Source organism: Lactuca saligna, chromosome 5, assembly GCF_052625555.1.
Source record: "Lactuca saligna cultivar CGN05327 chromosome 5, ASM5262555v1, whole genome shotgun sequence".
Classification (NCBI taxonomy): domain Eukaryota; kingdom Viridiplantae; phylum Streptophyta; class Magnoliopsida; order Asterales; family Asteraceae; genus Lactuca; species Lactuca saligna.
In genome coordinates this window covers 302,233,404-302,305,492 of record NC_136421.1, presented here as the reverse complement: position 1 = coordinate 302,305,492, position 72,089 = coordinate 302,233,404, and the positions used below count along the sequence as shown (strand labels likewise).

Here is a 72,089-nt window from a genome sequence, read left to right as displayed (position 1 = left end):
CGGGGATTTGCACCCTATTTAAGGACCACTTATTCTCCCTAGCCTCTCTTATTGCATCCCTCGAATCCAGAAACCCTAATTTGTGCATTCCCTCTAATTTTGTGTGCTTCTCATCTTGAAAGAAGATTCTTGGAGTAAAGGCTTGGAGTTCAATAGGTGTGAAGCAAGGGGTTGTTGTAGATCTGAAATCTTCTCTGTCTTGGCATCGTTTTGAAGGTAACAAGTTGTTACCTTGACTCCCATTTAGTTAGATCTTTTCATTTATGGGTTTAGATCCCTTTTTGGGGGTATTGGAGTGGATATCTGATTTGGGTCAAGATCTGAGGTTGCAATCTCAGATCTGGACTCCTTTATCCCCTCTTTGTCATAAAGTTTCAGTCTTTGTTGATCTATGGCCTTCCCCTTACCTTAAGCCACTCCTTTAGCTTGTTTTGGGCCCTTATCATCTTGCATACACGTAAAGTTTGCAACTTTACATGATAAACATGCCCTAGGAGCTCAGATCTGCAGTATGGATTCTTTGCATGGCCTGAAAAGCATTTGTATGGATGAAGGATTGAAGGGACTCGACGAGTCTCAAGGTCGACTCGACGAGTCATATGAAGATAGTCATGAACTCGACGAGTCCGATGAAGATTGCCTTGGACTATGCAAGTCAGCATATCACTCAGCGAGTCAGCTAGGGGTTTCCTAACCTTTGGACACGTATGAACTCGATGAGTTATAGGGAAACTCGACGAGTTAACCAAGGATTTCACGACTTCTTGAGTTCAGGAAGGACTCGAGGAGTCAGTGAACTACACTCTACGATTCAGGTCAACATGGGCTGTTGACTTGACCTAAGGTTGACCAGTTGACCTATGGGGGTATTTTGGTGAATTGGGAAATTTATGTGAAAGGGTTTTTGATGGGTTTTATGCATAAGAAACATTCCTATGTGCTCATACAAACCCTAATGTTTGGATCAAGGTTTCACTATTGAACATGCTTTGATTCCAAGACTTACAAACCCTAATCTAGCATATTGACAACAAAATTAACATATAGAATCAGATCTAGATGTTTACCTCTTCAAGAGTTGGCTTAGATCTTCTCTTTCTTCTTCTTTTGAGCCTAGAGTCACAAATGCAACTCCTTTAATGGTTCACAAACCCCACAAGCAAGAAAGCAATATGAGAGAGGGAGAGAGAGGCTAGAAATCGGCCTAGGGTACTCTTAGAATCAAGTGGTAGCCGAATTCAAAGCCCTAGGGGTCATATTTATACTTACAGGTTACTAGGGTTTCAATCTAAACCCTAATGGACAGCTTAGCCACCAAGCAACCCATGGAACCTTCTGGAATAAGGCCCTTGGACGAAAATATGATGGTTACCCATCATAATTTCGTTCCCCCTTAAGCCCATTAGGTTTCCTTAACCAAAAACTCAACTATCATACATTTGACAGTTTATACCCCTTTATTCAATTAATCTATTTTGACCACTAAATTAAATCTTAATTAATTTATGACCAATACTAATTAAATAAATATGATTTCTCCTTTAATATATTACTCTTATAATATATTAATAAATCATAATACTCTCTCTTTCTCCTTAAATTACCTTGTCAAGTTGCTTTGGAGAAGGCAACCCAAAAGGACCATGCACAACCGGGTCAAGTACATACCAAATATAGTTACGTGCTTAGACACTATTCCAACAGTCTCCCACTTGGATAAGTCTAGTAACTATATCTCACATATGACTTCAGAATCCGATTAGCAATCGTAGCTCTTATACTTCGTTGTCAACTCTGATCAACTTGTCCTTTAGATAAGGGATCGTATAATCCTCTGTTCTGGATATCATGCTGACAATGCTTATTGTCCAACAAAAGTTCCTTGATTTCCGATTTGTTTGACATAGAATTTAGTTGAACACATCAACTTCATTCTGACCGGGCCTGACACATAAGTCAAACCAAATCATCAAGTGGCCAATATATCACTTTTATTCTCATAGAATAAAAGGAACAGATCAACTTCGACTCATATTCATCTATTATTTACTAATGGATCACACACAATAATGTGTTTTATAACATCAAGTTACTGATGCGTTTACACATTATCAATGTATAACCAACCAGCAAACAACAACCATATCTCTAAGTTTTAAGACTATATGATGTTATCGCTTTGCGATCACTTAAGATAAAACACCACCAAGTGATACAGCAAACTCGGGTTTAATCCAATGCCCAACTCATATTCATAAGCACTCATGAACTTTGCAGCAAACCTTTGCTATGTCTAAGACCTTTTAGACAATCTACAACCAATTCATGACAGTCTTCATTCATATCTACTTCCAAAATATGACCGACTGTGGACCTTTTGAATAATCATATCATTCAGGAAGTCAAAACATGCAAAATGGAAACAATAGATAAATAACCAACATAAGATAGTAACTTTACTCATAAATAACACAATTTATTTATTCATCGAATGTCAAGTACAAACTATCTATTACACATTTCCTATCTAATCCAAACTTATATCATCCTTCAACCCAATGCTCCTAGCGTGCTGCAAGTGTTTGACCCTACTCAGTCCCTTCGCAAGGGGATCTGTTGGGTTCTCTTCTGATGATACCCTATTCACAACGAGGAGTCCCTCTTCTACCCGATGTCTGATGAAATGGTATTTTTTGTCAATATGTCGAGATCTGCCATGATCTCTCGGTTCCTTGGTCAAGGCAACCGCTCCTTCATTATCACAGAAAATTTCCATCGGCTCCTTTATGGATGGCACAACTCCAAGGTCTCCAATGAAGTTCTTCAACCATATAGCCTCCTTTGACGCTTTGCTTGCCGCAATATATTCTGATTCGCATGTTGAATCAGCTACGGTCTCTTGCTTGGAACTTTTCCAAGTCATTGCTCCTCCATTTAGGGTAAAGACCCAGCCTGACTGCGATCGGAAGTTATCCCGATCCGTCTGAAAACTAGCATCACTGTACCCTTGTACCCTTAAGTCATCACTCCCACCGAGGACTAGAAACCATTCCTTGGTCCTCCGAAGGTACTTAAGAATATTCTTAACTGCAATCCAATGAGCTCTACCAGGATTCCCTTGATATCTGCTAACCATGCTCAAAGCGAAGGCCACATCAGGGCGAGTGCAGGTCATAGCGTACATGATAGAGCCTACTGCAGAAGCATAAGGTACTCAGCTCATATCAGCTATCTCTGTCTCTGTACTTGGGCTTTGAGTCTTACTTAGCTTGGTATTGCTTTGGATTGGCAACTCCCATTTCTTGGAATTTTCCATACCAAAACGCTTTAGTACCTTTTCCAAGTATGTATCCTGACTGAGTCCTATCAGTCTCTTTTCCCTGTTTCTTACTATTCTTATTCCCAGAATATAAGCAGCCTCTCTGAGGTCCTTCATAGCGAAACATTTCCCAAGCCAGGACTTGACCTCCTGCAAGGTTGGGACATCGTTTCCTATGAGTAGTATGTCGTCGACATACAATACGAGGAAGCTTACTATACTCCCACTAGCTTTGACATACACACAAGATTCATCTTCGCTGCAGAAAGCCAAACTCTTTAACCTTCTCGTCAAAACAAAGATTCCATCTGCGAGATGCTTGTTTCAATCCATAAATGGATTTCTCAAGCTTGCATACTCTATTTGGATGCTTCGCATCGACAAAACCCTCTGGCTGATTCATGTAGACATCCTCAGCCAACTTTCCATTAAGGAAAGCGGTTTTCACATCCATCTGCCATATTTCATAATCATGAAACGCAGCTATGGCAAGCATCACCCTAATAGACTTTATCTTCGCAACTGGTGAGAAGGTCTCATCATAGTCAACTCCGGGAGTTTGAGTAAAGCCCTTCGCAACCAATCGCGCTTTATAAGTATGCACTTTCCCATCCATGTCCGTCTTCTTCTTGAAGATCCACTTGCACCCGACTGTCTTACGACCCGGTACATTATCAACCAAATTCCAAACTTGGTTGTCGTACATGGACTGAATCTCGCTGTCCATAGCCTCTTTCCATTTTGCAGACTCCGGGCCTGCCATGGCTTCCTTATAGCTTCTAGGTTCATCCAAATTTACTAGTGTACTATCACTAATAAATGTATCCCCTTCAGTAGTAATATGAAAACCATAAAACTAGGGTGGAACACTAGCCCTAGTGGAACGTCGAAGAGGTAAGGACTCATCAACAGGTTCAACAGGAGTTTCCTCCTCAAGTTGAGTTCCAGTGTCAGAGGTTCCTTCATCGCTTTGATCTTGAATTTCTTCAAGTTCAATTTGCCTCCCACTGTCTTCTTGGCCTATCAATTCCCTTTCTCGGAAAACTCCTCTTTTAGCAATGAAGACAACATTATCACTCGGTCTATAGAAAAGGTAGCCAAAAGACTTCTGCGGATAGCCGATGAAATAACACTTCTCACTACGAGGTTCTAGTTTGTCGTGAGTCTCTCGTCTTACGAAAGTCTCGCAACCCCAAACCTTGATATGTGCCAACGAGGGAGCCTTCCCTGTCCACATCTCGTGAGGAGTCTTGGAAACCTTCTTGGTGGGAACTAAGTTAAGTATGTGGGCGGCAGTCTCTAAAGCATACCCCCAGAAAGCTATTGGTAATGAAGTCCGACTCATCATAGAACGAACCATGTCCAACAAGGTCCGATTACGTCTCTCAGCCACACCATTCAATTGTGGCATCCTCGGAGGCGTCAATTGCGAAACGATTCCGCATTCTTTTAGATAGTCGTGAAACTCAAGACTTAGGTACTCTCCTCCTCGGTCTGACTGAAGCATCTTGATTTTCCTGCCCAGCTGATTCTCCACTTCATTCTTAAACTCTTTGAACTTTTCAAAGGTTTCCAACTTTTGCTTGATCAAGTAGATATATCCATATCTGCTATAATCATCTATAAAAGTCACGTAGAAGCGGCAAGCATCCCTTGTGGTGGATCTAAAGGGCCCACATACATCGGTGTGTATGAGATCCAATAAACCCTCACCCCTTTCACAAGTGCCAGTAAAGGGTGACTTGGTCATCTTCCCAAGTAAACAAGACTCACACGTGTCATTTTCCCTAAGGTCGAATGACTCCAACACTCCATCCTTTTGGAGTTGGGCTATGCGTTTCTTGTTTACATGGCCAAGGCGACCATGCCACAAGCATGCTTTGTCTAGACTAGTAGACGAATCAATATTCAAAACATTATTTCCAAAATTATCAACAATCATCACAGATTCATAAATCCCATTACAAGGTAATGCATTGAAATAAAAGACACCATTCAAATAAACGTTAATAGAACCATTACTATTTCCAAAAGAATATCTGAAACCTTGTCTAAACAACCCGTGAAAAGAAATAATGTTTCTTGCCATATCTGGCGAATAACAACAATTTTCTAAATCTATTCCTAACCCATTACTCAACACTAAAGAATAAACACTGACTTTGGTCACAGGCGACGATCTTCTGTTTCCCATAATCAGGTTCATCTTCCCATGTTCCATCTCCCTACTTCCTTTTAGGCCCTGCATATCAGAACAAATGTGGTAACCACACCCTGTATCAAGAACCCATGAAGTAGCAAATGATGAGTTATTAGATTTAATAGAATACATACCTGCAAATGTGGGCTTGATCTTCCCATCTCTTATATCCTGCAGATATTGTGGGCAGCTTCGCTTCCAGTGGCCCTTTTGGTGGCAATAGAAGCACTCTGCTTCTTTTGGATCGGAAGAGGGTTTAGCAGGGCCAGCTTTGGTCCCACTTGAGGACGAACCATCACGGGGTTTCCCCTTATGGTGGCTCTTACATGGAGCCTTCTTCTTTTTACCCTTTCCTTAACCTATCGCCATCACAGGAGTGGCCACAGCAGGGGACGGTGCAACGGATTTGTCTTTGAGGTTGCTCTCAGCAGTCCTCAAGAGTCCTTGGAGCTTGCTCAAGGAGACCTCCTCTTTGTTCATATGGTAGGTCATCCTAAACTGATTGTAGCAGGAGGGCAAGGAGTGGAGGATTATGTCGATAGCCAAATCCTCGTCAAACTTAACATTAAGTTTGAGAAGACGATCAACATACCTCTGCATTTTCTGCAAATGAGAGGTTAGGGATTCTCCACTCCCCATCTTAGCGGTGATCATGTTAGTAATGATCTCATAGCGCTCTTGCCTCGCGCTCTGGTGATACCTGTCCAGCAAATCCTGATGCATTTCATATGGATACATGTCCTCATAGGACTTTTGGAGTTCGCGGTTCATGGTGGCCAGCATGATGCAGTGAACTTTCGTGGCATCACGCTCGTGGGCCTCAAAGGCGGCCAATTCCTCGGGAGTAGCAACATCTGGGATGATCTTCTCAAGCTTTTCATCGAGGACATATTCCTTGTCCTTGTAGCGTGTGATCATGCGAATATACCTCATCCACTCGTTGAAGTTTGAACCATCAAATGTCACTTTCTGACACAAGTTCATCAACGAGAATGACCCAGAACCGTTGTTGTTGTTGTTTGCAGACATCTGAAAAAAGAAAGGAGCAAAGTTTGATTAGAAATGAATCCCTAATTAAACACCCAAATGAGAAATTAGGGCTAGGATCCAACAACATTATTTACAACTTAGAAAGGGATGTCGTACTCTAAAAGTAAATAATTTGAAGGTAAGTGAATGACGATTCACTAATTCTCACCATGAAAAACGAAAAAGCAATTTAGGTTTTAAATGTACTGAAAACTCCTAGATCTTTCAAATTCATTGAACTTTTCAATGGCATGTTTAAATCTCGATATGCATTTCAAATTTTCAACTGGGATGTCGAGGATCGCAAACAAATTTGTGAATAACCATGCGAATCAACGTGGTGCACTCAATATCTTTATCACCCAATCAATGTGCCGGTAAACCACACACGCTCCATTGATCTATGATAAACATCGAGTCACCCTTCGCTACTAATGTCATCCCCAAATTGATGTGCCGGTTAACCACACGGGCTCCATCAACGTTTGACAAGGGTACGACGTGTAATTCCATGGATTAGCATCATTTTCACATTTTACCCTAAAGTAACTAGGAATGGGAATTTGTAAACATGTAGTTACTTTATAATTAACATTATACTTTTAATGAGGAGAAGGTTGCCCTATCCTACCCGTTCGGCTAACGACCCTCCACCGGTCAAGCAAGCGGTAGGTGTGAGTGTACACCCATTAAGCGTCATTTTATAGGCAGCAACCTTATACCCACCTTATAGACCAGTTTCGTGAATGAGGCCTACTAACGGTAAGACTAACATTTTAAGTTATACATATATATATATATATATATATATTAACTAAACTTGTAATAATATATAATAGTATAGGGTTGAATTTTAAACTTGTAAAATTCTAAGGGTTTGAAATTTAAATTACTCAAAATTAAACTTTTAATCATAAATTCAAATTTCAAAACTTGAGGGCAACTATTGAACTTTTCAAAACATAAGGGATCAAATAACAAATAATTCAAATTAATCAATTAATTTCATAATTATCTATATTTGACCTAATCTTAATTTTAGTCATTAGATAATTACCAAATAATTTTAAATAATCCATATTTATCACATAAACAACTAATATTAAAAGATTTGAAATTATCTATTATTTTGGCAAGGATAAACACTTAATTAAGATAAAATTCGGATTTTAACTTCATAAAACAAATTAAGCATCAAGTCCAAGTCAAAACAACAGCCAAAACCCGAAAATCTTTAATTTTGACGAACTGACTCGCCGAGTCAGACCTGGACTCGCCGAGTAGGGGTCAACTCGCCGAGTCCAGATACTGACTCGCCGAGTTGAGTCGGGCAGGGACCAAAAAATCGATTTTAAGCAAATAAGGCAATTAAGCATCACATTCAACTGAAACCAATCAAGGCTCTGATACCACTGATGGGTTTTATGCATAAGAAACATTCCTATGTGCTCATACAAACCCTAATGCTTGGATCTAGGTTTCACTATTGAACATGCTTTGATTCCAAGACTTACAAACCCTAATATAGCATATTGACAACAAAATTAACATATAGAATCAGATCTAGATGTTTACCTCTTCAAGAGTTGGCTTAGATCTTCTCTTTCTTCTTCTTTTGAGCCTAGAGTCACAAATGCAACTCCTCTAATGGTTCACAAACCCCACAAGCAAGAAGGCAATATGAGAGAGGGAGAGAGAGGCTAGAAATCGGCCTAGGGTACTCTTAGAATTAAGTGGTAGCCGAATTCAAAGCCCTAGGGGTCATATTTATACTTACAGGTTACTAGGGTTTCAATCTAAACCCTAATGGATAGCTTAGCCACCAAGCAGCCCATGGAACCTTCTGGAATAAGGTCCTTGGACGAAAATATGATGGTTACCCATCATAATTTCGTTCCCCCTTAAGCCCATTAGGTTTCCTTAACCAAAAACTCAACTATCATATATTTGACAGTTTATACCCCTTTATTCAATTAATCTATTTTGACCACTAAATTAATTCTTAATTAATTTATGACCAATACTAATTAAATAAATATGATTTCTCCTTTAATATATTACTCTTATAATATATTAATAAATCATAATACTCTCTCTTTCTCCTTAAATTACCTTGTCAAGTTGCTTTGGAGAAGGCAACCCAAAAGGACCATGCACAACCGGGTCAAGTACATACCAAATATAGTTACGGGCTTAGACACTATTCCAACAGTTTTATGGTGATTATAAATGGTGGAGTTCGTGGCAATGATTCGAGAGTTGAGCTTTCTATTTCCAGTCGGCTGCCGCAAAGTGAGGTATCCTCACTATACTCAAGGGTCTAAGGCACCAAGTTCGGCCCTTTGGATTGTTACCTGGTTATGTTATGTTCATATGATCTGTTAAATCGGTATCCTAGAGGGTAGGATAATATTACGTGGAATGTGTTGATCAGTTAGACCAGTATCCTGATAGATATGATGGTATTATGTGCTATGTGGTATGATCCGGTAGATCAGTTGTTGTCTATAAACTGTTATGTAATTATCTGTTATATATATGTGCACATATTTTGTTTGACGGTTGAGGTTTATCTATTTTGTGCGGAGGCCAATAGACCTGAGCATTCCAACCTGTTGGTTATGGGCTGTGAGTATTTCATCCCGAGGATGATTGGACTCGTAGTATGTGGGTATTCCAACCTGTTGGTTGTGGGCATGGGGTATTCTAACCCGATGATTGATTGGACTCATAGTATGTTGTTTGTGATTCTATGTGTATAGCTGTGAGTATGAGTATTTTGGGGGAACTCACTAAGATTTGGGGCTTACAGTTTTAGTTTATGGTTTCAGGTACATCCGAGGATCGCAACAAGGCTAAGGCATGATCGTACAACTCCTTATCTTTTGTTATGATAGTTGGGAAAACTCTGATATAAACTATTTTGGAAACAAAGTTGTAATGATTATTGTTTTAAAGTGTTTTTGAAAAGTTTAAATTTGGCTTAAATTTTGGGTGTTACAAAAAAGAGGAGCTTGATGTTTCATATATGTATTTTTTTATGCTAATAAAAAAACAACTAACTTATGCATTATAATTTCTTTTTTGATTAGAAGTGTTTGTATATTGGCTGAATAAATGAGAACAAACATATATTCATGTTTATCTTTTTCTTTTAGATGTAATTTATATACTCTTTGGTTATATTCATTTGTTATTAAAACAATATCTATTTGTGATATTTGTGAATAATAGTGCAATCATTTGCGATTAAAGTTTTTTTTTTATTTCATGAGAAAATGATGGATTTTTATACAATCCTTATTTCCAACTAGATAAGAAACCCCGCTTCGCGGGGGTTGGATTTGCCACTAATATCATAGAAAACCGACGGAACACATTACGTTAAAGATGGTGGCATCGTTTATAGGTAGTTCGTCATGGAAGGATGGTATAGCTAGTTGACTATGAAATTATAATGCTAAAAAATGAAGTAAGGTAGAAGCAAACTGAGATCTAATTCTCTTATCAAAACACATATGTTAGGTTCTTAAAGCTACATACATGAACAAAAGCACATATTCAGAATTTAAGTATAATGATTAAATAAGGAATCATTAGAAAACATAGAAAAAATCAAAGTATAACACGTTTGAAAAGAACCCATGGTTGACCGTAACAATTTTGAATGAACAACGATCTTAAAAAGTCAATTTTGAAACTGAAAGCTTGAAGAAAACCTACAAACTTATTTTTACCAAATTTAGTCAAAGGCAACACTAGTCTAACTGCTTCCTCTCGTGGGTACTGCTCTGATTCCCCCTGCTTCACCTATATGAGGTCTCCCTTGTAGCTTCAAACCCAATGGAACCTATAAATGAAAGAGAATGAGAAAACATATAAAAAATGACCAATATACCCTTAAAAAATTAGACTGCATAAAAATGCATTTCGTGAACCTCATTCTTTATTATTACCTTCTATGCAGGGTTGATTGCTAGACATGCTATGACGAATAAAGTGGCTGCAACATTTCAGAGCCATAAGCATAATTCTTCTCGGCCCCGGACTGTCAAATACCTATTATTTTCTAGGACAGACCAAAATGCCCTTTACTAAAAAAATACATAATGACAATAGAGTTTTGTACTCTATTTTGGTCACAAGTTCAGATACTTCATCAGAAAAAGAAATTTATAAAAAAATTGGTTTAAATCTATAATCAAGAAAAGAGTCGATTAGGAACTGAAATTAGTAAAAAAAAGGATTACCGAGATTAAACACGTGGCCAGATCCATCTGGGAGAAGCTCCACCTTCAAAACCTTCATAAGTCTAGCTTCATCATTAGAAAGAAAAATTATTGGGACATTAGTTCGATAAAAAAACATTTGATTTAATAATTAACATTTAAATTATATATTAATTACTTTTTTTCTTCGAAAAGGTTGTTATACTTTAAGGCCCTTTGATGACTCGTCAACAACAGTAATTAGCGGTGAATTGGAACAACAACCAAAGCAATCATTGGTCTGCTATAATCTGTTATGGCTAGGTTTCCACATTTCCAACTAAATTCTTTATGGAAAAAGTTGTAATTTCATTCAATCAATAAACAAAAAGTAAAATTTCACTATAGAAAATGCTTACTTTTCAAATAAAAAATATCTTGATTACATATGGACCAGTTCAATAAATTTCATAGTATAGAGGGAGTAATTCTGTAAAATTTAATGAAACATAGGGACCATTTCTGTAACTATCACCTTCAGTAGTAAATATATGGAAAATACATTTTTAAGACATCAAATACCAATATAATTATTAGGGTTCCATAATCAAATAAAAAAGAAGTCTTTTAAGTGTAGATGGGCTAATTCCAATATATAAACTACAAAAATGACAATAATATAGGAATAAATTACACATTTGCTCTCCTTACTCAAAACTCAAGTGTAGTCCAAATTTTTAACTAAACTTGCAAGTTTGAGTAAATCATAGGGACCATAACAACAATAAAATGCATACTAAGGAAAAAAATTAAGACTATTCCAACAATGGACTAAAATTGAAAAGTTTAAAGAAAACACAGGGACCAATTGTGGAATTTACTCTTATTGTAAGTAAAATTTGTGATTGATGTTCACTATGAAGTGAAGTGTAATAGTCTTACTCTGTACTATCTAGGTAGTCACGTCTCAGTGTAATCTATAAATATTACATCCAAAATTTATTTAAAAAGTAAAAAAAAATAATGTTCTTGATTTAGTAATATAAAATTAAAATATATATATATATACTTACTATTGTAGGAGGAAGTAGTTACATTCGCTAGGATTATCTGGTTCCTTTGAGTATTTGATCTACATGATTAACATAGACGCCATTCAAATGTTACATAATCTTCCAATTAATATAGAGCATGAAATGCACAGAGAGAAACCAAGAAGCATGGTTGCTGCTATTCCTTCTATGGTGACAGGTTTGTAGAAACTGAGTGTGGCTTTCTATCTTCCTTCCTTGACACTATTGATGTTGTCAACAAATGTCAAATCATCTCGAATCACACACCTGAAAAATTAAGCATACCACTTGAATCCCAACATAAAGGGAATTAGCAATCAACAGTCAATAATAGTCGAATTCATATATGTTGATGGCTACATTTGAAATTATTGACCTTATAAATCAATAACCTCAAATTTTACCTTTGACATTTTCCTTCCTTCAGGCCATTTGAAATCTTGAATTCCAATTCCAGTTCCACTATGGAATGAAATCTGTAATTCCAATTCGTTACTATATTATTAATCATTCAAAACCAATAGCAAAAAACAATTTTACAAAACATTTTCTAAAATAAATAGAAAGAATAACAAACATAACTAACTCATACATTTCATCGACTATAAAATATAAAAAACAAACGTTGCTAATAGTTCAACTGAATACTGTTACTACTTGATTAATCATAAATTTCAATCACTTTCAGGAATAAAAACTTATCAGGAATATTTGGAGAAACTCTAGTAGTTCAGCTATTTGTAAGTTTACCAGTTGACTTAAAGTTATCAAACCTCCCCAAATTGCTGGAAACAAAAGAAATGCAGGTGACAACATCTGAAACCGATGATGCCAAATTGGAAACAGCGGGGCAAAGAAACAACGACATATCAATTGAAGCCGATAATTTTAATAAGTATTAGCCAAAATCAATTGAATCCGGTAATTTTAATAACTCTCAGAAAAACCGATACGGGTATTGCCATGGAATTGGTTGGGAAGCGATTGTATACCAAAACCTCTAGAAAACCTAATCACACAATGCCTATGAACCAAACCGTAATAAAAATAAAACTTACAAATGGCATGGTGAAGGCGATGACACCGAAATAAAACAACGATAGATAACTGATAAAATCGAGAAGGAATCAGGCAGTTGAGTGCCATCGACAACCACACAATCAAATTGTGAGTGGGTTCAATCTAAAACATCTATACACAGTTATAACACCTTGAATAGTAAGAAAATGATGACCCTTGATTTTTAGAAATCAAAATTGGAAGTGAGCTTTTTTTGGAACCAACAGTGTTTGTTAAATGAGATGGGGGAGAAAGAAAATGATACACCTTGAATAAATACCATCGACATGAATTATGAACAACAGTGGTTGTCGGCGTTATAGGGGTCTTTGAATTTGAGTCGCCATGTCAGACGACATCGGAGTACCGGCAGAAGGATGTAGATTAGAAGAAGCCGACTTCAGCAACGATGACCGTTGTTCCTCATCCTCGTTTTTTTTTGATGAATTAAAGCAAACATAGGTGGGAATCGGTGGAATGATGGAGCGCCGGTGTAAGTTGTTGCTTCTTCCTTCTTCCCTCTCGATCTCCCCTAAGGTCTACACATTCAAATATTTCTCTGATTATCCGAACAGTGATCCAAAAAATCCAAGAAAGGATGGAGATACAAAAGTGATATGTAAGTTCCATTTGTATAGACCGAGGGTTTTAGAGATAATGGAGGGTGCGATGGTGGGGGTCGGGAAGAATTTGGTGAATTAAAGCAAGCAGAGGGGGGAATCTGTGGAATGATGGAGCGCCGGTGTAAGTTGTTGCTTCTTCCTTCTTCCCTCTCAATCTCCCTTAATGTGTACACCTTCAAATACTTCTCTGATTATCCGAACAGTGATAAAAAAATCCAAGAAAGGACGGAGATACAAAAGCGATATGTAAGTTCCATTTGTATAGATTGAGGGTTTTAATGATAATGGAGGGTGCGATTGAGGGGGTCGGGAAGAATGCGATGGAAAAGGAGGCGGTAGGTGGAATCTATCCGTTGTATTTCTAGAACTCAAAGTATGATTTGCCGAAGAGTTTAGAGAGAGATGGATGGTTTTCGAGAATGTGTGGGAAGGATGTAGATAAGTGTCTACAGGCGGTGGAAGACAGAGAGAAAAAGAAGGTGGCTAACAAAAACAGTGAAGAACACTTATCCAAATGTGATTGCCTTACAAGACGGTGAAGGAAATATAGAAAAAACACGTGTCCAACACAGAAGAAAACATACCCACCGATAATATAGAAAATCACAAAATATGAGTAGGACACAAATTTGCAACCCCACCCATAACCAAAGGACCAATTTTGCCAAAAATTCAGTATGTTCACTGTAGCTAAGGCAGACAACTTTAATAGACATGTCCAGCACAGAAGAAAACATACCCACCGATAATATAGAAAATCACAAAATATGAGCATGACACAAATTTGCAACCCCACCCATAACCAAAGGACCAATTTTGCCAAAAATTCAGTATGTTCACTCTAGCTAAGGGAGACAACTTTAATATATAATATAATTAATAGAAGAAGAAAAAAAAAAAGGTAGATTAGTTAAGTATTTTTACTTTGGGAATTATATGTGATTGAGGTTAAATTTTATTTACTGTTTAAAAAATTGGTTTGTTTTTTTTTTAGAAAAAGTAATAAAAATCTATTTCTAAATTTCATTAACTTAAAAAGAAAAAAATCAATTATTTTTTTTCTTTTTAGGGAAAAACTATTATTGCTAGATTTTAGGAGATGATGATTTAATAATAATATGTTAAAATTTAATTTTAATATAAAATTACTAATATACCCTTCTAAAATAATTGATTTTCAATATTTTTTGTGTTTTTATTTGAGTCTCTCTCTCTCTTTTTCTTTCTTTCTTTATTTCTTTCTTTCTTTCTTTCTTTCTCTCTCTCTCTCTCTCTCTATATATATATATATATATATATATATATATATATATATATATATATATATATATATATCTTAATATTTTAGCTTTAATTATGCTCATTAATAGCGATTGTAGACTTCGATTATAAATTTGTTATGAGATTGTTGTCATACAATATGTATTTTTAATCGATATTGTTTGATTAACTTAGGATATAGAGTTAAATCATTTATTTTGTAAAGATTTGTTTCATATTCACATGTGTAATGATCTAGAATTGAAAAACTCAGTTTTTGAAGAAAAATTGAATAATCAACCTTTTAGGGTATTAATATTTTGATTTTCATATAAATATAGTTCATCTAATTCGTAGTTTTTAAGTTATTTTTTTTAATATTTCATTTATTAATAATAAAAACAATCAATATTCTATATATTCTTTTATGTCATTTTATATGTTTAAACTAGTTAATCATTTATTTCTACCAAAGATCATTTTTTATAGTTTAGCTATCAGTTTTTCAGTTATCAGTTAACTTTTTAATTAATATGTCGCCTAACTATAATAAAATTGAAAGCATATATATACTTAAAAGGTTAAACATAACTTATAATCTAACTTATTTTTCAAACTTTTCAAGTTATCATTTTTTTCTTAACCAATAAATAACTTATAAATTTGTTTTTTAAAAAGTTATTCAAACTACCGCTTCAATGAGTTTGTTAAGTTTTTTTTTTCTTAATTATCCAAATTATTTCATTTATTAACAATACATAAAGTCAATATTCTATATATTCTTTTATATCATTTTATACATTTCAACTAGTTTATCATTTACTTTTATCAAATATCATTTTTTATCAGTTAACAACTAACTTTTCAGCTACCAACCAACCTTTTAGCTATTATATGTATAACTATAATAAGTTGGCAACATACATGTACTTAAAAGGTTAAATATTTAATGGGTCAAGATATACTACATTGATTTATATTATAACTTTATATAAGTTGGTTAATATGTCATTATTTGAAATCATAGTTATTGTGGTGGTATAGGGGGTTTTAAAAATAATGTATAATTTATAGTATTATATATTTATATAGAGTTTATATATTTAAATATTAATACTATATATAACTAATATCATAAGAAGTCATGAAAACATAACATACACTATATCTAATATTCTAATATAGTAATATGGAAACTAGAAAGTGTCAAATTGTCAAATATAGTTTAATCCCATTGCACGACGAGTCAACATCATCCAAGACATTCACTTCTTCATCAAGATCACCCCTCGCATCTTTAATATCATCATCCTCATGTCTATAACGTCTTATTTTCTCCTGGTATTTGGTCGAGCTTCTACATTCTCTCTCATTGCTTCTTGCACATGTGACTAAAGAAGGCCATCACCACCATCCACAAAGTCTTGAAGCTCAACCTCCACTGGTATTGTCTAGTTATCATTCTCCTCAACATCTATTAATAAAATAGGATCCAAAGTTTTGTTTTATAAAAACCTTCATTTATCGGCTGTCAAAAAATAATGCTACATCCAAATTTCTTCCATTGTGGTCGAAACGAATCTACAGAGTTGTTGGTATCTTCTAACACGTCCTTCAACAATGTCACCCTAAGTTATGATAACTTTAAGCAGGCCTACATAGCATTTGTATAATTAACAAAATTAGTAAATACTAAATAGAAATGTGCTAAGAACTTAACACTAATCAAATCAGAAAGGTAATAAGTTTATTACCCCTCCCATAGTCTCCAATGGAATCAATCATATCTTGGAAACCCTCATTACGTACATTGAAAGGTAATCCTACTGCATAAGCCCAAACCGCAAGCTTTTTCCAAGCTACCTTCCTCAATTTCTCTTTAATCAAATTATTTTTATCCGAGGGTTTGCTTTTGTTTTGCATGGCCTAGTTATAAAAAGTATCAAGAGGACCTTGTACATTACCATCACTTACAAACTTTCCTTTTTAAGTTGTGTGGTATCTTTTTCCTCGTCCTCATTTCCATAAAGGTCTATACAACTTCCATAAAGAGAGTATTTACGTTGTTCTTTTCATTTCCTTTTTTTCTTCCCGTTTTCTTTAATTGATTCAAGCACTTTCTTGGTGATCTCCGTAGTCACCTTAGTGCACGCAACTATATTTTCTCCTATACGAGTGAGGTGTTCTTTCAACCTTGTAACCCCTTCTCTTATCACACAAGGTGCACAAAATATTTGCTTTTTTTTTATTGGATCTTTTTTTAACTGCCCATTCCCAGGCCATATTTGTGTTTAAGTTAGTGCTAGTTGTACCAACATCCGATATCATATTAGTAGGAGTGGTGTTGGTCGGATTCGTAGAAGCATGTGAAGAAATCCCTTCCATATTTGCCAATTTACAATTGGTTAAACATGTTTCAGATTACATAATATTACGATACACAAACATAAATGGACATAAATTAATATCATAACTTCATAAATTAACTAATCAAGATCATAACTCATATGTTCACAGATTCAGAATTTCACAATGAGTCATATCTCATTGCATAATCACAGTGTACAAGTCACAAACTTGGTTGTATGTGGACTACTTTTGATAAAAGTTTATTAAATATGAAATCTTAAATTCTAGTGTAAACACATAAATTTACAAACAAAACTTAACTGAAGAACATGACTTTAGTTAACACATAAAATTAGCAATAACTTACAACTGAGTGACTGACATATAAAATGGTTATTCTGATAAAATATAGAAAGTAATCAAAGGATTAAATGGAACATCACGTACCTAGTAGTAGATTGTGTGGAAGTCACTTGAAGAAGCGAAGTCTGAATTCAAGTTGTAACATGTGCATGTCGTTAAACTATTGTTCACTACTTACTCCCCATTCGCAAACCTCAGTCGATTCAGAAAGATCGACCATGAGGGATGAACATCGCATTGATCGCAACTCACGTGTTCCTGGTTTTCATATAATAACATATTTAATATAGAAGTAACCCATTATGAATGAAACTGGAAAATCATATATAATAGTGGTATAACGTTGATGGATTCGTGGTAAATAACGGTCAACACTAGTTGACGTCACATTATTTATTTTACCATTCTTATTCTTCGATCCAGTTTACATGAGTGCTAGTCTTACTTATATATAATATCAACACCACTTAATAAATCAATAAACTTATATTGTATTTTTTTTTTCGTGTTGAATAGGATTTCTTTCTTGAGTGAAAGCTTTTCTTAGGGTTTACTTCTCAACGACCATATTCAAACATAACACTAAAATCCTAATTTGGTAATACAAGAGGAACTATCACTTTGATAATAATCCTAATTTTTCCAAACATAACACTAAAATCGGTTTTTTTATCTGGCCATTGTATATATCTCTAGTCAAATATAAAAAAACATCAAAAACCATCGTCTTCGCCGATTAAATAACGATAGTTATGTCACATGAAACAATCAAACGCTACAAAAATCGTACCAATTGTTACCATCATTTGTCTCACATAAACACACAAAATACTCCATTTGTTGACCATAAAATTTAACATGAGGCGTGATAGAGTTCAACAAAAGTGGTTGATTATTAGTTAAATATTCATTTAATAAGAATCAAATATAAGATTTGCATGAACCATATTCAAATTTTCTTATACCATTGCATTGTGAACCCCTACTTGCTCATTTTAACTAGTTAACATGTTATTATGTCACAACTGAAAACCTGATGGGTCATCTTTGCCAATTTGCTTATCTGTTGAAGAGGTGAAGAAATCCTTTCATACACACACAACACCATTACATTACGTATGTGTGAAAGCAAAGCCTTTTTTCGCGAAATCAATCCAAGAGATCATCTGGAACAAGTAAAGAGCAGTCGTCAGCTGGCGCTGATCCCTATCTCTTTCACTCTCCGATTCTTTCCACTTGGCAAGAACATTACAAACCCTACTCCCAATATAAGAAACCCCCATCGATCACATGAAGAGAGAGAGGAGCAGCATTGTTGATTCAACCATCCAAGGATGTCTCAAGCTGATGTATCATACAGGTATTCAAATCGATTTCAAATCTCGTAAATTGGTTCGTGTTTTAATCAGTCATACATTCTTTCTCTTGATTGTTGTGGTTTGGTTGCCGATCTTCGTTTTGGAAAGAATTTACGTGAACATCGGTGCGTCTGTCTGTGTTGATTTCGGATCCATTTGATTGTTTGATACTATAATGGCTCAACAAGTCTCGTTTAGGTTTAGATCGTGTAAATCTGGATGGGGTTCTTGCTTCCTCTTTAAATTTACTGTGATTTTGGTGTTTGCCCATAAAATTACAGTCATCTGATCATCTCCATGGCTTGCAAACTAGATCAAACTGTTTATATACGTATATAACCATTTCTTGCTTGAATTTTAACAAAATGGTTCAGGATGCTTTTTTGTTGCAAATTTTGTTCAAAGTCGAATTGTCTTGAATAAAAATAATTTACAATCGTATGATATATTAAAGGTATATAGATCCATGAGTGTAACACAAGGAAACACTAAAGGTTTTCTTAGCTACATAAGTCGATGGTGAAGGTAAATTGCTTTGCTATATAAAAGACACAATCTTGTACGAATAAGGTAAATTCAAAGACCATTATTCGAGTAATAATCGTCGTCCAGCTTAGTTCTTGGTTATTTTTTCATCAAAGTATAAAGTGTTGTATATATGGATGTAAGTAATTACTATTTAATTTGTTTCCTTCTTTCTAACAGTTGTTGGTGTGGATACCAATTGAACTTATCATCTGCGAATCGGATAATCGGAACAACCTCCAAATACCGTGAATCCATGAAGAAAGGTGTGATCTCCTTTCAATCCATTGATCTAAGTCGCTTCACTCAAGTTGATGAGGTGTCTTGCTTACCATTTTATTTGGGTCGTAACGATTCAAAAACCAAGCTTATGTGTCGCCAGTGTGGTGTTCATATCGGATATGGGTATCGAGATGGAAATGCTCAATGCGTTTTTGATTCACGGGTTGGATCCGACCCATCTTACAAGAAGGTGGTGATGAAGATTCGAGCTTTACAACCTTCACATATCGATGGCTAAGTAAAAATGGGAGTAATGGTCACTTTCTTATAAATATAAATACTTTCGGTTTCAAACATATTACTTATGTTGTTAGTGAGTCTATGAGTATATGTCAGTATGCAACTTTTTATCGGTTTCGGTTTGTTTGCTATTATGAGTTTAAAACTTTAATATTTTGAATTTGCATGTTAATATTTTAGTGTGGATCCTTCTTTGTTATGAATTTTCTGTTATTGATAAGTCTATAAATGGTTTTAGAACATTAAGGCCATTGCGATTGTCACGATATATGGCTTGAACTTAAACCACTATGATTGTTGTCTCGTGTTAAAGATACAAGAAAAAAAAAATTCTAGTTGATTTTAATTCGGTTCCAGTTTTTAAAATTGTGGAACTGTCTTAGGCGGTTCCGCCGTGTGTGTGTGTGTATATATATATATATTAGGGGTGGAATTGGTACGGTACCGATTCTTTTTTCTCTAAACCGTGTACCGTACCAATTATAGTTGGTATACAAAATTTTCTACCAGAACCTTACCAAGTATACTTGGTACCAATATGTTTGGCTACCAACAATTTTGATTGGTACAAATTGGTAATGATATATATCAACTTTTAATCTTTTATTGTAAGATTTAACAAAGATATCAGGTAATTTTGACATTTAGTAAATAAATTAGTTTAATAAAAAAATTAGTTCATAGATCTTTTAGTTTACAAAAGAATTCTATTGAAATAAAGCTAAAGTAACATTTTAATTTTGTGTTTTAAAGTGGTAATAACCAATATTCTTAAAATTGCAAAAACTAAACACACTTGTTAATTGGAATATACGTAAGACTTCGTGTGTGTGTCTATATATATATATATAATGAATTGATTGGTACGGTATTACTATGGTATTCAAATTTTTGACCATTACCGTACCAAGTTTGCTTAATTGGTACGGTATTACCGACCAAGGATGTTGGCTACCAAACATATTGGCTACCAACTTTCTTGGTTCGGTTGGTAACATGCTGGTTGGTTTTCCATAATGCATTTTTGTCAGCCCTTATATATATATATATATATATATATATATATATATATATATATATATATATATATATATGAGAAAAGTGAATATGTGGCTGTCATGTATGTAAGATTAGGTGTAAAATCATCAAAATTAACTTCATTTTGATTAAAAAGAACATTTTTTTTCATTGTTAGCTTCTTCCTGTTGTTTTTGAGCTCATATTATTTCTTATTTCATAATTTTTCTCCAACATCTATGTATTTCGAATGTGTTGTTTATATTAGACCTCTATTAGGCTTCATAATTTTTTTTTGACACCTATCATATATATACTTGCATAGTTCTTTTTGATATGTTATGGGAAGAAGTTTATTGGGTTTTTCATGAACAATTTCAATCTTTCACTATATTTTTCTATATTAAATCTTATTATGAAGATTTATAGGTAGTTGATTATGTATTTTTATATATGGTTTGTGGTGCAAAATTAAATATTTAAAACTCCATAAAAATATATACAAAGTCTATCATCTAGTCTAATAGATAATTCAAAAAAGATGGTAGAGAAATTTGATTACATTTTGTTAAAACTATGTAGTTTTTGATGGTTCTATACCTAATATTAGGTACATAACAACCATATATATATATATATATATATATATATATATATATATATATATATATATATATATATATATATATATATATATATATATCTTCTTTATAAAAGAGTCCTTTACACTCCACGTGTCCTTTTTTGCAACACCAACTAGCCACGTGTCATCTATAGGGAACCCTTCTGATTCATTTTCCCGCCCAATTGTGCACCTCATAAACGAATACAGCAACTCCTAAAAATCAGGAGACAATTTTTTAAAATCCTGCAAATAAACATTCATATCAATCCTATTTTTATGGCAATCGGTTATTTGTTTTACAATAAATACAGTGAAATTAAAATCTTCAAAATCGAGCATATCATCTCTTGTAAATCAGGAATCAAATTAACACAAATCGTTGACTTCTACTGCATCATTTGATCATCATTTCCTAAATAACTTGATTTTAGTTTTGGTTAATTATCGCATTTATCTCATATCCGATATTACCTGCATCAAAACTATGCAATCAAATTAATTTTAAAACTTATCTCTTCAAATATAAAAATTCAAAAATATATAGATTTCATTTGACTGAATCATTTCAAATAAAGATTTGGTTTTTTGAATTTTTATTTACTATATCCCTTAAAAGTTGCATTATTTTTATATTTATTGATCTTATACCATACATACCTCATTTTTTGTTAATTTCATCGTGTTATAAAAACCGAACCCCCAAAACAAAATTTCCATCTTCCTTTGACGTTTTATTCTTTTCAGTCTGCACCTGTTTTGTGTTCAATCAATCAATCAGGTATGTTTGAGTGTTACTGTGATCTGAATGCTTAATGTCACTTTGTTTTTGTTACTGGTGTTCTGTGTTCAATCCATCAGGTATGTTTCTTTTTATTTGATTAAAATGCAATCAAAAGTTAATTTTATTTCATTTTATATTCGTGTATAATACACACAGTAGCTATCTTTAATTGTTACTGTGATTTTAATGCTTTATGTTATTTTTTATTTTATTTTTTTTCGTATTTTACAGTTTTATAATCATATTCCTATAAGACCTGTTTACTTTTAATCCATTTATAGCATCTTACTTTCTACTGCAACAGTTATATAACACAAAAAGGGAATTTAAATTTAATTGTAAATTTTTTTATTCACTTTATTTTTTCTTTGCAGACCGATGGCACAGCAAAATATTCCTTTATTTTTTCATATTTTACTTTTTTTAATCAAAGGACAAAAAATGCACGCTATACAGCAGCTATGTTTTAGTTATTCTTTGATTTGAATGCATTATGTGATTTATTTTTACATCTATAACATCATACTTTCTGTATGAACGATTATATAACATAAATTTGTATTATTTCAATTTAATACTCAAAGCTAAAAAAATATTTTAATTTTATTTTAATACTTTATGTGATTTGAATGCTTTATGTTATTTATTTTTACATTTTATCAATCAAATGTGAAAAATGGTTTTGATTCTTTCTGTTGTCTTATTAACTGTGATTTGGTTTATTTATTTATTTATTTTTTCGTATTTTACAGTTTTATAATCATATGCCTATAAGACCTATTTACTTTTAATCCATTTATAGCATCTTACTTTCTGCTGCAACAGTTACATAACACAAAAAGGGGATTTAAATTTAATTGTAAATTTTTTTATTCACTTTGTTTTTTCTTTGCAGACCGATGGCACATCCAAATGTTACTTTGATTGCAGATTTGGATGTACTTAAAGATGATTCGACTATCAAAGTCAAAGTGATAAACCTATGGAACCTTTTTTCATTCTATAACAATGACGAACTTTTCTCCATTGAATTAATCTTAATAGATGAGCAGGTATCTTACAATTTAACATGATATATTCATTTCACATGCAAAATTTAATATGATTAAATTATAAATTTATATTTTCTACTTCTTTTAGGGTACTAAGATCCAAGCAAATGTAACAAGAAAAAACATCTATCGTTTCAAAAACATTCTAAAAGATGGATTAACATTTTACATAAAATGTCCAAGCTTTGCATCTCAAAGGATGGGTGGTTTTACTTTAACTCGGCAAGATCATAAGCTTAGTTTTGTCCATGAAACTGTTGTTACGGAGTGTCATGATTTTTCTGGACCTACATTTGGTTTTGAGTTTGTTGATTACCAATCTATTATCTCATTGGTCCATCCTGAAAACATCGCTATCGGTTAGTTGCATTTTATTTTTATTTTTTTATTATGGTCAATTTTATTGTTTGAATATAAATATAATATCATATTTTTATTTTCATAATAATATTTAATTTATCTTTTTTTGTTGTTGATAGATGTTATTGGATTAGTGGTTGCGTTTGGTGAGATGGTGCGAGACAATGATGATAAGAAAAAACACAGACTAAACATCCAAATCCAAGATGCAAAGTTTGTTATTTTATTTTTTAAATTTTGTATATTTTAAGTACATATCATTATCGTTTCATCTAATTTTACACTTTTATTTGGCAGCGGTTTGCAATTAAGTGTCAATTTGTGGGGTGATTTTGCTTACAAGATGCAACACTTTCTTGATAACAATCCGCACAATCTTCGTATCATTGTTATCCTTCAATTTGCAAAACTTAGTATTTGGAGAGGTATATTGTATTATTTTGTTATTAAATATTATTTTTTAATCATTATCCTAACATTTAATAAATACTTTATTTTAGATCGTCCAACAGTTAACACCTACTTTTCCGTGTAAAAGCTGTTCATTAACACAGACATTGATGAAATCAATGTTTTTAAGAAAAGGTAATTGATCTTTTATCATTCTAATTTCTACAATTAACTTTTATGTGATTTAATATTAGTTTAACTTTTTTGTTTAAAAACAGTTTGGATGGAGATGATCGCCCTGATTCATCCACAAATACATTGACATGTATAAAGTCTAATAAAGTTTCCGAACATGATGATTTCATGGTTAACTTTCAGTTGAAGACAATTTCTGAGATTTCTGAACCCTTGGAGGTGTGTTTTTATATATTTTATACTAAATATATTCCTACTTTTTTATTTATTTATAGTACATTATCAAAATAATTTTAATGTGCAGAAAAATACATTCATTATCGTGGGTACTATAAAGGGAATTTTACAAAATGAAAATTGGCATTATCTAGCATGTACAAGTTGCAACTACAAAGCATTTCGTCCTCCTGGTGCAAACGATCAACCTAATGCTGATGGGGTTTTTATTGGTTATGAATGTCATAATAAGGACTGCACAAAAACTGAAACTACAGTTATTCCCAGGTTATTAATTTCCTACTTAATCAGTATAAGTTATAATATATTTCATATATATTTCATATTATTTTATATTATCATTTTTTTTTAGATTTATGATCCCGCTACGTGTACAAGATAATACTGGTACTGTTACCCTAACCATGTTTGAAAGGGATGGAAAGTATCTTTTGAAGAAATCAGCCAAGGACCTGTTTAATAAAACATTACAGGTGATGCACCTTAATTAAATTAAAATTAATTAATACACTCACTTAATCTTATTACTTTAATCTCACTTTTATTTCTTATCTTTTTTTTCTAGCTTGGTTTTAGTACTACTTTCTATCCCGGATAGATAAATGCACTTAAAGGTTTGAAATTGGCGTTTAAAATAACAATCAAACACTTCAACGTTTCAAAAAGGAACAACCAATATAGTATATGTAGAGTCAGCGATGATGAAAAGTTGATTGAAGAACTTGAAAATAAGTTTACTGTTTCACAGGTCATTTTATTATTATTATTATTATTATTATTATTATTATTATTATTATTATTATTATTATTACTAATTCTATGTGTACATCAACTCTCCTGTTTACTAAATCATATGGTTTATGGTATTAATGTTTACAATTTTATATAATATGCTGATTTATGTTCATATAATATATATTTATTATTCAGATTGGTACTTCACAGTCCTTTGATATTGCCGAAGCAGATTTTGAATCACAGGAGAATCGGATTTTGAAGGTTATATAGAAATTATATTTGAATCGAATTATGTTATAACTATATTACTTCACTTCGTAAATTTTTTATTGAGTACATCTGTTTTTTTAGGATGCAATTTCTAGGACAGACGACAACATAACACCTGAAACTGTTGATAAAAACTCAACAACAAGTCCCATGAAGAGTTTAAATACACCAACAATTTTGAAGAGAAATTTGGAAGAAGTCTTTGATTTGGAGATGAATGAAAAGTTATCATCAACGAAAACTCCAAAAATTTCATTGGAAGGAGGCAATAACTAGATTGTGAAGGTTAAGTTGGAAAAAAGTGGCTGAGTTTTTATTTTAATGAGAAGTTTCATAAGGTAGTGATGATTTTAAAACAGTGATTTTGCATTTTATTTATCATTCGGTACTTTGACATTGTGGTTTTTAAGTTTATTTTTTTGTTGGGGATGATTGTTTTTTTGATGGTATGTTTTTCCGACATTCATAATACATTATGACTATGAATTTATGGTTTATAATTTTCCTTTGACATTCTTTTGAATATTTGTCATTAGATTATCTTATCTGAATATGGTATTAATATAAAGTTTCTTTAGTATTTTGCATTCTGTGAGTTTCTCGGTGTGTGTGTTTGTCTGTGTGTGTAAAGGTAACAAAACTATTCCCAGTTATAGCAATATACTTTCATACTATCATGTTATAGTTGTAAGATTTTTAATTTAAAAACGTCCATTTATTAGATTTAGCCATTTTGATTTATATATGGAGACCATTTGTGTTTTAAAAAAACACAACCAGACTGCACGTTAAAAGTGCAATACGTAATTGGTCCAACTTCATCATTATACTTAAAAAGTAAGAAAAGTGTTCATAATTATAACAATGCAATTTCAAAATAGAAAGCTGTAATTAGGAAGTTTCTGTCCTTAATTGCTTTGTAATAATATTAAAGATTATATGTACATTCTAAGAGTATTATGTTTTTGGTTTTTAGTTTTGCATATATTTGCAATTTCGGTCATAAAATTGTATATTTTATAATTTTCCTTTGTATTTTCATGCTTTTTAATGGTTTTGGTCCACATATGCCAGATGGTATGGCTGTGGGTGTGTTTAGAAATGATATGTTATATATAAATATATGTTTTACCAACCAAGATAATATGACTTTTTATATAATTTGAACCACTTTATATATAGGATAACTAGGTTATAACCCGTGGAAACCATGATCAATATGATTAAAAATTTATATAGACAAAAACAATTAATAATTGTAAATAAATCATCAGATTCTCGATTGTAAATAATCATAAGGTAATTTTTCCAAAATAACAACATACTTTGATATTGTGTACAAAAGATTATAAAAATGTAATTTTGTATGGAAGTAGGATGCTAAAACCAAACATTTAAAAAAAATCGATGAAAGTTTATTTTTCACAATAGCAACAACATAATTAGATATTGTGTAGAAAATATGACACAAAATGTAACTGTTCTATAAAAGTGGTATGCTAAAAACCGAACAATTACTTTCATAAACAAATCTATGAAAATTCATTTTTCAATATATCAATCTCTATTTAATACTTTGACTTTGATCGTGATATCAGAATTGATAGGTCAATATCTTTTCTGAAAGTAATATTTGAAGCATCCATACTTCTGATCAACAAAATAAAACATATCTCTATTGAGTCAACTAGAATGCATTTCAATAAACAGATAAGAACAAATGCTAAGGTTTTTTTATTCATTTTGAAACATAAATAACAACAAATACACATACTTTTGTTATTTTATATTAAAAAGCATCTTTTTCTTTGAAATTCTACAAAAAACAGGAATGACAACTATAAAAAGGGTATAATGGGAAATTTGTGAAAACTGAAAACAACAAAACCATTTCTAAAAATCAGGGATTATATGTGATGCAAATTACCCACTAAAATTTTATAATCCCTGAATAATCATTAAGGAGATTTTCTCTAAAATTTAGCAATTTCAAAATTCAAATGTTTAAACAAAGACTCAAATTTCAAAAATCGAACCAAAACCATTTGTACCTTTTTGTGTTACCGCTATTAACGAATGTGAAGGGTATTCTTTTGAACGGCTTGAGTTTTCGCTTACATCTTCGTATTCAACATTTCTGGATCAAAGTGAAACAGGTAAAATTACTTCGACATAATGTATTTTCTGTTAACAAAACTAACATTAATCATCAATTGATCACCTGTTACCTGTTTTCTTGCTTTCTTCAAACCCCAAAGTTGCGTTCAATAAATCTCCGACTTCGACATCAGGTATTACTCCATGTAACCTTTTCTTCACTTCGCATTTCTAATCGGTGGTGTATTGGTATCTTCCTTCATCTTTATCGCCATAATAAACATTTACACCCTTTAAGAAATCGAATGGTGGCTGTGGAAATCTGTATGCAATTGAAATTCTAGGTCTAGGTTTATAACTCGTTTCATTGTTCGTGTTACAGACAAAAGGGGAAAGGAAAGGTTTGGGGAATAGTGATAACTTTTAGGTGGGTTATAATGTTTTATTATAATTTAAAATTTATGAATAATCATTAAAATGAAATTTTTTTGATTTCTCATGTATTTGATTTACTTTATGCACAAAACGTGTTTAAAATGTCAACCGTAATATCTTAAACATTTTAAAACATTACTTATAGTGGTATTTCCATTGTATTATCAATAAATAAATTAAAATGATTTAAAAAAAAATGACTTAAGTTATATATAAAACATCTTATCTTAAATATATAATATATATTCCACTAACTCATTACACATTCTAATTTATAACTATAATTTGTTTGTTATTTTATTATTATTCAATTTCTTAATAGTTATTTTTAAATTATTCATTTCCTATTTTAATTTACTATTTTGTTTTTAATATATATCAAACAAGAGCATGGATGCCATATACGCTAGAGAAAGAAGAAAAAAAAGAAAGTTATACTTGGATAATAAAAAATCCAAGAAAAACTGTACCACGGAATCGTCTCAACGTATACCTTTTACACATGCTATTCATTTTAGCGCATACGGTAATTTTCTTACTTTCTTTTTCATATGTAATATGTTTTATTTATTTATTTTTAATCTGTTCTTCATAATTATTTTTAAAATAAATAAAATTTTATAAAATTTAATATATTGAACATTATATAACCAAACGTCTTTAAATTATTTTCTATTATTTTACAGGTTCGATTAAAACTCCAGACTCTATTAATGCAAAAGAGAGAAGAAAAATTAGGAAGTTATATTTGGATAATAAAAAATCCAAACAAACTTTTAATACATCTAAGCATCAAAAAACATCTATTTCACATGTTTCTCACATGTCAAATAACGGTATTGTTGTTCATTCATTTTACAATTATTTCTTAACTATATATGATATATCAAATTTCAATATTATTAATATTAAATTTATAAAATTTAATATTATATGTTTTATTACTAACTATTTTTATTATAATTATATAACAGATGTCTACAATCGTCGTTGTTATTTACCCTCTATGAGTTGCTATACAAACGTTACATCAAATAAGGAAAATATAAACTCAGTCAAATCATTTGTATATCAACATACAACTATCCGTTCTCCTTCTTCCAATATAAATGTTAGAACTCCATTATCTAACATTTCAAATGGTATGCATTTGTTTATAGACAATTTCTAAAATGTATGTTTCACATTTATATAATTTATAAAAATTCCTAACGTTCTAATTTGTATCTTTATTTTGTCAGAAAATTATATTATCAATAATAAAAATCAAACACCGCTATCTATTAACAATGATAATTCGGTGTTTGATATTGGCATGACATCCACCGGTCGTTCAACCATCATTCAAAAATTTTCATCAATCAAGTTACCAAGAGGAAAACATCAATTAAAAAGGAAGGCTACCCATATATCTGCAATACCTATGTTTGACTTAACATTAGATGAAGAAATTAATGATCACCACATTATTGAAGATGTTTTCCGCGGTACTTCGATAGGTGATCATAATTATACAAAATTTTATATTATTTATTTTATATATTTAATTATATTCAAAAAAATTTATTATTTATGATATTCAATAGATTACTTGGATCATGGAGACCAGACTTTTATATGTCATATGTGTCATGCAAAACTATGGAAAGATGAATCGGTTAGAGGGAAACAAAAAAGGAATACATCTTATTCCTTATGTTGTGGTTACGGTAAAGTTGAGCTACCACCATTAAAAGAAGCACCTTCATGTTACAAAAATCTTTACCGTTCCATGGATTCTAAAAGCAAATACTTCATGAAAAACATTCGTCATTTGAATTCAATGTTTTCATTTACATCAATGGGAGGCAAAGTTGATTCATCTATCAACACAGGCAACGCACCATACATATTCAGACTTAGCGGTCAAAATTATCATAGTATGGGAAGTCTTCTACCTACTGGTGGATCAAGACCAAAATTCTGTCAGTTATACATATATGATACGGATAATGAGATTTCAAATAGATCGATAAGTATTGGGTATATTTTTACAATCAACTTTAATAAATCATTTCACATCATTTATATATTTTTACTAACATTAATATTTTTTTTAATAATTTCAGTGGACCAACAACTTCTTCTACATCAAGTTCAAGACCATTTGATCTCCAGATTATAGAATTTTTGAAGGCTATGTTAGATTCAAACAATGCGTTGGTCAAGTCTTATAGGATGGTAAGAGACAGTCTTCATGAAAATCCTGGCGCTAATTTGAAATTAAAACTAATTGGAAAAAGAGAACAAGATGGAAGGACGTATACCTTACCAACTTCTTCTGAGGTAGCCGCTTTAATTGTTGGTGACATTCGTGACTCAATTGATAAAAGAGACATCATTGTTGAAACATCATCAGGATTACTAAAGCGTATCAGTGAATTGCATCCTTCTTATCTTGCTCTTCAATATCCATTACTATTTCCATATGGCGATGATGGTTATAGAGTTGACATCCTTCATAGAGGTATTACATCTTCAAGTAACAGCAAGCGCCCAACATGTACGATGAGAGAATTTTTCGCTTACCGAATTCAAGATAGAGATCAATCGTTCTCACTACTTCTTAATGCACAAAGGTTGTTCCAACAATTTTTAGTTGATGGTTATACCATGATTGAAAGTGAGCGATTATTTTTCATACGTAAGCAACAAAAAATTCTTAGATGTGAGTCTTATGAGAATTTGCGTAATCATCAAGCAAGTGGCAGTAGAGATATTTCGGACATTGGGCAACGTGTGATATTACCTTCTTCATTTACCGGTGGTGCACGTTATATGATGCAAAACTATTTGGATGCCATGTCGCTATGTAAATGGTTTGGATATCCAGATTTTTTCATAACCTTTACATGCAATCCAAAATGGCCAGAAGTTCAAAGGTTTCTTAAGGACGCTCCACTTCATCCCGAAGATAGACCAGATATATTATGTAGGTTATTTAAGATTAAGTTGGATGCATTTATTAAAGATTTAAGAGAAAATGAAATTTTTGGCAAAGTTCAAGCAGGGATTTAAAATTAAACTTTAATTTTAATATATATATATATATATATATATATATATATATATATATATATATATATATATATATCTTCTTTAGTTGCTAACTCGTATCATTTTTGTATATTTTTATATGCAGTGGTTTACACAATTGAATTTCAAAAAAGAGGCCTGCCTCATAGTCATATATGTTTGTTTATGCATTCTGACTACAAGCTTCCTACAGTTGAATATATTGATCCAATCATTTTTGCTGATATTCCAAATATTGATGAAGAACCTGAATTGTATTCACTTGTCAAGGAGTTCATGATTCACGGTCCTTGTGGGGCTCAAAATTTCAATTGCCCATGCATGGTGGACAGAAAGTGTTCTAAAAACTTTCCAAAACAATTGTGTGATCATACTTCAGTTGATTCAGATGGTTTTCCCTTATATAGGAGAAGAAATGATGGAAATTTTGTTGAAAAGATATCAGACACACATTAATGTTGAATGGTGCAATCATTAATGTTGAATGGTGCAATCAGGGATCTTCTATAAAATATTTATTTAAATATATAAACAAGGGTCCTGATAGAGCGACTGTTGCTATGGTGCAAAGCAATAATGATTCTGATAACAACGATGCAGTGGATGAAATCAAAGAATACTATGATTGTAGATATATATCTGCATGTGAAGCATCATGGAGAATTTTTAAATATGATGTTCATTATAGGCATCCTGCGGTGATTAGACTACCTTTTCATTTGCCTGGTCAACAACATGTTGTATATGAGGCAAACGATGATATTGAAGATGTTCTTGACCGGCCTTCAGTTGCTTCTTCAATGTTCATATCTTGGATGAAGTGTAATGAAATCAATAAAGAAGCACGAAAACTTACATATGTTGAATTTCCTACAAAGTTTGTTTGGAAACCTAAAGATCAAATTTGGAAGCCAAGGGAAGTTGGATTTTCTATTGGTAGAATTCACTCCGTTTCACCTAAGCTTGGTGAAGCATATTTTTTGAGAATTCTTTTAAATAAAGTGAAAGGTCCAAAATCCTTCGAAGAAATTCGCACGGTCAATGGTGAAATTTTTTCTTCTTTTAAAGATGCATGCTATAATTTGGGTCTTTTAGATGATGACAAAGAATATATCGAAGCAATTAAGGAAGCAAGTCTTTCCGGATCTGGTTTTTATCTACGTTTCTTATTTGCTACGATGTTATTGTCCAGCAGTTTGTGTAAACCAGAGTTTGTGTGGGAAAACACATGGGAATACCTATCAGACGGAATTCTTTATTCTCAACAAAAGAGATTAAAGTCTCCAGGTATTATATGTTTATTAAATTATTATTAAAACTGTATCATATAAATTTCCAATATGCAATCAATTACATTTTACCTCCCACTTAATATTTTTTTTAATATGTTGTAAGTAATATAGTATTTATCGTACAGGTTTATCACTAAACGAAGATCAAATTAAAAACTTGACTTTGTTTGAGATAGAACAAATTTTATTTCGAAACAATTCCAGTCTAAAGGACTATAGAAGGATGCCTTACCCAGATGCTGATTTGGTTTCATCTTCAAACAATCGTTTGATAGCCGAGGAGCTAGATTATGAGATATCAAATTTGAAGAATGAGTTTGATCATCTCTTTGTTTCATTAACCGGCGAGCAACGCAACATTTTTCTAGATATAATGGCTAAGGTTAAAAATAATAAGGGAGGTGTATTTTTTATTTATGGTTATGGTGGAACGGGTAAGACATTTCTCTGGAAGACAATTTCTAGAAATTTATAAAAACTTTGTACAACTATATTATTTATATCAATTTATGTTTTTTCTTTTATTTAAATTTTTGCATTATACAAAATAATTATTTTCTTATATATCTACAAATACAAATTGCTTATTTGATATTCAAACGATTACCATTTCTTAATTTCAACCATTCATTATATCATTATCCAATTACATACAAAACATTGCTAAATAATTAAGTTATAATTTAATTAACATTATTTTGAAATTTCTCACCCGTGGTGTCCACGGTTATAACCTAGTATATATATATATATATATATATATATATATATATATATATATATATATATATATATATATATATATATATATATATATATATATATATCCACATCTAGGGGTGCAAACGAACCAAGCTACTCGCGAGCTACTCGGGATCGGATCGTTAAAAGCTCGACTCGAAATCAATTTTAAACGAGCCCGAGCCGAGCTCGAGCTTAATATTAAGCTCGTTTATTAAACGAGCTCGAGCTCGAGCCTATGTCATTAAGCTCGATTAGGCTCGCGAGCCTAAACGAGCCTTTACATAATATAATCTATTATTATTTATATATATTAAAATAAAAATATATTAGAGGAATTACGGATTTAGGGTATTAGTAAACGAGCTTCTTAACGAGCTCGAGCCGAGCTTAAGCTTATTTAGGCACGTCAGATAAAAAACGAGTCGACCCCGAGCCCGAGCCGAGCTTGGATAATTCTTTACGAGCTCGAGCCGAGCTCAGTACAAGAAAGCTCGAATCGAACCGAGCTCGAGCTCGAGCCTCATATAACTTAAACGAGCCCGAGCCCGAGCCGAGCCTGGCCAGGCTCGGGCTCGACTCGGCTCGGCTAGGCTCGTTTCCACATCGATGGTTTCTTCTCTCCTCCAATAAGAAGTCTATGGGCGGCCATTTTTAACATATACGGCGGTGTTCCGTGCTCAGTTACGCCCTGCATCATCCTACGGTTACCTACTAGGCTTTTTGTATCACCGACCTCCCTGCTTGTTTCCGGTCATCCATGTATCAGTGTGACGTAGTAGAATTCAAAGGCGTCTTTGGTTAATTACTTCCATGTCCGATGTTTCCCCAAAACTGGTTGCCGCCTCAAGGTGAGTCACTCTCTCTTTTCTCATGCCTTTTCCCTTTACCGCCACCTCCTTCTTCTTTTTGTGGCCCATATCGCCTTCTCATGTTTCCCTTTTATCTCTATCCTCAAGAGATTACTCCTGAGTCACTTCTTTCCCGTTTAAATGTCGTACCTGCCCTCAAGCTTCTTTGTGGATTTGTAACCTAATTCTCAATTGTTATTTCTCCTTCCCAATCGTAGGTAGGCCTGTCTCTATTCTTTTAATTAAAAAAAAAAAAACTGCAATTATTGTTTTAGTTTTGCACATAAAATTCTGAAAATCTATCCAGAAAATCAATTCCACGTTTATGAGCAGCTAACGTCTCCATTGCTAAAGTCACCGTTTAGTCAAATTACTAGCAGGAACAACATGAATAGGGTTATTTTTCTTCTTCATCATTTTCGTTAATGGAAGTATCAAATTAGACAATTGTTAAAAACAATTATGAATGTGAGATTTTAAAGAAAGTTTCATATTGCATACCAACTGCTCGATGAAATGCTTAAATCAGGTTTCTGAATTTTCCGTCCAATCCTTTTATTTAGGTTCAAGTATTTTTTTAGCAAATATAAATGGTTTCTTCTTAAATATTTTAAATTCGTTGTAAGTAAGTTGTTTAACAAAAACTCTTGAATCAACTTTGTTTCTTCGAATCACCCATTTTTAGGCATCTTGTCTTAGTCTTTAACTACTCTTTGAGTAAAGTGAAGAGAACGATTAGGTAAGTATTTGTAATTGTTTTATGTTCCTTGATTGAATATTAACCTTAATTGTTACTGAACTCTCAGGGTATGTGTACGAACAGTTGCGTTTGTTCTTTCTTCCTATACTAAGAGCATGTTCTATTATATTTAGACTCACACGAGTGGCTTGCCTTCTTATAGCCATGCTCTTTGTGCAACAAGCAGTCAAAATAAGTTATATTTGACACTCACTTCCACTCCACTTATGCTAATATGAGTGACTGTCTTGAGGCTTCTATAGATTGCTTCATCATTACTCCACAACTTCATTTCTCAGCTGTATTATACATTGTTTTGGAGGACCATGGAGTATCGTTTAGACTCTTTGCTAGAGAAAATGAGTTAGTGTGGTTGTTGTTGAAGAGGTCTGTAACTGTTTTGTTGAAATGTCTCTAAAACTATTATCAAGAAAGTTGAGAATGAGGTTGAAATAAAACTGATACTTCTGAATATGAGATGCGGTTATGATTTCTCAAATTCTGTTTTGCAAATTTTGGTTTTGCTTTTGGTGCCAATCCTATCACTTGACGTCTCCGGCTTCCCCTTTTCTTCTGCGGCCGATTTATCGGTAAACAAGTTAAATATTCAATTTTAATTTTAATTTGTGGAATTTCAGTCTATTTTGAACCGTTCTTGTAAACCTTAATTTCCAGATAAAGCATCAACTTCTGGTTTTGGACTGTGAATGAGTGATAAAATACTTGCGTTTCTTTGATTGTCTTCATTATGAATTACTTTGATGTGCAATTTTGGTGTTTCTATATTTCAATTTTAGCCTTGACATGATGAATAACTTTGCTTATTAAAGTCCTAAATTGATAAATTTAACTATAAAAAGGTCGATTTGGTTTTATAAAATGTGATTTTGATTTTGGAATAAAATAAGATTAAAGTTTCCAGAGTAATAAAATTGCATGGGTTACCTGATGCTTTATAGATGACATGCCTGACTTGCTTCGTGAGCTTAGACCAAATTAGAGAGGTATGCAACTTTCTAGATGGAATAAGGGCAAAAAAGAGCCTTCAATTATCTAGAAGGAAGTCAACAAATTTAATCTGTTTCACCCCTATGCCTGCCTGTGGATTTTATTCGATTAAGGTTTATTTTTTCCTTTTCAATAGTCCTACTTAATTAGTTAATTCTTGTTGAACTTCACTAAATCATTTGAGAAATTTTATGACTTGTGATATGTAAATTCTATTATTAGGGGTAAAAAAAAAAAGCTTAGAAGAGACTTTACATAGTGATTTTATTAATATACCCACCAATTATTTGGTAAAATGTTTCACTTGCAGGGTAAGTTTTTAACTTATATGTCTTTTTGATCTTCACAGGAAGAAATTATTTGTACTACTTTGCAACAGAGCAAGTAGATGTTGTTGTTACCGAGGCGGGAGTCGGTGGAGATCTCGGAAATTTGAACAATGTCATATGCCCCTATAAAAGAGATCATGATGCTTTTCCATCCATAATTGTTAGTTGGAGATTTCATCAAGGTTGATTATATTATTCTACAATAAATTTGAGTTATTTTTTTTCCCTTTGAAGGGCTGTTAAACAATAAGTAATATGGGATTTGATCCATTTTGCTTCAATAACCTATGGTTGCTTTGACCAATTTTAGGGTTGAAGGCAGTGTTAATGAAGGTACTCATTCAATTTACTTTTTTTCAAGCTAGGGCTTTAATGTTGAAGTTTTGAATTTTACTTAGGGTTGGATTTGTGTATTGCTTTGTGAATTATAGCCTACAACAATTATTTTGTACTAAATAGATGAGTTTTCAGTTGCTTTGTTTTTCATTTTAGTTTACTTTCACAAGCTCATATTAAATTTATTTATTTTTGTTGTTTCTTTGGGTGTACTAATTTTGATCAACAGATATATTGATTTTGTTCAACTTTCGATTCTAACCGGATGTAGAGATATAAGCATATACTTTCTCCTTACTGCCTTTAAATCTTAGTTGGGTAAGGATTACGATTACTTTCATGTGTATATCTCTCACGTTGATTGTTTGCTATTTGCAGTACTAAAGCTTGATGTCAATCATCTCTCATGATGATGCTTTTAGAATTAATAATTTTAACTTGAAACATGTTCTTTAACCTTCAATATTTCAAACTACATTTTTTACTTATATGTGGTGCATTTCTTCATTTTTCAGCTGAACATGATTGAGCAGGTTATATCGGTAACTTTTCATGGTCGACATCGGACAGAGATTTGAAAGAAACTTTGACAATCGTCTTGATGCAAAGGTATTTGGTGATCAGAGACGTGCCTTGTTATTTCTCTTTCATTTTGTACACCCAACTCGGTACTATAAGTCCATGGTAAAAATGACCAGAGTAGGTTATAGTTAATTGATAAGGACTCAAATGGTAAAACTTGAAAAAATAGCTAAAAACAAACAGGATAGGTTGGCTTAAATTGCAGTCCGTCTGTCCAGGTTGCAGTCTATTCAGTTAACAAAAATTTATATATGTTTTTGTATTCTAGGTGGTTATCGACAAAACATATGGCCTACCATGTGGGTTTAGATTTGTTAATTTTGATGATGAAAAAACCATAGAAGATGCAATTGAAGTAATCAATGGAATATATTCAGTAGAACCAGTCAAGCATAATATACTGAACTGTTATTACAAAATTTGTTCTTCTGTTGTTCTCTCATTCATTATTGTGATTCTAGAATTAATTTATGGGAGATTGTTATTAGTTTTCTTTCCTAATTTGACTTTATTAAGCCTCAAGCATGATAAACTTCATTCTCTATTAGGTATATCTGCTAGCATGGATTTTGTAAAAAAAAAAAAGGTCAAAATGTGTTTTTTTTTTTTTGGAAAGGGAACTTCCCTAACGAGGGTTTCCGGGCCAGCTTTCGCGCACCGACTAATCCCCCGCTGCAAACATAAAGCTTTGCTTCATGCCCTGGAGTCACTGCAGGCGAACCTCCATGGCCACAAGGGCTGAGTGGTGCTAGGATTTGAACATGGGTCAATAGGTTATCCACCATATCTTCCACATGCCTTACCAAGTCACCACAACCCAAGTGGTTAAAGGTCAAAATGTGTTTTTTTTTTTTTAAAAAAAAAAAAAAATGTGTTTTTGCTAAAGCATTGGAACGTGAACATGAACAGGATGGTTTCATCATAAGTAAATATTACATAAATTTTCCACTTCCCTTTTCCATTGATTTTTCTTAAAGGTTTCATCATAAGCTGCTGTTTTTTTTTTTATTTTTTATTTTTTTATTTTTTATTATTGTTTCTTAAATAATCAAATTAAAAACTAAACAAATCAGGGCATCATGGAGGTATGTTAGACATGAAGTACTTGAATCTTTTTTCATATTTTTATTTTGCTAGACATTGAGCTTATTCTAAAAAATTATTACAATTTAAAATCACTTGACTTGAAAATGAGAATTTGGTTGAATTATAGGGTGTCCTGTCATTATGGGTAAAAAGTGAAGTACATTGCCTATATTGGTAATTAGAGTAGAGTACATTGCTATTACCTGCAATTAGCCTTTGTTTACTCTTTGTACTGGTATAGACAATGTACTTTATTTCCTCACTTATAATAGTCAATTACTTTTAACTTATTTTTCTTATAATAGCATTATGCTTCCCAATATACTTACTTTAATCTGAAACTCATAAAGAAATAACGAAATGTGAGTAAATTGCTACCATGGGTAAGAAACAAAGTGCATTGCTATTAAATGTAATGTGAAAAATGTAAGTATGTGATTTTCAATGCTTTGCTTATGTACAACTGCAAAGTAAGAAACATTCTAATTGGATTAGGTAGATAATTTTTCAGTCATTCATTGAATGATAAATCACTACAAGTGACGGAGATACGCGATTTAAATAACGGAAAATCCAATATTTGAAAATTGTATCTAGAATGACTGGAAAAGTGGAAACAAGGCTAGATATAATTTGCTCATTATGAACAAATCCAAAATCCTTGTAGACAAAGCCAATCATTAGTTCCCAACCATGAGGCGAATGAAATCCGATACATAAATCAGTTAATAAAAGAAGAGAAAAAGCTTTTATTGTGTCACTTAAGTTATATAGGAATTCCTGAATCCAAGAGCTAAGAATAACAAGTTCTTTATTACCCAAAAGAGAACGAAATATTCACATTCTTTGAATATCATTCACGGAGACATGTAACTAGGATTGGTCCAAATTCCAGATGCCACATCAAGGTAAACAGTTTTATTATGTTCATTGTTATTTTAAAATCCATTTTTGAATAACTAATTATTGATTATGTTATAAATATAAAATGATTGTCATGCAGCTATGACATTTTGTGATATCAAAGGTAGGTCTGATTAACCGTACAGAACTTATCAGGGGCATCAGAAAACAAGACTTCTATTTATGGGGAAAATGATGTTACTATTACACCAGGAAAATCAAAAACAATGTCTTCATAAAAAGATTAAATAGATGTATATATATCATCTTTTTCATTGTATTACTCAATTTACCCTTTCTCTTCATTGTGGTCAAACTCCAAGCAAGAATCGATTCTCATGGGCCGTGATTATCACGGCCTATCTAAGTTTCCTAGTATATATATATATATATATATATATATATATATATATATATATATATATATATATATATATATATATATATATATATATATATATATATATATATATATATATATAAAGGATGGATTGTTCATTCTTGACTACAATTAGACATTATTGTGCACCTCTAAAAACGAAATTGCATGAAACTCATTAGCATGTTAAGTTTTTATAACATATAATAAGTTACGAACTAATTGGAGTGGAAGTTCAGATATTTAATACCCTATCTTTTAAATTTGAACATTGAATCACAGAACTTTTAAATGTTTTTTTTGCTATCAAATTCAAATTACTGTTTCATTGTCTTCTTTTTCTTAATAGTTTGTAAAACGTTTAAATATATATTATTTGTTTGTTTAAATTACCTCAAACTTTTGCTTATCTTTCTTTGTAAATTAAAGTTTTCATCGTCAATGTTTATAACGTTTAATAGTTTTTTTTATTTACGTCGTAATCGTCAAAAAATTAAAAAACAACCGGGTACCCGGTACCGAAACCGGTTCCGGCGGTTTCGGGACCGGTTCAAAAATCTAAAAAAACCGGTGTAACCGGTTCCGGTTCCTGTTCCAGATAATTAAGGCGGGTACCCGCTTATGCTCACCCCTGTTAATGGATCACACTAACAACAACTTAATATAATTGATTATTTATTAGAAATTGATTTTTAATAAATATTCAATACTCTTATACTTAAATTGGAAATTATTTATTTCTAGAAAATAATAATTTTCATTAGCAAGTGATATTATGTATAATTCATATGGTATGGATGAATAAGTCATACACAACATTTTGGACTAGATAAATTATTTTTTCCTTTACCAGAAAGTTAAAGTTTTGAAACATCCCAAAAGTACGGTCCAAAAATTTCGTTTTTAAGTCATTATTAAAACCATAAATCATCCATCATCATAACAGAAATCAAGAACCATGTATCTCAAACATCATGTCAAATACTGTATCAAATCATATGAGTAAATATAAGAGTCTAAAACAATCCCAGGCTGAAACTATGGTGTGTATCATGCGATTATCCCGAGCCCTTCCCTTGGAAGTACCTGAAACTAGAACTGAAAATTGTAAGCACGAAGCTTATTGAGCTCCCTAAACTACCATATACCATACACATAAAACATGCAACTAAGAGATACGGGCTCCGCCCACACTCATGGAGATACATGCCCCGCCCACACCCCGCTAGCCCACACCTCGCTAACTAGGAGATACGGGCCCCGTCCACACTCAGCTGACTCTGAGATACGGGCCCCACCCACACTAAGCTGACTCTGAGATACGGGCCCTGCCCACACTTAGCTACTTCGAGATACAGGCCCCGCCCACACTCGACTACTGTGAGATACGGGCCCCGCCCACACTCGTTGTAAGATACGAGCCCCGCCCACACTCGGCTAATAAACAAACATACATGTATCACACAGATAACATGTACAACTAGCTCTATCAGTTAGGCATATATCCATAATCAACCTAAACTGGGAGATACGGGCCCCGCCCACAGTCGACTACTAACATAACATACAACGGGTCGGCCTTGGTGCCTTAGACCCGTTCCTACTGAAAGGGAACTCACCTCTCAAACTGAATGCTGAAAACTCGAGTGAGGAAATCCCTGTCTGCTGCTTTGGCGACTCTCCGACTATCAATTTCCAAAATAACACTTATTCAAAACCTAATAATCCTTCCTAGGGTAAAATGATTATTTTACCCCTGCTCTCTGATTTGGACAATAAACAAGGCCCACTACCATCTAATCTTTCTAAGTCCTCTAATAGCCCATTAAAGGTCCACTAATGGCCTAATTTTCTAAATTGGGCCCATCTTCCCAAACGGGCCTTCCCTAAGCCCAAACATAACATTAGCCCTAAATATATGACTTCTGATGGCCCACAAAGGCCTAATAGCTGATAAGTCCAATAGTTGGCCCAAGTCGAGGCCCAATAACATAAAGCCCACCGTCTGAGCGTACTCTTCTGTACGCTGCGCGTATTGTTTGAATGGCTTGTACGCTGCACATACTCCCCTGTTAAGCCATTTTCTCCAAAACTACTTAATCCCTTAAGACACTACGTCCAAACTACACATTTGAGTCCAAAACTTCGTCCTAACCCATAAAGTTGATCACTTGGTGGCTAGCAACCCACCAAATGAACCCAACTCTAAAAAATAGCAATAAACTTTCATGCAAATGGCTAGATCTCATGCATGGCTACAAATAGGCCTCAAAGCTTGCAAGTTTACTGCTAAAGGAACACTGGGTGGCAACCCTAAGCTTAAAAACGAAGTTGCATGAACAAGGTCCATTCCTTGTACCTAAAAAGGTCCAAAGCTTCAAAACCCTAGATCTAAGCTTCTAATAGGAAATATAGGAGCTATATACCTCCTTTGGGTGCCAAAAGATGAACTAGTTCTAGATCCTTAAGCTCAAGATACTCAAGTGCTTCTCCTCCAACTTCTTTTTACTTCTTCCAAGCCTTTCTTCAACAAAAATGAACTCAAAAAGGTCAAGCACACACAACAATGGAGTATGAGGCGAACTAGGGTTTTTTGAGGGTGAGGGACTGGTGAGGAGGACAGAGGGGAGGCTATAATGGGGTATTTATATGTCTTAAACCCTAGAAATTAGGGTTTGGCATATGCTCGCATATGTTGGGCGTACCTCTTGGTACGTTGTGCATACGCCCCCACGTCCCTTGAATCCAATGAGCCACCACGCCCCACGTACGCCAGGTTACGCCCAACGTACGACTTATGGGCAATCCAACTTCTTGGCCCATTTTGATGGGTTTTGGTCATATGAACATTCCTATGTGCACATACAAACCCTAATGCTTGGATCTAGGTTTCTCTAATTAAACATGCATTGAATCCAAGACTTCTAATGGCTAATTAGGTATAAGAACAATACAAAACCAGAGTTAGAAGCTTACCTTGAAACACTTGTTTGATGTTCTTGTTCTTGGAGCTTTAGAGTCACAATTGTCACTCCTCTAATGGCTTACAAACACCAACTAGCAAACAGAATGATTTGAGAGAGAGGAGAGAGGTGGAAATCGGCTAGGGTATCCTAGCTGTAGAGGAGGTGCCGATTTCCCTATCCCAATGGGTCTATTTATACTTGTAAGGCTCCTAGGGTTTCACCCTTAAACCCTAATTGGATAACTTAGACTCTAAGTAATCTTAATCCTTTCCTTGGATATGCCTGGGATGATTTTAGGCTTATCCTAGCCCTAGAAATCATCCACCCTATATCCTATAAGGATTCATAGCCTAAAGTGCAACTATCAAACAATTGTCAGTTTATACCCTCTTATTTAATTAATCTCTTTATGTCACCAAATTAAGACTAATTAATCTGTGACTTATATTAATCAAATAACAATATTATTATTCCTTATATTATTCTCATAATATATTAATAATATCTATTCTCTCATAATAAATCATCCTACCAAGTTGTTATGGTGAAGGCAACCCAAAAGGACCATGCACAATCGAGTCAAATACTTGCCTAATATAGTTGCAGCCTTAGACACTATTCCAACAGTCTCCCACTTGGATAAGTCTAGTAACTATATGCACAAGTACAATCTGATTTGCAATCGTAGCTCTCAAAGACGCTGTCAAACTCTGATCTAATCAATCTTGTCCTTTAGATAAGAGATCGTACAGTCCTTTGTTAGATATCATGCTGACAATTCTATGGAATGATTAGTCTAGCATTTGGTTTCTTGATCTCCGATTTATTTGACATAGAACTTAATCGAACACATCAATTCAGTTCTGACCGGGCCCGGCACATAAGTCAAATCAAATCATCGAGCGGCCGAGATATCACTTTTTCCTTCTTAGGATAAAAGTTACAGATAAACTTCGACTTATATGCATTTACTTATTCATTAACCAACTATACACAACAATGCGTTTTATAACATTGAGTTACCAATGCGTTTTCGCATTATCAATGTACAATCAATTAACAAATAACAAACCATATATCTAGGTTTTAAGACTATATGATATTATCGTCTTGCGATCACCTTTTTTTTTCCTATCACATTCCATAAGGTGATTCTAGCAAGCGCGGGTTTGTTCCAATGCTCAAAACTAGTTCATAAGCACTCATGAACGTTGCAGCAATCTTTTGCTATGTCTAATACCATTTAGGCACTCTACACACCTATTCATGACAATCTTCATTCATATCTACTTCCGACATATGAACGATTGTGGACAATTTGAACAATTCGATTATTCTAAATAAACTCAATTATTCTGGAAGTCAAAACATGCAAAGTGAAACAATAGTTAAACAATTAACATAAGATAGTAACATTACTTATAAATAAAACTCTTTTATTTAATCATCAAATGTTAATTACATTTATCTATTACATGTTTCTAATACTATCTAATCTATGCTAATATCATCCTTCAGCCCAATACTCCTAGCATACTGTAAGTGCTTAACCCTACTCAGTCCCTTCGTAAGCGGATCTGTTGGGTTATCTTCCGATGATATCCTCTTCACTACGAGTTGTCCTTCTTCTACACGATGTCTAATAAAGTGATATTTTCTGTCGATATGTCGTGATCTACCATGTTCTCTCGGTTCCTTGGTCAAGGCAACCGCTCCTTCATTATCACAGAAAATCTCCATGGGCTCCTTTATGGCAGGCACAACTCCAAGATCACTAATGAAGTTCTTCAGCCATATTGCCTCCTTCGATGCTTCGCTCACTGCAATGTACCCTGATTCGCACGTTGAATCAGCTACGGTTTCCTGCTTGGAACTTTTCCAAGTCACTGCTCCTCCATTTAGGGTAAAGACCTAGCCCTACTGCGAACGGTAGTTGTCTCTATCGGTTTGAAAACTGGCGTCACTATAGCCTCGCACCTTCAAGTCATCACTCCCTACGAGGACTAAGAACCATTCCTTCGTCCTCCGAAGGTACTTAAGGATATTCTTTACCACAATCCAATGAGCTCTGTCAGGATTCACTTGATATCTACTAACCATGCTCAAAGAAAAGGCTACATCAGGGCGAGTACAAGTCATAGCGTACATGATTGAGCCAACTGCGGAAGCGTATGGAACTCGACTCATTTCAACTATCTCAACTTCGGTACTCGGACTTTGAGTCTTACTCAAGTTGGCATTACTTTGTATCGGTAATTCTCCCTTCTTCGAGTTTTCCATACTAAAACGTTTCAGTACCTTCTCTAAGTAAGTGTTCTGACTAAGTCCTATTAGTCTCTTTCTTCTTTCTCTTACTATCCTTATTCCCAAAATATAGGAAGCCTCTCCGAGGTCCTTCATAGCGAAGCACTTCCCGAGCCAAGACTTAACCTCCTGCAGAGTCGGGACGTTGTTTCCTATGAGTAATATGTCATCGACATATAGAGCGAGGAAGCTTACTACACTCCCACTGGCTTTGACATATACACACGATTCATCTTCGCTTCGTACAAATCCAAACTCTTTGACTTTCTCATCGAAGCAAAGATTCCATCTACGAGACGCTTGCTTAAGTCCATAAATGGACTTCTCAAGCTTACACACTCTATTCGGATGCTTCGGATCCACAAACCCCTCTGGCTGAGCCATGTAAACATCCTCAACCAATTTCCCATTAAGGAAAGCGGTCTTGACATCCATTTTCCAAATTTCATAATCATGAAATGCGACAATAGCTAGCATCACTCTAATAGACTTTATCTTCGCAACTGGTGAGAAGGTCTCTTCATAGTCAACTCCGAGAGTTTGAGTAAAGCCCTTCGCAACCAATCATGCTTTATACGTTTGTACCTTTCCATCCACGTCAGTCTTCTTCTTAAAGATCCAGTTGCACCCAACGGTCTTACGTCCGGGTACATTATCAACCAAATTCCAAACTTGGTTATCATACATGGATTGGATCTCGCTATCCATTGCCCCTTTCCATTTCGCAGACTCTAGGCCTGCCATGGCTTCCTTATAGCTATTAGGTTCATCAAGGTTTATTAGTGTACTGTCACTAATATACGTGTGACAACCCGATATTTCAACTACATGTAAACGACCTAAAAAGTCAAGTATTGTAACCACGTTAGTTGTAATAAAATTTACTTCGAAAATAAAATATCCAAAAATCACTAATTAAATTACCTTTTATGATAGATGTCATTAAACCATGATCGTACGTAAAAAGAACGCTCGAATCCGACTTCGTATAAGAAAGTTATGAATTTTTCAAGTTCGGATTAACGGCAGACGACTAAAAACTCAAATCAGAGATCGAGCGACTTTTGGCCGGAATGACCTAAACGAGAATCGAAGGTCTCATCAATGGTATTTCAGCGGTAAAAAGTCTGGCAAAAACCGATGTCAGATAAAGGAGTTATGAATTTCTAAAGAAATTTTCTTACCGCGACCTTTTAAAAATAAATAATAAAAATAATTTCGGAATTTGCCGACGGAATCTAAACGAAAGTTGTAGAGTATGATCTCACCTTCGCGGGGATATAAAGAACGTCGAAAACGGAGTTCGTATGAAGAAGATATGAATTTTTGAAGTTTGTTAAATAAATTATATATAAATTTAAATAAAAAATCCGGTATTATCCGAAGGGGGAGTCAGCGTGCTCATCCGAGTTACGCGCCGCGTAACCCCGTACGCCCCGCGTACGCGAAGGCCTTGGTCTCGGTTCGTCCATGTCACCCCTATGCGAGCTGTCCGACCCGTCCCATCCGAAGCGAGGCAGTCGAGGACTTGGTTACACGTGACGCACGAGTACGCCCCGCGTACCGAAGCTTCTCAGACCCCTATAAATAGAGATGCGAGGGTTCCGGGAAAAACACCCCATCTCTCTCATTTCTCTCACGATATTGCCTCGATTTCCGTGCCCGCACTACCCCGAAGCCCCGATCACTTTGCTCGAGTCCCGAAGGTCGTTCGTGCCCCCGAGATTCCCGAGAATCCTGAGGAAATCCACTTTCGCAAGCCAAAATTCTGTCCGATTTTTCATCTCGCAACCTCCGACCTTACAAGTGAGTTCATACCCCTATAATTCACGTTTTTAAATGTTTTATGAGTACTTTTACATGCTTTTAAGGGGGGGAATACAAGTAAAACACTCGGTTATTATCGGGTGTTATATAAACTTTCACTTCACGCGTTTTATCAAAGGAATCATATGTGATTTGAAACTATCAAAGGAAATCTTTTATATGCAAAGTATAACACGACAACATTTTATCTTTTGAAATGAGAAACGATTTAGGTATTTATATAAATAAGATACTTTGTTTATATTACATTCGGTGTGTTGGTTTTGGCACTACAAAAACTACACTTTTCATAACAAGTGAACATTTTCACTAAGGGTTTATTTAACAAATAAAACACACTTTTAGGAAACTATAATAGGTATAGTTTCACGAGAATACTACGAACTTTACATACATGGAAATGCTATTACGATAAGCTACTTTCATATACAATGACTAACGAACATTTTCACACGTAAATCTGTTTTATACTAAGTTTTGTGAGACATTAACTTCACGTACGTTCGAGTACACATTTCAAGTCCTGTATTGTATACCAGAATCCCTTGGAGGGGGAGCATGGTGTTTGTGTATAGATCTATACGGGCTTGACAACCCGCGCCCTGACTGTTAGCTACAGTCCACCTTTTTGGGGTGACAAACGTCAGAACATTCCAACGCCTGAAGCACGTTGTGTATAGGCATTCCTTGTCAATAGCATGGTTATAAAACTCACATGGGGTATTAAAAACACAATGATTTACGGAGTTTTTCAGACAAATTGAAATCTTTATACTTACATACATTTACTAGAAACAAGCATTTTTCGTGAAAGAAGGTTACCATTACACTAGTAGAAAATATAGGATTTTCTAGGAACATGCAAACGAAGAACAAAAACATTTCATTTCATACAAACATTGTCATTAAATACTTATGAAACTCACCAACTTAAATGCTGATCTACTCTTTTAAAACTACTTGTATGTCCCAGGGATTCAGTAATTACAGGTAACAAACGGATTTTGAAGAAGGGACGCTGCGACGCCAGTTTAATTTCATATTTTGACATCATAATGTAATTGATTTTGAACATGTATACTTTTAAACAAATGTAAACTTTCAATTATATATATGATGGTTGTATTGCTTTCTTTACTATGTATTCATTTGTTATGTTACCACATGAAGTCATCCGCCGCCGAACGTTTCCGTCGTTCCGGTTTGGGGGTGTGACAATACGTGTCCCCTTCGGTAGTTATATGAAAACCATACAACTGGGGTTGAACTCTAACTCTTTCGGAACATCTAATAGGTAATGATATGTCAGTCGGTTCAACCGAAGTTTCCTCCTCGGGTTGAGCGCCAGCGGTAGAGGTTCCTTCATCTATCGACTCTTGAATCTCTTCAAGATCGATTTGCCTCCCACTGTCTCCTTGGCCTATGAGTTCTCGCTCTCGGAAAACTCCTCTCCTCGCAACAAAGACAACATTGTCCTTCGGTCTATAGAAGAGATATCCAAAGGATTTCTGCAGGTAGCCGATGAAAATACATCGCTCACTACGAGGTTCGAGCTTGTCGTGAGTATCTCGTCTTATGAAAGCCTCGCAACCCCAAACCTTGATATGTGCTAACGAAGGAGCTTTCCCCGTCCACATCTCGTGAGGTGTTTTGTCAACCTTCTTAGTAGGGACTCGGTTAAGGATATGGGTGGCAGTCTCTAAGGCATACCCCCAAAAAGAGATAGATAGCGAAGCACAACTCATCATAGAGCGAACCATGTCCAACAAGGTTCGATTACACCTTTCTGCCACACCATTCAATTGTGGTGTCCTACGTGGCGTCAACTGTGAAACTATTCCACACTCCTTGAGATAATCGTGGAATTCAAGACTTAGGTACTCTCCTCCTCGATCGGATCGAAGCATCTTGATATTCCTGCCCAATTGATTCTCCACTTCATTCTTGAACTCTTTGAACTTTTCAAAAGTTTCTGACTTTTGCTTGATTAAGTAGATATACCCATATCTACTATAGTCATCGGTAAAAGTCACGTAGAAGTGGTTTCCATCCTTCGTGGTAGATCTAAACGGTCCACACACATCGGTATGTATGAGGTCCAATAGACCCTCACCCCTTTCGCACGTACCAGCGAAGGGTGACTTAGTCATCTTTCCAAGTAAACAAGACTCGCATGTGTCATCTTCCCTAAGGTCGAATGACTCCAACACTCCATCCTTTTGGAGTTGGGCTATGCGTTTCTTGTTGACATGTCCAAGACGACAATGCCATAAGGACGCCTTATCCATACTATTGGAAGAATCCATGCATAAAACATCATTTCCTAAGTTATCAACAATCATAACAGTTTTATAAATTCCATTACATGGTATAACTTCAAAATAAAAGACACCATTCAGATAAGCTAAAATAGAACCATTCTCATTATTAAAAGAAAATCTAAAACCTTGTCTAAACAAACCATGAAATGAAATGATGTTTCTAGACATTTCTGGCAAATAGCAACAATTGTTCAAATCTAAAGATAAACCATTCCTAAGCACTAAAGAATACACTCCAATCTTGGTCACAGGAGATGATCTTCTGTTCCCCATGATTAGATTTATTCTTCCATGCTCCACGTCTCTATTTCTTCTTAGTCCCTGCACATTAGAACAAATGTGGTAACCACAACCGGTATCAAGAACCCAAGAAATATCATGAGATGAATCGTTAGATTTAATTGTGTATATACCTGCGAAAGATGGCTTGATCTTTCCTTCCTTGATGGCTTGCAGGTACTCTGGGCAGCTTCTCTTCCAGTGTCCTATCTTGTGGTAGTGGTGGCACTCTGCCTCCTTCGGGTTAGGGCAGGGCTTAGCGGGATCAACTTTGGTCCCACTAGAAGAGGAACCATCTCGGGCTTTAACCTTGCGATAGTTCTTAGACGAAGCCTTCCTCTTCTTTCCCTTTCCTTGTCCAATTGCCAAGACAGGAGCACCAGGCGGATTAGGAGTTGGTGCAACAGACTTGTCCTTGAAGTTGCTCTCAGCGACCCTCAAGAGACCTTTGAGTTTGCTTAGGGTGACCTCTTCTTTGTTCATGTGATAGGTCATCCTAAATTGATTGTAACTTGGAGGCAAAGAGTGAAGCACCATGTTGATCGCCAAGTCTTCCCCAAAGTCAACATTTAAATTGCGAAGGCGGTCGACATACCTTTGCATCTTTTGCAGGTGCACGGTAAGAGACTCTCCATGACCCATCTTAGCGGAAATCATGTTAGTGAAAATCTCATAACACTCTTGTCTCGCATTTTGATGGTATCTCTCCAATAAGTCTTGGTGCATTTCGTACGGATACATGTCCTCGTAGGACTTTTGGAATTCGGAGTTCATTGTGGCGATCATGATGCAATGTACCTTCATTGCATCACGCTCGTGAGTTTCAAAAGCAGTCATTTCGGCCGGAGTAGCGATTTCAGGGTTGATTTTCTCGAGCTTCTCATCGAGGACATACTCCTTATCCTCATAGCGAGCAATCGTGTGAATGTATCTTATCCATTCGCTAAAGTTCGTTCCATCAAAGGTGACCTTTTGACAAAGGCTCATCAAAGTGAATGAACTTGCAGCAGCGTTGTTAGCGTTCGACATCTACAAATAGAAAGGACAAAGATAGATTAGAATGTGAATCCCTAATTATCACTTAATAAGAAAAATCAGGGCTAGGATCCAACAACAATATTTACACATTAGAAAAGGGATGCCGTAATCTAATATGCAAACAATTTAAAGGTAAGTGAATGACGATTCACTAATTCTCCACCATGAAAAACATAACTTTAAGTCCTAAATGTATTGAGAATTCCTAGGTTTGGATGAGATTCATTGAAACTTTTCAATGGCATGTTTAAATCTCGATATGCCCCTCTTGTTTGTGACTGGGATACCGAGGATCACAAAGCGGGTGTGAATTACCATGCAAATTCACATGGTGCCTTCATTGTAACGATCACCTATTCGATGTGCCGGTAAGCCACACACGCTCCATCGAACTATAATAAACAATGAATCACCCTTTTCCACCTTCTCTTAGAACCAATTAGTGTGCCGGTAAATCACACACGCTCCACTAACTTCTTAGCAAGGTGCAAAGTGTAATTTCATGGGATTGCATCAATTCACTTTTCCTAAAGTAACTAAGATTGGGAAATTTTAAGAAAACATGTAGTTACTTTATATTTCATATTATACTTTTAATGAGAGGATGAGGTTGCCCTATCCTACCCTTTCGGCTAACGACCCTCCACCGATCAAGCAAGCGGTGGGTGTGAGTGTACACCCATTAAGCACCATTTTATAGGCCGCAACCTTATACCCACCTTATAGACCGGCTTCGTGAATGAGGCCTACTAACGGCAAGACTAGCATTTAAGTTATACATATATAGATATTAATCTTGTAATATTATATTAGTATAGGGTTGGATTTTAAACTTGTAAAATTCTAGGGTTTGAAATTTAAATTGTCTAGATTAAACTTTTAATCACAAAATATAAATTTCAAAACTTGAGGGCAAATTTTTAAACATTTAAAACATAAAAGATCAAATAACAAATAATTCAAAATAACAGTTAATCACATAATTATCCATATTTGATTTATTTATGATTTCTTGAAAAACAATTTACCAATTTAATCAAAATAATTAATAATTATCATATAAGGAAATTAAATATTTTATTAATTGATAAATATCTTCAATTAGATCAAAAATATAGTCATATATATCATAAAATCGGATTTGGGTTGATCTAATATGATAAAGGTAAGTTTCCATAAGATAAATATGAAAAAATCCCGATTTTGGCTCTTCCTGACGCTCGGACTCGCCGAGTACCCACTCTGGACTCGCCGAGTCAGGCCAACTCGCCGAGTCCACTATGGGACTCGCCGAGTCCTTGACTCAGAAACACAAAATTCGAATTTTTCAGGTAAGATTCAAACAATCAAGCAACAATTTAATAGAAACCAATCTAGGTTCTGATACCACTGATGGGTTTTGGTCATTTGAACATTCCTATGTATACATACAAACCCTAATGCTTGGATCTAGGTTTCTCTAATTAAACATGCATTGAATCCAAGACTTCTAATGGCTAATTAGGTATAAGAACAATACAAAACCAGAGTTAGAAGCTTACCTTGAAACACTTGTTTGATCTTCTTGTTCTTGGAGCTTTAGAGTCACAATTGTCACTCCTCTAATGGCTTACAAACACCAACTAGCAAAGAGAATGATTTGAGAGAGAGGAGAAAGGTGGAAATTGGCCAGGGTATCCTAGCTGTAGAGGAGGTGCCGATTTCCCTATCCCAATGGGTCTATTTATACTTGTAAGGCTCCTAGGGTTTCACCCTTAAACCCTAATTGGATAACTTAGACTCTAAGTAATCCTAATCCTTTCCTTGGATATGCTTTGGACGATATTAGGCTTATCCTAGCCCTAGAAATCGTCCACCCTATATCCTATAAGGATTCATAGCCTAAAGTGTAACTATCAAACAATTGACAGTTGATGTCACACCCCCAAACCAAGGATGGCGGAAACGTCTGAGGGGTGGAGGACTTCATGTATAGTATCATAACCACAATTTCAATAGTAATTTAAGCAAACACAACCAACATATATATAATTGAAAAAGTTACATCACTTGTATGAATTACATGTTTCAAAATCAATTACAATATGTTGTCAAAATATGAAAAGTTTGACGCCTTAACGTCCCATCCTCAAAAGCACTTGATTACCTGTTTAGTGTTTTCCTGAGAATACAAGTTGTTTGAAAAGTGTCAACACAAAGGTTGGTGAGTTCATAAGCTTTTATTAATAATCTTAGTAGAAGTCTTTCACATGTAAATGTCGTGTTTGTTTCAGAAAAATCCGATATTTTCCTTGAAATCCGTAAAATGTTGCCTTATAACCAAAGACCAAAATGTATAAGAAATCATCATTACTTAGTAGAAATGTCGTGAGTTTAAAATGATATGGAAAGTAAATTTTTAATCAACCTAAAACCTACTTCGGTTTTTTTGAAATCCCATAAACTTTATGAATTGTTAACTCCCTAGGTGAGTCGCTATAATCATACTGTGACTATGTGAACCTGCCACAACGTTTCTCAGGCGTCGCGAAAATGAAATGACATTTGTCACCCATAGACCTGCAGGTCCCACTGTAGCTAGCAGCAAGGTGTGGGGTGTCAAACCCAATATAGATCTATATACAAGTATCACGTTCTCCCTCAAGGAGATTCTGATTATAACTACCAGGAATTATATCCCGCACTCGGACGTACGGGGAGAGAGAGAGTCTCACAACATAGGTTAACAAGTTTACGTGAAATGTGTGTGAATATAAATCTTTCTTGTATGAATGTACCCTTTTTGTACGAGTGTGTTGAGTGATGTATCATAAACTATACCTATTATAGTTTATCTAAAATGTATGTAATATGTATGAATTCTTTTATGGAAATGTATTAGTGTTGTGAATTTATCAAACTATACTTTTTATAGTTAAATAATACGTGTTCCAAAATGAATGAATAATATTTAGTATGAATGACTTAGTTTCAGTTCATAATGATAAACTAACAAGGAAACACATTCAAATATTAGAACTTATGATTATACACTTTGCTCAACATAATACAAAGTGTTATGATATTTACATGCTGTTGGCTAACTTTAGCCATTCTGCCCTGTTTTGGAAAAATCATAGAAAAATCATACGAAGTCTAAAACTAGATCCGTAAATTCTGAGAGTTCACAAAATGTGTCTAGTTTACTCATAATTTTTATCACGATTTTTAATGACCTTCAACTTGTGTGAAAAAGTCCATAATCACAGACTGGTCCGGATTGTTGTTTGAAATGATAGGCAGTTTTGTAAAAATCACCATAAATTGTAGAAAAATCGTATGGAGATGTGCAAGTAGTCATTTTAAAGCTACAAATATGAACTATTTTCACCTTGTACAGTTTTGAAAAAAAAAATGTTTAAGATGCCCAAAACTGTCCGTGAATGGAGTTGAACTTTTCTGATGAAGGCTGTTAGAAAAATTTAGTTATGTTCTTGGTGTTTTAACTTGTATTCCCCCCCTGAAAACTTGAGAAAACATGAAAATGTAGGGGTATGAACTCACCTTAAGTGATTTCAGTAGATGATTGTTGAAGAATGGAAGTGTTTAATTCAAGAACACTTGGAGACGCCTTGAAGGTTTTCGAGAATCTAACATTATGGTTATGGAGTTTGTGTAAGCAATCAAAGATTTGAGTAGAAGGAAGTGAAATAATAATAGGGAGGATGAATTTTTACTTACTAAGAGTGGAAGAACACTTGAAATCAGCCTTGAATCTCGAAAATTTGTGTAGAAAAAGTTTGAGAGAAAAGTGGTGTTTGTTACTTAGTGGAATGAGAGAAATGAGAGAAAATGAGGAGTGTGGTTGTTTGTTCCAGCTCAAAAAAAAAAAAACGTGGGAGTGAGTGAAATTTGAGTGTAAGGGGACATTGAAGTGACATAGGTAAGGTGGGGAGGTATGGCTGGTCATAGAGTGAGTGTGGGGTGGTTGCTTGTGTCATAAGTTAAGGCAAAGTCAACACTCCACCTTAAATAAATCCCCCATTAGATCTTTATTATTTAGATAATGATTTTCATAAAAATATGTTTAAATTATGAATATTTAGAGTTTATTATGTTAAAATATAATTTCTGGAGAAAATCCCGCTTTAAAATCACGAAAAACGGGCTTAAAATGTTAAAAATATCAAAAATGGGCTAAAAGTGACAAATTCCCGAAGTCTGGCCGAGGTTCGGCCTTCTGATGCTGAAACCGAGAGGAGGGAGGGTAGAAACCGAGAGGGGAGAAGAGAGAGGGAAGGAACCGAGAGGGGGGAGGAGAGAACAGAGGGCGCGAAGAGACAGAGGGGCGGAGTAGAGACCGAGAGTAGGGAAGAGACAGAGAGGCGGGTAGAGACAGAGCGAGAAGAAGGGAGCAGATGAGGCGACAGAGAACCGAGGCTCGGTCCTCGCGTGCATTTAGCCAACAGAGGCTCGGTCCTCGCATGCCACAACCAACAGAGGCTCGGTCATCGCCTAAGAAGCCTCTCTTCTTGGTTTCGGTTCCTAAAGCCTATTTTTCTCGTTTTCGCCCCGTTTTAAGCCGTTTTTGACCCGGTTAAGGGCCGGAATGACCCGAATGATTCTAAAAAGTTACGGGAACTATTTGAGGGAGATTTGGGAGAGATTTCTCATACTTGGAGAGATTTGACATTCTTGGAGAGATTTCTCATACAAAGAGATATTTGAGAGAGATTTCGCATACTTGGAGAGATTTGGGAGAGATTTGACATTCTTGGAGAGATTTCTCATACAAAGAGATATTTGAGAGAGATTTCACATACTTGGAGAGATTTGGGAGAGATTTGACATTCTTGGAGAGATTTCTCATACAGAGAGATATTTGAGAGAGATTTCAAGTGTGGCATTTGTGAGTGTTTGGCTCCGCAATGCAAGTCTCTTGAGCCCCGTTAAGTCATGGTTAAGGATCCCACACACTCCCAATGAGTATGCAACATGGTTTTTATCAGTTTAGTTCATTGATTAGCACTAGGGCTTAGGAAATTTTTAACACGAGACTTTTCTCAAGTGATGTTTTCCCATTAATATAGCAAGTTATACAGTACGAACATAACACAAACCCTAATACACAAGGTTTAATCGAGTTGACCGGATTGACCTAATGACTTGACTTGACTCAAGATTGACGATTGTCACAGTTGATACCCTTGTCACACCCCGAAAACCGAAGGCGGAAATATTTCCGGGGTTGACTCCACGTTGAGTATCAAATCCAATGCACATAGTAAGTAAAGTAAAACAACCATTACATTACATAAGAAAAGTTTTACAGTTGTTTCAAAAGTAAAGTTTGTACAGTTGTGATACATAGTATATATAGACAAAATGAAACGGGTCTTCATGTACTCCGTCTTCTGACCAAAAAGAGATATTCGGGTACCTGTTCTAACGCTGACATGAGAGCACAAGTGGTTTAAAAATCAACATAACGCTGGTGAGTTCATAAGCAGTTTTGTTTGTGAAAATGTTTCAAGTTTCCTTTCTGTTTCTGAAATGTTTTGTATACCAAGAAAATCCCATATTTTCTTAAAAGTTGGTTGTTGTTTCACACATGTAAAGTATAGTAAGTTTGTACACTGAAAACATGTCTACTCATGTGAAAATGTATAGTTTGGTTATCCGGCTTGTTAAACTGTTCTGTTTACTTATCATGTATTCCCAGGAAAGTCCCATACTTTCCTTATTGTATATTACCCAATGTAAAAGATGTAATGTTACCCGGTTTGTTATCCTTTCTAGTTATGTAGGTGTCACCCAGGAAAGCCCCATGCTTTCCTGCATGTTGGTTTCTAATGTGAACGATGTAAAAGATGTAAACGTGGTTAGGTTCCATGTTTTTCCCAGGAAAGTCCCATACTTTCCTGAATGTTAGTTACCGTACGTGAAAGATGTAAAAGATGTAAAAGATGTATAGAGTGGTTCATTATTACTATAATTAAATCTTTGTTATCCTAATTGCGAGTTCCATAACCATACGATGAACTAAACCTGTGGCAATAAGTAGTCCACATGTGGCAATTAGTAGTCCACATACTTATGACTTTCGTCACCCTTGAACCATTTCGGTTCGGCTGTAGCTAGCAGCTAGGTGTGGGGTAGTCAACCCCGTATAGATCTATACACTCAAGTCACGCTCTTTAAATACCAGAGATTCTGGTTACGGGTGTAGTCCTCCACTCGCGTATCTCGGTGGAGTGTTCGCCGAGGACGTGTCTCCAATCATACAAGATTAACAAATTTACTAGTAATAATATGATAGTCCTCCACTCGCGTATATGTGTGGAGTGTTACCGAGGACAAAACAGTGTACATGTATTATATTCAAATGTCTAATGTCATGCTTTTAACTGATAAATTGTGGAAAACCATTTGTGAAATATATGTAAAACATAACAGTTTAAAGACCTATTTCACAAATATATGTTACGTGATCTGCATGTTCAAATGGTTATCAGTTGTGGTAATAAGTAATAAAAGCATATGAAATATGAAACACACATTTGAAAACATGTTTTGAGTACAAGAATTCCCTTGTACTTTGCTTGTGTTCCCCCCCTGAAAACAGTGAAAACAGTGAAAAAGGGTAGGGGTATGATCCTTGGCCGTAAACTCATGTTCTTGGTCCCAAAACTTAATTTAAACATCAATTTGAAGGCTAAAGAGGTTGAATAACAAGTTAGGGATGTTACCTCTTTGATTTGAAGCCTTAAATCTCTGTTTTGGACCTTTGATTATGGATGAGGAGAGAGGTTGGGAGAGTTTTATGAGAAAATGGCCAAAGGCTTCAAATGGAGTCTTAAAACACTTTATATAGTGTCTAAGTTTTGGACACGGTGGAATTCTACCCGATACCAGCGTTAGGCGAGGCTTTTGGTCGTACCCGATTGAGTTGCCGTAACCCGATACGGTAAATTCTAGAAATATTCCGATCGCTAAAGTGGGGTGTTAAAATGATATTTAAATGTATTAAGACACCCATTAAGTCATTTTAAATACGTACCAGTTAATGACTTAATTAAACGGAAGATCGGAAATCGAATTTGGAAACGACGATTGGTTGCGTGAATTGTACTACAAAAGAGTTACAAGAGATTATACGGAAATTTCGGGTTGTTACATTATCCCCCCGTTAAAGGGAATTTCGTCCCGAAATTCAAAGTTTAAAACACAAGACAAGATACAAATCATGGATCTGGAAAGAGTTGTGGATACTTCTGTTTCATTGAATCTTCCCGTTCCCAAGTGAATTCCGGTCCCCGCTTGGCATACCAACGAACCTTCACTAACGGGATGCGACTTTGCTTTGTACGTTTGACTTCTCGATCCATGATTTCGATCAGTTCCTCCACAAAGTTGAGGTTTTCATTGATCTCGATCTCGTCTATGGGAATCGTTAGGGTTTCATCGGATAGGTACTTTTTGAGATTTGAAACATGGAAGACAAGATGAATGTTACTGAGTTCGTGAGGTAAACAAAGTTTATAGGCAACTGGACCGATCCTGGAGAGGATCTCGAAGGGTCCAATGTACCTTGGATTAAGTTTCCCATGCTTACCAAAGCGTACAGTGCCATTCCAGGGTGAGATCTTCAACAGGTTAAGATCTCCAACCTGGAATTCTAGTGGTTTCCGACGATTATCAGCGTAACTCTTTTGGCGATCTCGTGAGGCTTTCAGTTGGTTACGGATTTGAATGATCTTTTCGGTAGTTTTGCGGATGATTTCAGGACCAGTGAGAGCACTGTCGGGGACTCGACTCCTGGCTAACTGTGTATCCCCCACCTCGGCCCAACACATAGGGGATCTGCACTTACGACCGTATAGGGCTTCAAACGGAGCAGCCCTAATGCTGGTGTGGTAACTGTTGTTGTACGAGAATTCAATCAAAGGTAGATGTATGTCCCACGACTTTCCAAAGTCAATGACACATGCCCTAAGCATGTCCTCCAGGGTTTGGATTGTTCTCTCACTCTGTCCATCGGTCTGAGGATGATACGCCGTGCTCATATCTAGTTTGGTTCCAAGGGCTTTCTGAAGGGACTGCCAGAATCTGGAGGTAAACCTGCTATCTCGATCAGAGATAATGGATACAGGTACACCGTGTAGACGTACTACCTCCTAGATGTAGATTCGCGCGAGTTTTTCCATTTTGTATGATTCTTTGATCGGAATGAAGTGAGCGGATTTTGTTAAACGATCGAAAAATACCCAAATGGTATCGTACCCACTAGAACACTTGAGCAGTTTGGTGATGAAGTCCATGGTAATCATCTCCCATTTCCTTTCGGGGATTTCGGGCTGTTGAAGCAGACCCAAGGGTTTCTGATGTTTAGCTTTAACTTTGGCGCAAGTCAAACACTTGCCCACGAATGTAGCTATCTCAGCTTTCATGTTTGGCCACCAATATTGCTTCTTGAGATCCAGGTACATCTTGTCAGAACCTGGGTGAACAGAGTATTTGGTTATGTGCGCTTCCTCCATGACTATCTCCCTGAATCCTCCGGACTTGGGAATCCAGATTCGATCCATGAAACAGTGAACTCCGTCACCTCTGATCTCAAGTTTCTTTTCCATTCCCCTCAAGGCTTCATTTGACACATTCTCGGGTTTGAGGGCTTCTAACTGGGCTTCTCGGATTTGCATGGGTAGGTTGGAATGGATGGTCATCGTCTGGTTCTTCACTTTGTGGTCCACACTTTCCTTTCGGCTAAGGGCAGATGTCTACTACCACATTGGCCTTACCGGGGTGGTAACGGATTTCACACTCATAATCACTGAGTAGTTCTACCCATCGCCGTTGTCTCATGTTTAAGTCTTTCTGATCAAAGATGTGCTGCAAGCTCTTGTGATCAGTGAAGATCGTGCACTTGGTTCCATAGAGATAATGTCTCCAAATCTTCAATGCAAAGATTACGGATCCTAGTTCCAAGTCATGTGTGGTATAGTTAACCTCATGTGCTTTCAACTATCTTGAGGCATAGGCAATCACCTTTCCTCTTTGCCTAAGCACACAGCCTAAACCTTGATTAGACGCATCGCAGTAGACAACGAAGTCCTCTGTCCCTTCGGGTAGGGACAGAACAGGTGCGCTGCATAAGGCTTTCTTCAACGTTCGGAATGCAGTTTCTTGTTTATCACTCCAATAAAAGGGTACACCTTTCTGTGTTAGAGTGGTTAAGGGTTTGGCGATTTTGGAAAAATTCTGAATGAATCTCCGATAGTAGCCGGCGAGACCCAAGAATTGACGAATTTCTGTGGGTGTCTTCGGTGCCGACCAATTCTCTATCGCTTTAATCTTGGAAGGATCTACGTGAATACCCTCCTCGCTTACCACGTGACCGAGGAAAGTTACCTTCCGTATCCATAATTCACACTTGGAAAATTTCGTGTATAGCTTTTCGGATCTAAGGGTCTCCAACACTAACCTCAAGTGTTGCTTGTGGTCTTCTTCGTTTCAGGAGTAGACGAGGATGTCATCAATGAACACGATGACGAACTTGTCTAAGAAGGGACGGCACACCCGGTTCATCAGGTCCATGAACACAGCCGGTGCATTGGTTAGACCGAAGGGCATCACTACGAACTCGTAGTGTCCATACCGAGTCCTAAAAGCTGTTTTGGAAACATCATTTTCCTAGACTCGTAACTGATGGTACCCTGACCGAAGGTCTATCTTTGAAAAGTAGCTGGCTCCCTGGAGTTGGTCGAAGAGGTCATCTATTCGTGGAAGAGGATATCAGTTCTTAACGGTCAACTTGTTCAACTCATGGTAGTCGATACACATTCGAAAGGATCCATCTTTCTTCTTGACAAACAGTACCGGAGCTCCCTAGGGTGAGGAACTCGGTCTAATGAATCCTTTACTGAGCAACTCATTGAGTTGACTGGATAACTCCTACATTTCTGCTGGAGCTAAGCGATACGGAGACTTTGCTACGGGGGTAGCTCCAGGAATTAGGTCAATACGGAATCCGACCTGACGTTCGGGAGGAATTCCTGGGAGCTCTTCGGGAAATACATCAGGAAAGTTACAGACTTCGGGGATGCTCACGAGGTCTCTAACTTCTTGTTTCTCGTTGATCACATGGGCTAAGAATGCAGTGCACTCCTTTCGTAGGAGCTTTCGAGCTTTGATGCAGGAAATGATATGAAGATTGGAACTGGGTTTATCGCCATAGATTACGAGAGTTTGATCCGAAGGAAGGTTGAGACGGATGGCTTTTTCGTTACAAAGAATATCAGCATGATTGGGACTCAACCAATCCATGCCAATGATAACATCAAAGCTCTTAATGGAAACTGACATGAGATCTATAGGAAATGAGTGATCATTTAGGGTAAGCGTACAACCTATGAATATGTCGCTAGCGCTTTCTTTCTCACCATTAGCCATCTCGACGGTAAACGTTTCAGTTAGTGGTTGGGGATTACGTTTTAGATTATGTTTGAATGCATGACTAACAAAACTCCTTTCAGCGCCCGAATCGAAAAGAATACTAGCATATGAGTTGTCGAGAAGGAACGTACCCGAAACAACAGTGGGATCAACAACTGCTTCCTCCTGTCCCATGGTTAGAATCCATCCGGTGTTATCAGCAGTTGATTTCTTGGGATAGTTCCTTTTAAAGTGCCCAACTTCTCCACAGTTGTAGCAGGCTTGACTAACACTTGCTCCAGATGATTGGTTGGCTGATTGGGTAGGAGTTTTGCAGAATCGAACTGTGTGCCCTTTCTTACCACAGTTGGTACAGGATAGTTCTCGGTAGGGACTAGGATTGTGATGGTATTTGCACTTGTCACACAGAGGAAGATTACCAGCATATTTACTGGTAGGAGCTGGAGCTGTGGATCCTACAACAGAAGCAGCAGCAACATCGGTAGTAGCAGCATGGACTGCTACAGTCTGCTGTTTCTTGGAAGATCCTTGAGAAGATTGACCCTTCTTCTTCTTCCAGAATTTTCTCTTTTCGCCACTCCTTTGAGTCGGCTCAGAAGTGGTAGTGATTTCCTTAACATCATTGTTGTGATCAATCAGGGTTTGAGCTAAAGTCTTGGCACTATCATAAGTATCCGGACGGGCAGCCAAGACATGACTCTTTGTTGGTTGGGATAACCCCCAAATGAACCTTTCGATCTTTTTGTTTTCAGGAGTGAATAATCCCGGACAGAGAAGTGCGAGATCATCGAATCGGGAAGTGTATGCAACAATATCGGAACCTTTCATCTTCAGGTTCCAGAGCTCGTGCTCTAGTTTCTGCATTTCACCACGGGGGCAGTACTCAGCAATGAGGAGTTCTTTCATGGCTTCCCAGCCCATGGCATTGGCTACGGGTAAGGTCAGAGATTTGACTCGGCTATTCCACCAAATCAAGGCTTTATCAACGAAGGTACATGCCACGAATTTAACTTTATCGGACTCCGCACAAGCACAGATTTCAAAGATGGACTCGATTTTCTCGAACCATCGGGATAAGGAAATGACACCTCCAACGCCATTGAAGGATGTTGGTTTTGCGTTCATGAAATCCTTATAGGAACCCCCTCTTTGGTTTCCCTGGCTAACTTCGGGGTTCTGGGATTAGGGACCACCTCCTGAACCACTAGGGTTCATTTGTGACATGGCTGCCACCATTGCAGCTGTCATGACCATCTGGAGTGACGCTAGGTCAAATTGGGGAGGAGGTGGTGGCGAAGAAGGATTGTTGTTGTTCTTTGAGCTGGGTCTCTTTCGGGGAGGCATCTTGATCTAATAAGATCAAGAAAGAGAGGATGGTAAGTCCTCTACATTGAATCGATAGATATGGCAGTTATATGTTCCGAATAAGCGATAAAACAGGAAAGAGTTATCGAAACAGATAATTTATCGCTAAGAATAATCACAGAAAGCCACTCGAATAAGGATTTCTACAGAGGATTGGGATCGAGAAATACTCCCATAGTATTTCATGAATTGATTACGACAATGGTTCGATGTTTGGGATATTAGGGTAAGTTTTAGGCATGCCGCATACCACAGTCACTCCCAAGCACATGCTGGCCGTGTCTCGAATGAATATAGTTGGCCAGGCTATATTGACCCTATAATCGACTACATAACTGCCCATATTTAACCATAGCACACAACACCCAATTACTTATGTTTTGTTCTACTTGTAGTTACAGATTTCGACGGTTCGGTATACTTGTATACTTTTGAAAATACTTATAGTTTTGAAGATACTTTTAATTCAGAGCACTGAGGCCCTTTTGTGTTTATAGTTTTATACCATGTAAGGTTTGGTATACTTCATTCACTATAAACAAGGGCTCTGATACCAATCTGTGACACCCCGAAAAACGAAGGCGGAAATATTTCCAGGGTTGACTCCACGTTGAGTATCAAATCCAATGCACATAGTAAGTAAAGTAAAACAACCATTACATTACATAAGAAAAGTTTTACAGTTGTTTCAAAAGTAAAGTTTGTACAGTTGTGATACATAGTATATATACACAAAATGAAACGGGTCTTCATGTACTTCGTCTTCTGACCAAAAAGAGATCTTCGGGTACCTGTTCTAACGCTGACCTGAGAACACAAGCGGTTTAAAAATCAGCATAACGCTGGTGAGTTCATAAGCGGTTTTGTTTGTGAAAATGTTTCAAGTTTCCTTTCTGTTTCTGAAATGTTATGTATACCAAGAAAATCCCATATTTTCTTAAAAGTTGGTTGTTGTTTCACACATGTAAAGTATAGTAAGTTTGTACACTGAAAACATGTCTACTCATGTGAAAATGTATAGTTTGGTTATCCGGCTTGTTAAACTGTTCTGTTTACTTATCATGTATTCCCAGGAAAGTCCCATACTTTCCTTATTGTATATTACCCAATGTAAAAGATGTAATGTTACCCGGTTTGTTATCCTTTCTAGTTATGTAGGTGTCACCCAGGAAAGCCCCATGCTTTCCTGCATGTTGGTTTCTAATGTGAACAATGTAAAAGATGTAAAAGATGTAAACGTGGTTAGGTTCCATGTTTTCCCCAGGAAAGTCCCATACTTTCCTGAATGTTAGTTACCGTACGTGAAAGATGTAAAAGATGTAAAAGATGTATAGAGTGGTTCATTATTACTATAAGTAAATCTCTGTTATCCTAATTGCGAGTTCCGGAACCAGATGTAAAAGATGTAAAAGATGTAAAAGATGTATAGAGTAGTTACCCAACTTGCCCCGCTTCTGGAACCAGATGGCACCTTTCCAAGGTGACACCTTCAGGAGGACCATGTCGCCTACCTGAAACTCCAAGTATGAACACCGCTTGTTGGGGTAGCTCTTCTGCCGACTCTGAGCAGTCTGGAGCCTGCTCCGGACCTACTGGTCCTCTCTGTGGTCTTGAGTACTACCTTCGTACTACCCATGACCCTCTGACCGACCGCACCCCAACATATTGGGGTCCTACACTTCCTCCCGTATAACATCTCGAAGGGGGGCCGGTTATATTAGCGTGGTAACTGTTGTTATACGAAAATTCCGCTAGCAGAAGATACGTATTCCAACTGCCACCGAAATCCAAAATGCATGCATGAAGCATGTCCTTGAGAGTATGAATTGTCATCTCGCTTTGTCCGTCGGTTTGGGGTGGAAAACGGTGCTAAAATGGAGATGAGTACCCATCTCGTCATGAAACTGCTTCCAAAACCTTGAAGTAAAGCGAACATCTCGATCTGACACCACCGAGACTGGCACTCCATGACGTGCCACTATCTCTCGCACATAAATCTCAGCCGAGATGCTCTCCTGGATTAGTATAAAGTTGGCGCGTTTGGTCAACCGATCCACGATGACCCATATCGAATCGACACCATGTGTGGTCCTGGGAAGCTTAGTAATAAAATCCATGGTGATATCTTCCCATTTACACATGGGAATGTCTAACAGTTGCATCTTGCCGTGTGGTCTCTGGTGCTCTGCTTTGGACTTCCTGCAGGTCAAACATCTCTCAATGTACCAAGCTTCGTCCCACTTCATGCAGGGCCACCAGTAATCGGGTCAAAGATCTCTGTACATCTTTATCGCTCCCGGATGGATGGAGAACCTGGACTTGTGAGCCTCATCCATCAATATCTATCGTACTCCCCCTAGTATGGTACCCAGATCCTCCCATGCAAGGTCAACACCCCTTGGCTATCATAATCAAATGAGGCCACCCGGCCTACAATCCTCTCACACTTCTGTCGCTCTTCCTTTAGACCCTCGACCTGCGCCTCTATAATCTGTTCCAACAGTGGAGTGATCACCGTCATCCTCAAGCATATATCTCTAATCGGAGCCGCTACCGCTTTGTGGCTCAGGGTGTCGGCCACCACATTGGCCTTTCCCGGGTGTTAAAGGATCTCACAATCATAATCCTTCACCACATCCAACCACTTACGTTGCCTCATGTTCAGATTCGACTGATCCATGAGGTACCTCAAACTCTTGTGGTTCGTGTAAATGGTACACCGGACCCTATAGAGGTAATGTCGCCAAATCTTGAGGGCTAACACCACTACCCCCAGCTCTAAGTCGTGCTTCGAATAGTTAGCCTCATGAGGCTTTAGCTTCCTTGACGCGTAGGCTATCACATGACCCCTCTGCATCAACACTGCACCCATACCCGAAATCGACACATCACAATACACCACAAGGTCATCTACTCCCTCGGGTAGAGTCAAAATCGGTGCCTCGCACAACCACTGCATCAGAGTCTCAAAGGCCACCTACTGCTGAGGCCCCCAACGGAAAACCATCGACTTCTTGGTCAGTCTGGTCAGAGGAACTGCAATCTTGGAGAAGTCCTGAATAAATCTCCTGTAATAACCCGCTAGACCCAGAAAACTCTGAATCTCAGATGGAGACCTCGGAATCTCCCACTGCATCACAACCTCTATCTTGGCCGGATTGACCAGAATACCCTTCTGTTTAATGAGATGCCCAAGGAACTACACCTCACGCAACCAGAACTCACGCTTGGAGAACTTTACAAAAAGTCCCTCCTTCCTCAGTGTCTCCAACACCTCCCTCAGGTGCTCCTCATGCTGCTCTTGAGTCTTTGAGTAAACCAAGATATCATCAATGAAGACTATTATAGACCGATCCATCATCGGTCTGTACACGCGGTTCATGAGGTCCATGAACGCGGCTGGAGCATTGGTGAGACCAAACGGCATCACCACAAACTCATAATTACCATAGTGAGTCCTAAAAGCTGTCTTATGTATATCATCATCCCTGACTCGCATCTAATGATACCCTGACTGTAGATCAATCTTGGAGAACCAAGATGCTCCTTGAAGCTGGTCAAACAAATCATCTATCCTCGAAAGTGGGTAACGGTTCTTCATCGTTACCTTGTTCAGCTCCCAGTAGTCTATACACATGTGATGTATCCTATCCTTCTTCTTCACAAACAGGATCAGGGCTCCCCATGGTGAATTGCTCGGCCTGATAAAACCCTTGTCTAGCAGCTCTTGCAGCTGCATAGACAATTCCTGCATCTCGGGAGGAGCCAACTGATATGGTGCATTGGCTATCGCAGCCGCACCAGGGACTAGATCAATCCTAAACTTAACCGGTCTCTCTGGAGGTATCCCTGGTAAATCCTCTGGAAATACATCCGGGTACCGATACCTCATCAACTGTCGCCTTACCCTTATCCCGGGTATCCATCACATAAGCGACATATCTTGTGCAACCTTGCTGAAGGTAATGCCTAGCCCATGCCGCTGAACATATGACCGATCTGCACTGTGGCCTCTCACCTTGAATCACTAACCCTCCCCTACTATGAGTCTGAACTCACACTAGCTACTGGTCGCAATCGATCACCACCTCCTTGGGGCTCAACCAGTCTATACCAACTATAACCATATTCGCTCGCAGGGGAATAGGACCAGATCCACTAAAAACTGCTCATCAAATAACTGTAGTGTACAACCTCGGTGAACCATCGCAAACCTGACGGTCCTGTCATATGCTATCTCTACATCAATCGGTCAATCCAGCTCCCCCGGAGCTCTACAAAATCGCTTGCTAAGCGCGAGCGACACAAAAGATCGGGTGGAACCCGAATCAAACAGTACCAAAGCTGATATACTGTTGACTAAGAACGATACTATAACAAAACACATAAACATAAGCAATAATTAGAAATAAATAAGAGATAATGGAGAAGATGCATACCCGTAACCATATCAGGAGCTGTACATGCCTCCTTTGCTGTCAACTAGAAGGCTCTGCTCTTTGCCATTGGTGTCTCAGCCCGGCCTTGACGGCCCGTTTGTAATCCTCAATGTAGCATGGGTGGGTGCCGTCACCTTCCCTACTGCTACTAAACTCGGACACTAGGACCTATTGTGGCCCCTTTAATTGCACTGAAAGCAAATCAGACCAGATAATGTGGTGGTAATGGTGGTAGAAGCAGCAGTACAATCCCTGCTCACATGTCCTGTTCGACCGCATTTGAAGCAGCCTGAACTCACCGCCTTGCACGCCCTCGTGTGATCTGCCACACTTGCCGCAGTGGCCTCAGCCCTGCTGGCCCTTCCCTCAGGAATCTGTGTTGGGCTTCTTTCATGAGCCCTCTATGCCAGATATCGACTTTGGCTTCCTCTTCCTCTCCATCTCTAAATCAATCTCCCTCTCACGAGCCCTCGCAATCATGTCCTCCAACGTCCTGTAGCTGGAGCGGCTCACAAACTGGTGGATATCACTCTGTAAGATCTCATGATATCAGGCCTTCTTCATCTCCTCGTCCGCCATGTACTGCAGGACAAGAAGGGCCCTCTCCCTGAACTTGGCGGTGATCTCCGGCACAGTCTTAGTTGTCTGTCGTAAATCCTAGAACTCCCTAGCTAGCTGTTGCACCTCTATCACGGTGCAAACACGGATTTAAACCTAGCTGAGAAGTCAGCCCAGGTCATGGTATCAAGAGTTGCATCATCACTGATGGCATGTCCGACCTCCTCCCACCAATCTTGTGCAGGTCCTTTAGAAGACATGATGCAAGTCGAACCTGGTCCCCCTTGGGACATCTGCTAGTGCGGAATGCATTAGCGACATCCGCCAACCATCTGGGCTAGCAATGGGGCCCCGAGCTCCATCGTAGTCGAGAGCTCCACAAGCTCTGAAAGTCAGTGTGCGCGACCCCATCATGGTCGCCACCTCAATGCGGAAAGCCCTCAATCTCTCATCCATAAGCTCTAGGATACCCTCCTTGATCGAACCGAAGATCACAGGAGTCTGCGCATGATCTCTAGGGATATGAACTCCCTAGTCTGATCATCTAGCTGCTCAGTTGCAGAGCCTGATCTCGATCCCTCACCGGCACCTGAACTGCCAAGTAATGGTCTAGGACGTAAAACCACCATTCTGAAAAAAAACATCACAACAAACGTCAGAACGCTAATCATATCTCGAGGGATCACCCGTACTACAAGTTTCCTGGGTTCATCTCAGCCTTCCTTTATTCGAGTACAAATCCTATGCTTTCTGTAGTACGGGCCCATACTACCTTCAACATCTATCCGTACTTTCCTCAAGAACGACCTCGACTCCACCAAGTCCCTTCTACTACCACTGCTGATCTAATACTAAACTCATCCTAGGATTGAAACCCACTCTCCACTATCAACTGCATAAGGAGCCCCTTCTACCTCTGTGACAACCCGAAATTTTCTATCGTGTACAGTCAAACACTTCAAAGAAAGTCAAACTCATTTATGCTACCTTTTAGCACGTTTGGTGTCCGTTTGAGAAATTCTGAGCTTTAATCCTTCAAGAGGTAAACATAGGACGTATACTCCAGGGCATATTGTACATCATAGAAGTCTCAAAACTCCAAGAATTTAGAGTTTACGGCCTAAACATGGAATTTACGGCCGTAAACTCCATGGAGTATATATATGGCACTTAGCCATTTTTACTTCATTTCTTCCATTTCAACTAGAGAAAACCCGATTTCTCTCCCAAGGATCTTCAAGATTTCATCCCAAATTGTAAGTACCTCTACCCTAGAGTGTATTAAAGCTTATTACATGTCCATATATCAAGGAAATCACCCAAGAATCACAAGAACAAGGTGTTTACGACCCAAGATCTTCTTAGGCCGTAAACCCTAAAAAGGGTGCCACAGTGTGCCCTAGCTCCTTCCTTAGGATTAGGACTTAGCATAGAACCTTTCCTTGATGAGTGTAGCACCTGAAAAACACCAAAAACGCCCATGATTATGACTTTATGGTTTAGGAATCTCCCAAAACCGTAAACACCCCCAAAGGGTGTTTTGATGCCCTTAACACCTTAGTAAGCCTTGGATATTAGCATGGAACCTTACACCATTGAACTAGGGACTTCAATACATGATATGGTACTTCATACCATGAGTTTACGGCTGTAAACTCATGGGGAAGTGGTCCCAGGGCCGTAAACACCATACAAGGCCATTCTTGGACCTTAAACCTACCCAACCTCTTGTTTAAGCCTTGGAACACTTAACCACTTATGTCTTTATAGATTTGAGCCTCATTTGGTGACCCAATTGAGAGTTTACAGCCAAGAGTAAACTCCCCTGGCCGTAAACTCCTTAAGGTATGGTCTATTGACCATAAACTACCGTATAAGGCCTTGCACTCCTTTGTTGCAACCCGATAGCCTCCTAACACTTTGACCAAAGTGTTTTCCTCACATTAGGATGTTTATACATGTTTAATTGGTGTTATAATCACTAATTATATATATATATATATATATATATATGCATATGTCTTCATATGTTATTCGGATCATTGTGTGTGTCTAAGTCTTCACTTGACACCGAGCACGTGTCCAACACTTCCATCCGATCCACTCACTGCAGGTGACTTCATACCCCTTAATTAACCTTTTAAATGTTTATAAATGCTTTATGGGGGGGGGGGGGAATACAAGTTGAATCATGTTTAGTTATTATAGCAATCACATGTGATTAATAACCAGCATGCAAATGGATTTACTATACGTTAACTGTTTTACCAAACAGATTTCTTCAAATGAATTTCTTAAACGTTTTTACATGTTTAAAACTCTTTATGAAACTGTCTTACATACTGTAAGTTTCCTTTCAAACTCTGTTACAAATGTGTTTTCAAACAAAGGTTTTCCTTATACTTAAACTGTCTTATCAAACAAAATACTTTAAATCGTTTTATAAACTGACATCAAGTCATCGTTTCTTAGTATTAAAATTTTCAAAGGTTTTACAAAACTTCTTTTGTACTTTTATATTTTCAAATGCATGCCTAGATATGTATGATTATATAAATAATGTTTAAAGGACTTAGGACGGTTAACTCGCTTTATTTCCTTTTCATCGTTGGGATGTGGCCTTAGGGCATCAGTTGCTCGTCCGAATGTCGTCTAAATATTAGTTATATATCATGTATACATACATAGACATAAAAGTTCCAGTAGTCAGTTCAGTACCTTTGGGTAGCAAAGGCATACTTTCGGTGATACTCGTACATTCCTAGTAACTATAATAGGCATAGTTAGGAGATAGTACTTACCATTCCAAGTACAAGGAATCACGCAAGAGTCAGTTCATTCATGAGTTTATACTAATACATTACATGTTATATGAATACGCTTACATGAATACGCTCACATTAATACTTATGAATTCACCAGCATTATTGCTGACACTCGCTTTCAAAATAACTTGTATTCTCAAATCACAAATAGACAGGTACAACGACAAGGTTTTGTGAAGACGGAGCAGTCCAGACTTGTCTAATATTTTGATTATTCATTATGTTGTTTTATACTATGACAGAACACGTCTGTAATTAAAGTTATACTATTAATGCAATGGATGATGTTGTTGCTTGTTTACTACTTTGCATTGTTGTGATAGATTATATGACGTCCTCCGCCCCAGAACGTTTCCCCCGTTCTCGATTTTGGGGTGTGACAACCTCCCTCTAACTAGATCGTGAATACTATTACATATCACTAAGACTAGATAATTCTTTGAATGAGATATCCTACCCTACAACGGTTGGACTCAAACAAGAGTTGCACAATAGAGCTAGGCCTAACCTTATGAAATTATTTAATCATCGCAATATGCAACTTAACGTATTCAGTTACTAGTTAGTAAGAGGTAACTAGAACTCCTACAAGCACAAAGCAAGCAACATTCGAGCATCGAGTTCACATAATCATGCATATCACATTCAGGCCATCACTGAGTACTCTATACTATCATGTGGTTCATAAAGTTGAGATACATATAATAGGCACATAAGGCATCCCTCCTAGATCCGTAGTCCTAACTAGCACGCAATTCTCATAAGCTGATACACATATAATAGGAACATAAGGCATCCTTCCTAGATCCTTAGTCCTAAACTAGCATGCAGTTCTCATAAGCTGATAATCATACATAAAATAATCTTGTATGGGTAATTTTGGGAGCACTTACTTGAGCTCGGCTGATTGCATGCACCACACCTTTTTCTCTTATCAAAGTTCTTTTTAAAAAAATGATTTTCTTTTGAAAATTTTCATACCAAGTCCTTAGTTTGAGTCCAGAATCACCCAAGAGTGTGCCCGAATCCCTCAAACCAAGGCTCTGATACCAACTTGAAACATCCCAAAAGTACGGTCCAAAAATTTCGTTTGTAAGTCTTTATTAAAACCATAAATCATCCATCATCATGACATAAATCAAGAACCATGTATCTCAAACATCATGTCAGATACTATATCAAAATCATATGAGTAAATATCAAAATCAAAAGCTCCCCCAAACTACCACATACGATACACATAAAACATGTAATTAAGAGATACGGGCCCTACCCACACTCATGGAGATACGGGCCCCACCCACACACCGCTAACTAGGAGATACACGCCCCGCTCACACTCTGCTGACTATAAGATATTGCCCCCGCCCACACTCAACTAACTCTGAGATACGGGCTTTGCCCACACTCAGCTACTTCGAGATACGGGCCCGCCCACACTCGACTACTGTGAGATACGGGGCCCGCCCACTCTCAACTGTTGTGAGATACGACCCCCACCCATACTCAGCTAATAAGCAAACATACATGTATCACATAGATAACATGTATAACTAGCTCTATCAGTCATACATATATCTATAATCAACCTAAACTGGGAGATACGGACCCCACCCAAACTCGGCTACTAACATAGCATACTACGGGCCGACCTTGGTGCCTGAGACTCGTTCCTACTGAAAGGGAACTCACATCTCAAACTGAATGTTGAAAACTCGAGTGAGGAAATCCCTGTCTGCTGCTCAGGCGACTCTCCGACTATCAATTTCCAAAATAACACTTATTCAAAACCTGATAATCCTTCCTAGGGTAAAATGACCATTTTACCCCTGCTCTGATTTGGACCATAAACAAGGCCCACTACCATCTAATCTTTCTAAGTCCTCTAATGGACCGATTTTCTAAATTGGGCCCATCTTCCCAAATGAGCCTTCCCTAAGCCCAAACATAGCATTAGCCCCAAATATATGACTTCTGATAGCCCACTAAGGCTCAATAGCTGATAAGTCCAATAGTTGGCCCAAGTTGAGGCCCAATAACATAAAGCCCACTATCTGATTGTATGCTGAGTGTACTCTTCTGTAGGTTGCGGGTACTGTTTGAATGGCTTGTATGCTGCGCGTACTCCCCTGTTAAGCCATTCTCTCCAAATCTGCTTAATCCCTTAAGACACTACGTCCAAACTACAGATCTGAGTCCAAAACTTTGTCCTAACCCATAAAGTTGAGCACTTGGTGGCTTTCAACCCACCAAATGAACCAAACTCTAAAAAATAGCAATAAACTTCCATGGAAATGGCCAAATCTCATGCATGGCTACTAATAGGC

General features: G+C 36.3%; 1 protein-coding gene and 2 long non-coding RNA genes across 13 annotated transcripts; 2 read left to right on the top strand and 1 right to left on the bottom strand.

Moving 5' to 3' along the window:
- Nucleotides 1-21,614: 21,614 nt before the first annotated feature.
- LOC145045000 (uncharacterized) lies at nucleotides 21,615-28,025 on the bottom strand. The gene is made up of 3 exons (XR_013681755.1): nucleotides 27,782-28,025; nucleotides 27,605-27,690; nucleotides 21,615-21,773 (listed from the first exon to the last, which is right to left on the bottom strand). It is a non-coding gene; the product is annotated as an uncharacterized LOC145045000 (long non-coding RNA).
- Nucleotides 28,026-31,720: 3,695 nt separating this feature from the next.
- LOC145046969 (uncharacterized) lies at nucleotides 31,721-32,927 on the top strand. Its single transcript, XM_078995225.1, has 2 exons — nucleotides 31,721-32,447; nucleotides 32,578-32,927. The coding sequence occupies exons 1-2, from the start codon at nucleotides 31,721-31,723 to the stop codon at nucleotides 32,925-32,927; spliced, it is 1,077 nt and encodes a 358-aa protein (XP_078851351.1).
- A 919-nt stretch (nucleotides 32,928-33,846) lies between these two features.
- On the top strand, nucleotides 33,847-39,405 carry LOC145048408 (uncharacterized). Of its 11 annotated transcripts, XR_013682855.1 has the most exons (7): nucleotides 33,847-34,044; nucleotides 36,141-36,302; nucleotides 36,431-36,453; nucleotides 36,686-36,774; nucleotides 36,972-37,065; nucleotides 37,655-39,032; nucleotides 39,128-39,405. It is a non-coding gene; the product is annotated as an uncharacterized LOC145048408 (long non-coding RNA). The 11 variants fall into 11 exon arrangements; XR_013682850.1 differs by lacking the exon at nucleotides 36,686-36,774; XR_013682854.1 differs by lacking the exon at nucleotides 36,686-36,774 and having other exon boundaries at nucleotides 37,587-39,032.
- Nucleotides 39,406-72,089: the final 32,684 nt, after the last annotated feature.

Excerpts from the sequence above, each read along its gene's own strand:
- LOC145046969 (XM_078995225.1), top strand. The coding sequence starts at position 31,721 with ATGGTGCAAAGCAATAATGATTCTGATAACAACGATGCAGTGGATGAA. Across the intron at positions 32,448-32,577 it reads AAAGAGATTAAAGTCTCCAG|GTTTATCACTAAACGAAGAT; the intron begins GTATTATATGTT and ends TTTATCGTACAG.